At 39.1% G+C, this 72,089-nt stretch overlaps 2 protein-coding genes, 4 long non-coding RNA genes and 1 pseudogene across 6 annotated transcripts; 4 read left to right on the top strand and 3 right to left on the bottom strand.

Moving 5' to 3' along the window:
- Window positions 1–25,491: 25,491 nt before the first annotated feature.
- LOC143857255 (uncharacterized) lies at window positions 25,492–30,139 on the top strand. Its single transcript, XM_077367670.1, has 2 exons — window positions 25,492–26,328; window positions 29,961–30,139. Exons 1-2 carry the CDS (start codon window positions 25,854–25,856, stop codon window positions 30,041–30,043), a joined length of 558 nt encoding a protein of 185 aa, XP_077223785.1. The 5' UTR covers window positions 25,492–25,853; the 3' UTR covers window positions 30,044–30,139.
- Window positions 27,019–28,917, bottom strand: LOC143857256 (uncharacterized). Its single transcript, XR_013238560.1, has 2 exons — window positions 27,634–28,917; window positions 27,019–27,539 (listed from the first exon to the last, which is right to left on the bottom strand). It is a non-coding gene; the product is annotated as an uncharacterized LOC143857256 (long non-coding RNA).
- A 23-nt stretch (window positions 30,140–30,162) lies between the features above and the next one.
- LOC143857254 (uncharacterized) lies at window positions 30,163–30,489 on the top strand. The gene is made up of 2 exons (XR_013238559.1): window positions 30,163–30,355; window positions 30,447–30,489. It is a non-coding gene; the product is annotated as an uncharacterized LOC143857254 (long non-coding RNA).
- Window positions 30,490–30,510: 21 nt separating this feature from the next.
- Window positions 30,511–32,328, top strand: LOC143857253 (uncharacterized). Its single transcript, XR_013238558.1, has 3 exons — window positions 30,511–30,957; window positions 31,081–31,174; window positions 31,994–32,328. It is a non-coding gene; the product is annotated as an uncharacterized LOC143857253 (long non-coding RNA).
- A 3,272-nt stretch (window positions 32,329–35,600) lies between these two features.
- Window positions 35,601–40,147, bottom strand: LOC143856989 (uncharacterized). The gene is made up of 3 exons (XM_077367268.1): window positions 38,899–40,147; window positions 38,445–38,589; window positions 35,601–35,727 (listed from the first exon to the last, which is right to left on the bottom strand). The coding sequence occupies exons 1-3, from the start codon at window positions 40,145–40,147 to the stop codon at window positions 35,601–35,603; spliced, it is 1,521 nt and encodes a 506-aa protein (XP_077223383.1).
- Window positions 40,148–61,532: 21,385 nt separating this feature from the next.
- On the bottom strand, window positions 61,533–63,312 carry LOC143856988 (uncharacterized; annotated as a pseudogene).
- Window positions 63,313–68,831: 5,519 nt separating this feature from the next.
- On the top strand, window positions 68,832–69,562 carry LOC143857168 (uncharacterized). The gene is made up of 3 exons (XR_013238495.1): window positions 68,832–68,970; window positions 69,268–69,367; window positions 69,485–69,562. It is a non-coding gene; the product is annotated as an uncharacterized LOC143857168 (long non-coding RNA).
- Window positions 69,563–72,089: the final 2,527 nt, after the last annotated feature.

The raw sequence follows: 72,089 nt of genomic DNA, 5'->3' as shown, positions 1-72,089 counted from the left end.
TTTTAGCTGCAAACGAGCTAAGAATTGGTAGATTGACTCGACTGTGAATGGGTCAAAGTCGGGGAGATTATCGTGATTGCGAATGAATCAAGAAATCAGCGAGAAACTTGGCAGCGAACGTGCCGAAGAGTCTAAGATTTTGACCCGATTGCGAATGAACCAAAAAGGCCGGAATGATAACTTGGTTGCGAACGAACCGAAGTCAAAGAGATTAACTTGACTGCGAATGAGACAAGAATTTAGAAAATAGACCTGACTGCGAATGAGTCGGAAGCCTAAGATTTTGACCTGGTTGCGAATGAACCAAAAGGCCGAGATGATGACTTGGTTGCGAATGAACCAAAAAAATAATAATCTGACAGAATCAGAAGTTGCAGGATTAAACTCGGTTACAAATTAACCGAAAAGTCAGGGATAGAAGCTTGACTGCGAATGAGTCAAAGGCTCAAAAGATTGACTTGGTTGCGAATGAACCGAAAGGTCGAGGATATGAGCGAGACTGCGAATGAGTCAAAACTCAAAGGATTGACTTGGTTGCGAATGAACCGAAAGGTCGAGGATATGAGCGAGACTGCGAATGAGTAAAAGGCTCAATGAAATGGTGAGACAGATTCTCAATGGAATGGTGATACAGACTCTCACAATTTGCAGAATGGAATGATTAGACAGCATCATGATCAAACCTGAATTGGGATCTGAGAAGACAGCATCTTGACAGATGAACGAAGCGGAATGATTAGACAGCATCATGATCAAACCTAAATTGGGATCTGAGAAGACAGCATCTTGACAGATGAACGAAGCGGAATGATTAGACAGCATCATGATCAAACCTAAATTGGGATCTGAGAAGACAGCATCTTGACAGATGAACAAAGTGGAATGATTAGACAGCATCATGATCAAACCTAAATTAGGATCTGAGAAGACAGCATCTTGACAGATCGACAAGGCGGAATGATTAGACAGCATCATGATCAAACCTGAATTTAGGATCTGAGAAGACAGCATCTTGACAGATCAACAAAGCGGTATAATTAGACAATCATCATGATCAAACCACTCTAGGAATCAAGAACATGAAACTCAAGAAGGAACAACTTTGATTCAAGAAATCGAGATTTCGATCAATTCCATTACAAGATTGATTGTCTCTTGCCGAGAACTCTGGGAATGTGCGGTCTCTGCTGAGGACCGGACATAAGTAACGTGCTGAGGTTTTGAGTAGACCATTTTTTCTGAGAGAACTGAATTCTACTGGAGATTGAAGGTTGTGGGAGCAAATTCTAAACTCCACTGGAGAAACTGATTTTCTGGGGAAGTTGACCTTTCAGAGAGTGCACTCGTCTGAGAAGTTGGAAGTTTGGCTCGAGATATACTCGTACATCTCTTATCTCAACTTACTGAAGACATTGGCACTGATTGCCCTTTGTGCTTGATATCTTTTATGACGCAAGTCATAAAAGATGCCCCTAGTGTGTTGTGATTCCATGACAAGAGTCTTAAGGAAGCGGAACCAGGATAGGTAAGGGAAATTTGAATTTGTATGGGTTCTTTCTTTGAAATAGGGTATGGGTTCTTTCTTTGAAATAGGGAAAACAATCTCTACCATGGCTGAGGCTAAGAATTTCTTCTGTCGATGCTCACTATTCGAAATTTTGATGTCTCTGGCCGGTCTAAACAAGATGTCTCTTGCCCCTCTTTGATTCCTAACCAGGATTCACTTTAAATTTTCCTCGCATTTTGGAAGGTGTACTCTCGCTCTTCAGTGCCAGACAACTTTAGACCTTGAGAACTTGAGACTTTGACAGAAACATGGACAAGAATGAGGAATAAACTTCGAATGACTCGATCAAAGAAAATTTATACGATTCAAGGGACGACTCACTTTTGATTCACCCTTAGATCCAATGCATTATTTTTTTTTATTTTTTTTTTAAGGTGAGGCTAGCCACTCTCAGAGTAATTTCGAAAACCATGTCAAGAGGTTCTAATTTCCTCCATCGGTATTTCCGTCATGGTTATTACCCCCTTCGGATTGCTCAGTTTTAATGCCCCTAGTTTAGAAAGGTATCAAAGTAAGTCTCGCCGACACTACTCAGATTCCGGGATCCTGCCCTGTTTGAAGACTGCTTCTCCAACTCTTTAATTCTCCTTCTTTCTAGGAAGTCAAACGGATGTCTTCCAGATTTTCAGTCTTGCAGACCGTCTGTCTCAACTCTTGTTTGTGCTGCTTGCATTCTTGAGTTCTTCACGGCTGAGGAACTCCTTCCACAACTCATCAGCTCTTTTTCATGGGAAATCTTGTTGCTGACTAGATTGTCTCTTTGAGTTTTCAATCTAGCAAACCGCTACCCTTGCTTTTGCATAAGCCAACACCTTTGGTTGTTGACTTAGCAAGACTTTTCTTTTCTCTAAGCTGCCCTTTTCGGGTTTTCAACCTAGTGGGTCTTCAGACTCTCGTTCTTTTCTTTTCTTTCTGTTTTTGTTCTATTTGCCTTGAACCTTTGCTTGTTTTACCAGAAGGACTTTTCAGGTAAGCTCGGGTTCAAAAGGGTTAGATATCAAAAGTTCAAACGATTTGGACCGAATCTGGTCTTGCCAGACTACCTACGTACCCCAAAAATGGAGGATCAGATCCGCGTAGTTCGCTTTGGGTTTAACAAAGAATGGTTTAGCTTTTTAGCTTCAAAAGTTTGAAAAGGGGATGATTTAGCTTTTATCCCCAAGGATTTGACCGAACCTGAATTGATCAAGTTGCCTACGTACCCCCGAAGAGTTGGGGATCAGGTCATGACGTAGTTCAGGTGCATAAAATGCCCCTGGTTTATAATATGGTTAAAAGAATTGTTTGGTTTTAAAATGTGGCTCAAAGGGCTCACAAAAGGATTTTTTTTTTTTTAACGCTGAGATTTTGGCTATAAAGGCTCAATCGTCCAAGGATGACCTCCTGGTGTTTTGATGTACAAGCTTTTGAATGTTTAAGGTTCAAGACTTGGAATTTTTTTTTTTTTTTTTCGAGAGTCTGGCGGTATTTGCAAGCAAGACTTCAACCACGGTGCTCCACTTAAACTTGCGCGCTTCTCGAATATCTTGAATTTATGCTCAAGATTATACCGCTCTCGATAATCTCCAAATGTTGGAGACAATTTTGATATCCAATCTATCTCATAGACTCCATCACTTGGGTCTTTGATTTTTCTAAGGAGTTGTCTTAGGGACACATTCCCTTCTCTTTTCCAGGCTCTTGTTTCTTCTAGATGTACTCTTTCTTTTGGACATAAGAATTGTCCCTACTATATGAATATAATGACTTGAAATCCCACCAAGATGTACAACTCGAATGTTCTTCTTGTGGATCAAGTTCTATGAATACAACTTTGCATCTGAAAACCTTCTCTCAATGTTCTCATCAACTTCACTTGATGTCTGATGTTTCCCTCTTTTGAATTTTGCTTTACAACTGATATCTAAAACCGATGGAGTCTGGCTTTGCACAGGGCGTTCACCCGGTTTATCCTTATAGGATCAAACAAGACTACCTCAAACCCCTTATAAACAGGTTTATCAAATCCTCGCTCTCCTCAGAAGATAAAATTTTGCCAATCCATCTTTCCCGAGTTTCAGATTTCAATACCACTATCAACAGCTTTGATTTCCTCTTTGAGTGACTATGCTCGACGCTCTTCCTCATGTTTGATCATGTTTCAGATCTCGAGGGGAATTTCGTCTGCATTCTCACCCGAGAAGGGTGTCTTTAGTTATTTTAAACATTAGATCCAAGAGTGAATCATAAAACATTGAAGATATTGAAATCAAACTTTATTGAATTGAAAACTTTCAAGTACATCAATAATTCTCAACACGCCTCAGTGGGCTCTACATCAGACTTGACAGAAAATAAAACACTGACTCTAAATGAAAAAGACTGACAAACAGGACACCCCCTTCTTTTTTTTTTCTTTTTTTTTTGACATTGACACTATGACTCACCAACTTTCAACACAAGAGTTGGTATACACTCGATAGAAGTTAAATCTTGAAACATGACATTTGGAACACCTCACTTGAAACATGACACTTGGACGCGGACAAGGACTAGGCACTGAAGTTCAGAAGTACACGTCTTCCTCCATGATGTTGTCGGCTAGTGGTTTCGGTCCTGGTATAGGAATCTAGGAAGAGGTGGTCCCATGTAGTTCTGTCGACCGGGCCCAAACTGCCCCTGAAAACCTGCTGGTGGCATCATGCTCTCTGCCCTGACATTCTTCGGAGGCTCAAATTCTGACATTTTTTCTTTCCCTTTCGATTCATCCCTCTGCTTTGATGCAGCATAAACAGAGGTGGTGGAACCTTTGAAGGGTTGAATAGGTCTAACCGGTGCATAATTCATGAAAGCACAGAGTTCAGGAAGAAGGGAAGAGTCTCCATCTATCTCGTCCTGAATTTTGTGTTTCAATGCCAGGCACTTTTCTGTTGTATGACCAATACCTCCATGGTACTCGCAATACTGATCTCTTCTCCAGTGCTTGGGGAGTGGGTTAGGAATAAGCTTCGGATCTAAAAGTGTCAAACGACCTTCGCTGACCCATTTCTTCAAGATAACTTCCTGAGAACATGGTAGCTGAGCGTATTCCCTCCTCAATCTCTGACCCATCCTCTCTTCCACTTCTATGATTGGCTTCTTAAAAGGTTGACGATAGGGTTCAACATTCTGAACTTCACTGGGAACAAATACAGGCTTCGTCCCACTATGCAAATCAACATATCTGTCAAGAATTAAACTCTGAACTGATGTTTCTTCTGTCATAATACCCATATCGGCAAACTGCTTAGGAGCTGAATCACATCCGGTAGACAGATATCGTATCTGAGTTTTCATCTCCTTCACTTCTTCAGTTAACATGGACATCTGACCAAAGAGTTTAACCATCCAGTTTTCCATTCGGATGAGGGCCGACCTTTCAAAAGATTCCTCCATTGGTCGAAAGCTTGATGGAACAGGTGGCATTTCTGAGATAGGACGAATAAGGGATGCAGGATCCAATAATGGTTCATCTGTAGAGATAGCTCCTACCATCGGTAAAGGGCCAACTGATCTTTGCACTGGTTTTTTGGTAGCCCCGGGTTCTCCAACAACTACCTTACCATCCTTGATAAGTTTTAGGATCTTATGCTTCAAGGCTTGGCAACTGTTGGTTGAATGTCCATGAACTCGATGATACTCACAGAAGTCTTGTTCATAAAAGTTGCTAGGAAGAGGATTTGGAGGAGAAGAAGGTTCAGGAAGTTCAAGTTTACCCACTTCGACCAATTCTCTCAAAGCTTTTCCGAAATCCTTCGGCAATGGAGGAATCTCTTTATCTGGCTTCTGAATGGGCTTGTTTCTTTTCTGAGCCACCTTCTTGAAAGGTTGACGGGAGGTCTCCACATTGTTGACCTCTTCAGCTGCTACCATAGTCCTCTTTCCGTCTCTGACATCAGTCGAGGTTCTTGTCTTTAGGCCTTTGGTTAGTGCATCTTCTACCTGGGTTCCCGTCTTGATGAGGTGATTGAAATCGAGAAAGTATTGGATAGCCATATGATGATAATACTGTGGAGACAGATTCTTAACCACAATCTTGATCTGATCTTCATCGGACAATCGATGAGTCATCTGTGCAGCTTTCCTTCTCCATCTGCGGATGAAGAAAGTGAAAGTTTCATCATGCCCTTGTTTCAACATTTTCAGATCCCTGTTGGTTACATCGATCCCTTCCTCCATGGAAAATTGTTCCACAAACTTGTTAGCAATGCCTTCTAAGGTTCGGATCTCTTCAGACTTCAGACTCAAAAACCATTTCTTTGCAGTTCCGACTAGAGATCGAGGGAATACGAGGGCAATCTGCTCTGGAGAAAGTCCATGTTGCTGTAGAAGAGGAATGACAGATTTCAGATGACTGGTGGGGGATCCCGTCCCATCATACTTGTCAAGATCAGGTACTGTGAACTTAGGAGGAAGAACAACTCCCGGGACTATCATGAAGTGGGACATGTTCAACTTCTTAGGGCCTTGGAACCTCATGCTTTCCATTTCTCGGGTTAGCTTATCCAACCTATCTGTTATCGCTCTGCCCTCATTGGCTCTCTCCAGATGAGGGAGACAATTATCTTCTGCATACTGCTCATCCTCGACATCGTCTTCGACATTCAAAACAGCAGGCCTGGCCATTGCAGGAGGTGGGGGAGGTATAAGTGGAATTTGCTGGGGTGCAGGTTCTTCAGAAGCAGAATCTCTATCACTTTTCAGACAGACTATCTCCTCACTCATGCTATTCATCTGTTGGAGCACAGACTTCATCAATTCATTCATTTCAGCCAGAGTATTTCCGGATTCAGCCATAGGTTCTGGTGTGGGTTGAATAGAAATAGGTACTGCAAATGAGTGAAGTCAACAAGGTCAGACTCTCGCCATGGAATTGACAAACACTAGAGTTCAATATAGGGCAATCAAATGAAAATCCCATATACAAGCTGAGACAAAAGATGGTACGAGTATATCCTCCCATGGATAAAATCCGGCAGCATAACATCTATGCAAAGATATACGGCAAGATAAGCGCATAGAGTTTGTCAACAAGTCTAAAATGATATAGACCAAACCCAAGGTATTTGGAAAAAATTTGACAGCATAACGACTATGCAAGGGAGGGTCTAAAGCTGCTAATCACAAAGGGTATGCCAACAGGGTTAAGATAAAGTAAGGCTCTCAGCAAGAAAACACACTTGAATGAATGTCGGCAAGATAAACTCGCAATCAAACAAGTGGAATATAATCAGATCAGAATCAATCATAGGAAAAGGATATGATAGGCAACACTGAATTTTTCATCTATGGTCGATGATGATCAGTAGATCAGAAAGAAGACCACGACCACAAAATGACAGAAGTAAGTCATAGACCGGGTCTAAATCTTGAAGATAGATCGATAGGATTAGATAAGGAAACCTCACTAAATAAGTAGGCCCTAATCTAATAATAAATATATACATATATATACATCCTAACCAGGGGCACCAACCCTAGTCTAACTAGCGGAGCCAAGGAGGTCTCGACTCATGACAGACTGATGAGTGTACTAGAACTGCGCTGTAGCCACGCAAGGTGAGCTACCCTAGTCTACAAATGGGACAAGGCTCCTAACTCTAGGCTTCACATGTGTAAGCAACACATGTTCGTCCTTATATGAATGCAATATATACATATATAAACACGGGTACTTCCTAGTTGAGTTTCACTAAGTCAGTAAGTATATACATAATATATAAAACAAAGTAGGGCTCCGGACTCAATCTATCGGGTACTATGCGTATGAAACATACTTTACATGTATAACAAAAGTACGCCCAATGTTATACATAGTATGCTTCATTGCCCATCGGCTGCTGTAGACAAAAGTACGCCCAATGTCTACGGCTGCAGCACCGGCGCATAGCTTGGAAATAGATTCAACAGTACCATCAGGGTGTAATGACATCCCAGTCGGGCACGCATCGAATCTATCCCGTGGAGCCAATAACGAAAACAAATAAAGAAATAAAGAATATGACGATGCATGATGTGCAGTGTGTGAATCCCTTGTTTTATTTACGCACCTACTTGGTGCCCCTGGATTTCTAACGATAAAGTTCCCATTTAGCTTGGTTTTGACCCAAATTTCTTCAAAATTAATTAAAATGGCATTTTTACAGAGTTAGGCAATGTTTCAAAAACTCCCCAGCAGAGTCGCCAATCTGTGGAACCCGATCCGAGAGAGGCCGGGGGACGAGCCCCCACGCGAGTCTCAGGATCATCCACGTGAAGGAGAGCTCCACCAAGGAACTCTCGAAAGAGTGCCCCTCACAGCATGAGCGGCGATGTCAAGTGAGATACCTCTCGATTCGGGGACCAGCCCAGATTCGAGACGCACCTTAAACAAAGAAAGAGTCGCCATCCAAGGAAGTAGGCCCTGGATCCCATGCTGTGCTCTGTCGCAACAGATAACCAGAGATATAAAAGGTCCGTGCCTGATGACGAATGGGGAAGGGGTTAGGCGCCCCCAATTCGCCCAAGTGCGAGCACCTGGTCTCTTATGCCATTTATTGTTAACTTTGAAGAGTTTTGGGTAAAAATCATGTGAAATGGGAACGAATATCTCCGAGATAACGTCTAGCTAATCATGCATATCTCGGAGATGAATAAGAAGCACATACAAAAAGAAATGAAAGATATGACACCTAAGAATAGCTAGGTTATGAGTGTCATGCCTAATTGGTGTCTATGTTCTGGTGGACAAACACATGCATGCTACAACTAAAAGTATAGGATCTGTACATGAAAGTAAGAAAACACAGCAAAACATACAACACAACACGACTCCACACGACAAACTCTAAACTCTAATGCGATAATTGACTCGGACCAGGATGGCCATCCATCCTAGCTGCACTACGTATCCCGGCCTCGGGAAGAATCAGAGCCAACGTAGTTCGGCGACCTATGCTAAACTACAATGCCTAACCCTCTAGGACCGCTATCCTAGACTCGATCAACTAGACCTGACTAGTTTTTAAAGCTTCTTGCGCCATTGCTTAAGTTCAAGTGAATGGTAATTTTTAGGACTCCCTATATGCCCTAAGTAATGCAGGTGGACCTACACCCTAAGTGTGACTAGGCTGTGTGTCCTAAGGAAAACCATGGGCTATCTAAGCGCGTTCTAGTCTAGCCATCGGCTCGACTAAGTGTCTAACCGACCACGATCTGAGGCCTCCTAACTCTAGGGACACTTACACGACCAGACATGACAAATTCACAAGATCAGGACAGACTCCTAACTCTAAGACACCCCAAAAGCCTAGGACTGACTCCTAACTCTATGGGAAGGTCTTTTGAAACCGATTTGCAAGGTCATTTTGAAGAATTTTTGTAGTTTTGGAAGGTTTTGAAGTTGTGAAAGATATTTGCCAAAAAAATGGTGACTGAACTCAGGATGCCAGCAGCACGCCTGAGCTGCCTACGTACCCCTCAGCTAGGGATCAAGCCATCCGTAGTTCGGACCAGATTTCCTAACTACACTCTAAGGACTCGAGATTTTTGAGATTTTTGATTTTTCAGATGTTTTTTTTTATTTTTTTTCGACACAAGAGGACAGAATCCTATCATCACAAGGGGAGGACAGACTCCTGATATCCCGCAAAGGTTGGACAGCATCCTATGCTTTGCGGGGGGAATGAACAGAATAACAACTCTGCAAGGGTTGGACAGCATCCTATACCTTGCAAGAGCGGACAGAAAAATCACGTGATTGGATGAGGGGATTGACAGAATCCTAACCCCTATGATGACAGGACTGACTCCTGAAAGACTGAAGGACTGACTCCTATGCTGAAGACTGACTCTGAAAGATGGAAGGACGGAATCCTAAACTCTCTATTACAGACTCTAAAAAAGAAGAAATCCCTTAACCTGCGAAAACTCTAAGGCAGGAAGGGAAGAGGTTGGCTCAAGATACGTTCCGTCATAGCCTAATCGACGGAAACTTCTTGGAATCAGCTAAATTCTAAGACTCGAAGAAAGAAACGGAACACTCTGGGGGATAATGCTAGAAGCAGGGTAAATCTTAAAGAATGATTAACGCCTCGGCATAGGGCAATAGGAATCAGAGTTATAGATGAAGGTCAAAGAGATCCTAAGACAAGGAGATGCCAATGCAAGGATGAAATGAAGAATATTTTACCTATCCTGACTGTTTAGTTACCTGAGAGATGCTCTAATCAGTTATAACATTTCCATCACTCCACTGAGCATTTGCCAAATAATTGGAAAAGATCAATTAAGTGCCAATGCAACAAGTCAGTTTATGCAAATTTCAGTATCATGGCAGTTGCTATTTTTGATACCACAGTTATCACATGCACCTTTGAATTCATATCATTAAGCGACCATAAGGCTGCGCTATGGACCTAATCAGGGTACCAGCCCCTTTGAAATCACTTTCTCAGGAGACAGTTACCCAAAAGCCTAGTAATTCTACACAATCTTTCAGGTACACGAATATGCAATTTGTACAACAGATAAGCCAATGCTAACCTATAAGGGAATAAGGACTTGATAAAATAGATGAAATTGCAGGAGTAATGTTAAATCTAAACGAAGAAAACTGGCATTATAACTCCATACAAAACCTTTTTCAAAGGCTGGCCTTATCACAAAATCCATTTCTAAGAATATTCACTCATCCTTATCTAATCTCTCTCATGGCATATTTATTAGAACCAAAACCAAAGCAAGCAAGCCAAACCAATCATCACAGGTGCAATGCAATATTAGAAAGACAAAAAGAATAAAATAAATAAATAAATAAACATAAAAATAAATAAATGGATGAGATATTTGAAATACCTGAGCGAAGAGCAGATGGCGGACAACGAAATGGGGAGATAAGGCCTCGGTGGATGAGACGGGGTTGATCGGAGAGTGTCCGGAAAGTGGGGCTCGAGCTCCCCTGAGCGAAGAATGTTTTTTTTTTTTTTATATTGTTATATATATATATATATATATATTTATATATATATAAAAACAAAAGGAAACCGACGAGCCTCTCCTCTCCCTCTCTCTCTCTCTCTCTCTTTCTCTGTTTTCTTTTTTTTTTTTGAAAATGGGAGGTAGCTGTGGTGGAGGGGAGGATCGGCCGGCCGGAGGTGGCACGGCGGTTGGTGGTGGCGCGGTGGAGCTCGAGCTCCCTCCCCCTCTCTCTCTCTCTCTCTCTCTCTCTCTCTCTCTCTCTCTCTCTCTCTCTCTCTCTCTTTCTCTCTGTGGGTGTATTTATGAAACGTAAATGGGGTTTTTCAAACAGATGTGGGTTGGATCGGAGATGGGGTGGGAGTGGAGGTGGCGGCCGTGGAGCCAAGGTAGAGGTGGCGGTGATGGCGGGTGATGGGGGTGGAGAGGGGTGGTGGCCGACGGTGGTGGAGGAGAGAATGGTGGTAATGGAGGGGTTTGAAGGTGGGTTTTCGAAGTGGGTTTCGATTTTTGGAGGTGGGGAAATGGGTTTCGGGTTTCGGGTTTGAGGAGGGTGAAGGTGGAGGACGGTGGGGGGATTTTCGAAGGGTTGGGTGGCGGTGGAGCCGGAGGTGGAGGATGGTGGAGGTGGGTGGAGGATTTTTGGGTTTCGGGTTTCGGGTTTGAGAGGATGGTGGTGGGTTTTGGGTTTGGGAGTTTCGGGTTTGAGAGGATGGTGGTGGTGGATGACGGTGGTAGTGGTGGATGACAGTGGTGGTGGAAGAGGGTTTGGGTGCACAGAAATGGGTTTTCCGAAGTGGGTTTTGGGTGGGTTTGGAGATGGGTGGAGGATGACAGTGGAGGGGGAGGCCGGAAGGTGGAGGTGTGGTGGCCGGATTCCGGTGGGGTTTTGGTGGAGAAGATGGTGCTGGCGGCGAGGGGGAGTGGCCGGGGAAGGTGGTTGGAGGTGGCTGCCGGGGAAGTTGGGTTTTGAGGGAGTGTGGTGGCCGGCCGGAAGTTGGAGATGGTGGAGCTTCGGTGGTTGGCCGGATTAAGGAGAGTGACGGTGGTGGTGGTCGGAGATGGGTTCTCCTCCCTCTCTCTCTCTTTCTCTGCTATCCCTCTTGCAGCTCAATGAAAATGGGTCCCTCCAAAAACCCTAATTTGTTGGGTTTTGTAGCAAAGGGAAGTAATAAATTTACCCCCCCTCCGATTCACTTGGGCAGCCCCTTTCTATGCATTATCACTATTCTTCTATACTAGCAGGGGGTGGCTCGGGTAGAATATGGGTGATATGAAAAGGAAGATTCCCTTTTTCTTGCACAATCCTAGCCTTCTATTTGATCTAAGGGGCCTTAGGGGTTGCTTCCTACCAAAGCTACGCAGGGATTACAAAAATGCCCTTCTTAAGATAATGAATCCCATAGAAATCCTTTGGCTTTTATAATAAAAGGGGGGGGATATTTGCACACCCATGCCTGGACAATTCACCCCAACACATCCATCTTTGATTATTGCACACACTCCGCTTGTCTTATTTTCCATTTCTCGCCCGATTGCCCCGAAATTTTGCAGGGATAATCTTGGGAACACAAACGACCTCTCGGGGAATTTGTACCCACGAATGTGGGCCATATGCTGACGAAAATTTAAGCTTTCCTCTCATTCCGGGCCCACTCTCTCTGGGAATTACTCAACTCTGAAATCTCGACTCTACCTTAGGGGCTTTAGGGCCTGGTCAAAATGGGGTGTCTACAATACGTAATACACTGACATAGGGTAGGATCACCTACCTTAAGCGCAATCTCCAAGAAATACTTTGCAAGGTCAAGATTGATGCAGGTGTAACCACTAGCTCAATTAATACCCAAGTCTAGGGAAGGATCAACTTCTTTAAGGAATTCCGTCGAACACCCTATGTAGCATCAAATTTCAGTAAGGTTTATTCTAGAAGATATCAACTAGTAAAAATCATTTAGGCCTCGGATATGGTTCAAATATGATCACCGAAACCACTAAGCTCCATAGTTTATGATAAAAGCCAAAGGTCAAACTAAGGAATTCAACTTCCTGGACATTTTAGTACCCATAGCTCAATTGGAGACATCATAACCAATGTTGGTTCTATTATTAGAGAATAGCCATAAGGCATAGCATGATGATCTGAACCGTCCAATTCATGCCTAGGGTAGCCAAATGCCATATGGAGTGAAATTAATTCACTTTTGGTTCCATTTATGAAAACTTAATGATCAGCTATAGTGGAAATTGAGAGGGCTTTTACAATCAATTTGTACTTTCCAAAGAAGACATTTAAATTAAAATGCAGCCTTTAAACAATGGCTAGGGATTTGTTAATTTTTAAGACAAATTACATTTTTTGAAGCTAAGTCTCAAGATTAACAAAAAGATCCCCCCTAAAGCATAGGGAGATGAGAAAGAGGTTGGTGGATGAAATGAAACCTAGAGTTATCGGACTGTTGAGGTGGAAGGTTACTCACCTCTCGCTGCAAAGACCAAGCAATAGTAGGCTTTTTCCCGGTTGAGAAGGGACGGTGACAACCAATTGTGGTCATGATAAAGGTGACTACAGGTATCAGATAGAGGGTCCAAGGACAGCAAGCTTCCTCTTACAATTCCCACCAAAGAGGACACAGAACTGCCAAGGTATTTCAGAACCCCAAGAGAGGAGGCTAAACAATGCAAATGAATGGCGGACGGGCTGAAACAACTAGCAATAGGGGCTGCTTGTATTGGATTAGAATCCAATAGCATTAAACTATAGGCGATGCTGTAGATGAGGGCACAACACAAGGTGGTTGCTGTCATTCAAGGAAGAGGGGAAAAATGATGCCTTGAAAGAGAACTAATCTAGTCTCTGATATTATCTTCAATTGAGAGAAAAGACCAACAATGGTCTCTTGTCCAAAGTCAATCCTCTTCATACATGCTAGGTGACTCATTTTTCCATAAGGCTTGATTTGTACGAAAGGCAACTGCCTTGATCGACCATGCAACAATTAAATTTGATTTGGCAAAATTTCCTTCCTTGCATATTACAAAAAGGTAAGCAATTTAATTGGGTTAGGTAACTTGCCTTCCTTGCCCATGGCCAACCCAACACACCAATCCAAATTGCCTTGCTTGCCCACCATGCTATATTTAGTTAAGAAATTAATTGGCTATTCTTATGGCAAGAAATCATGGCCATCCAAATTTCAAAGAAGGCACTAACGGATTTGGTCATCTCTCCTACTTTCCCTTTATAAACAAGATTGATATGGGAATATCATTCTTTACACTTTTCTTTAAGAACTTCTATTTAGGATCCTACAGTACCTTACTAGTCCAATAATCATCATGGCCTTTAAAAATTACAACACTTCTAATTCAATTTCTAGTCACCGAAATTGAAATCCCTAATGAGCACACAAAAATCTTGTCCTTACTTTATTTATGGCATTTGTTTAAAAGCATAGCTACTTTTAATAAAACATGAGATACACGATTTGATAGTGACACCCATTAGAAAGCAAATAGCTAATTTGATAAGGACAACTATATATATAAAAAAATTATTACTTGGAACCGGGTATTACAATATACATTTGTATTTGGAAATCTCCAGATAAAATTCATGTTGCATGAATTTTATGGAAAATTTTGGAAAGGAAAAATATTTCTAAAATTTTCTACTCCTTTTTTACAAACAACAAATTAATTTGAACCAACCCTATTCAATTTTTATTTAGAGGGACCTTTTATGATGATATCCACCTAAATTACCTATAATCGTATCACTTTCCTCTAGATCTAGGAAAGAAAATAATTCCAAGAACAAAATTCTCTAAAAAAAATTGTTTTTCTTGCAATCCAAACAGAGGGGAATGATACTATGAGAGTCCTCAAAATAAGAAGCCATATCTAAGCCCCTGCATCAGTGCATCCTAACCATTTAGATGGTTGGCCCTACCATAGAGACCAAAGGAAAAAATAGCCATATTTATTAAAGATCACAACTATCAAATCAATCGTGTGCAAATGAACCATTAACATTGGAGCTGATTGATCGAATGGTTATGATTACTCGATCAGAGGGACGTAGTATGCCCTCTTATTAGAGCTTCTCCCAGTATCATTTCCTAAGAAATTACATTCTCACCCCTCCAGTGTCTAAAAGACTAATACCTCTCATAAACCTGTGAATATCAAAATTCAAAACTAGAAAAATACAAAGGCAAAACTAGACTAAAAACAATTAAGGGTGCAACTCGAGTCGGGTTCAACCCAAATTACAGGCGAGTTGGGTTCACATAAAGCAATATCTGCTTGGATTCAGGTTGAGAAAAGGCGGAACTGATTTCGGGTTGGGTTACAGGTTGAGGCCTCAGGCAACCCGACCCAGAGAACACTCGACCCCTTATGTTCATTTAATTTCATAATTAAAGGGGTCGTTGAGTTTTGTTTTATATTTGAAAATTGTTCCAAATAGTCTTAAAACTATCCAAAATCTAACAAATTGTGGGGGACAAGACTCTTTATATTCCACCTATGCGACAAAAATACAAATTTGTAAAAAAAAAGTCAATTATGTGATGATATTTCACACTTCAAGTGTCGATGAGTTTCTCAATCCGTCGTTTAGTTTTTTGTTTTATATTTGAAAATTATTCCAAATTATCTTAAAAGTATCCAAAATTCATAAAATTGATGGGTACACTTTAAAACTCATTATCTTCCCTTTATATGAGAGAAAATATTATTTTTTTAATTATATGATGGCATTTCAATTTTGTAAGTGTTGTTGAGTTTCTAAAAATTTATTGCATTGGTCAATGCCTACCTAAAAGGGAGAAACCAAAATTATAAAATATTACAAAAAAGAGTTGTAGAATGGTTGATTGGGTTGCAGCGTAGAAAGAAAACATTTTAGTCTACAAAGATAGCACAAGTGTCATTTCTAATGGTTGTAGAAGGGTAGAAATGTTTTTTTTCCTCGTACAACATTTGAGTACACAAGTAATTTAAAACGGTGTCTGATAGGAAGTTGCAGGAATAACCGAATAAATTATACATGTTGGGGATAAAACCAGGCGACCGGCCAGATGATGATATGTGGCAGCAAACCCACAAGAGCCCAAAGCCGTCACTGCCTTATCCAACTCAACAAGAGAATGGCCAGGTATGCATTCACTTTCACTTAGACTTTGGTTCCTGAATTAACGCATGAGATATGAGTTTCGTGAGCTACTTCTGCGAAGAAATCGAGTTTAATTTAATTATCCTTAGTGTTTTGGAATGGAGTGGCTGCTATAAATTTAATGATGCAATGCCAATTCTGTACGGGCTCCTCACTACAACAAAAATGGTTTTTAGCAGCGGGCACGACCGCTGCTCAAAACAGACTCAACCGCTACCATTACATTTAGTAGCGGTTAAATAACCGCTACTAAATCTCGAGTCGCTATATGTTATGGCAGCGGTTATCACCGCTGCTACATCGACTGCTTGTGTATGAAACTATTTAGCAGCGGTTATCACCGCTACTGTTTTCAACCTTCGGAGTCTAGGTTCGCCAATATAGCAGCGGTCTAAACCGCTGCTAAATTTGTTACTTTCACTAGAGGTCTAATTAGAAGCAGTCTTAACCGCTTCTAAATATCTAACTATGGAGTTTGTTTAGCAGCATATAGCAGCGGTCTTAACCGCTGCTAAAGTTGTTACATACACTAGCGGTACCATTAGCAGCGGTGACAACCGCTACTAAATATCTAACAATGGACTGGGTTTTGCAGCATACAGCAAAGGTCATGATCGCCGCTAAAAGGTACATTTTTAAAAATTTTAATTTTCAGCAGATCCCAAAACACGGGAATAACAAATTTGTTTGATACATAACCTGTTTTACAATTAGAACCTGTTATATACACATCACATTTATAAAAACCAAAAACTATACTATTTCAATCGATCAATGTTCACATCAACATTAAAAAAAATGTGTTTACATCACTGGACAAATGTTACCAACATGAACAACATGAACAAATGTTCCCAACATGAACAAATGTTCCTCATAACCTGTCTTCTCAACATGAACAAATGTTTCTCAAGTTTTCACTGGCACTCCCTATGGAACTTTAGCCAACAAAGAAAAACAAGCCTTGAGTATTTCTTGCCACAAAAAGTTTGCCCAACAAAACTGAAATTTCCACATAATTGCCAAATGAGATTTGCCCAAATGGAGCCAAATTTTCAAATACATACATATTGCCAAAGGAGATGTGCCCTACAAACCCAAATATTCTTGAATTGCTTATTTCCAAGAGATTTGCACAATAAAACCAAATTTTCCTGAGGAACCCATTGCCAAAGAAGATATGCCCATTCTAAAGAATCTTTTACTGCCAAAGGAGACTTGCCCAGCAAAGCCAAACTTTTCTTGAATATTTATCTTTGAGAGCTTTCCAAAGAACCAATGCCCATCTGCGAGTAAATGTTCCAAAATGATACTATCTAAGATAGTGAAGAACACAAATTCAAGCCACTTTATTGAAGCAGCAATGAAAAGTTATATCCGCTGTACTGAAATAGCTGTCACTTCAATGATATCGAGGTGAAGCTGTCAACAATTTCTTCGTAGTAGTCGAAACTCGAAAGTATTGACCCATTCATCGAATCATCAGCCCTGTAATAACAGTGTTAGTAAGCAATTTCTTTGAAACCCCAAGGAATATGCATATGTAAACTCTCAACTTTCAACTTTCTTACTTTTCTACGTGACTTTCTTTTTTCAGTGAATTGAATAAAAGGCACAGTTTTAAACTTTACCCAACTCACTACAATAATGCCATGCATGGACAATTTGTTTAAGTTTTGCGTGGCTCAGAAAAAAAAAGGATCAAACTGAGCATACAGTTTAACTTAAAATTTAATTTCTAGTTTCTGCCATATATGTTTCCCAATGATGAAAGAGAATAATACTTCATATGTGAGAACCCATGTCATTATGCCAATTGTGTAAGAATGAGAAAGGAAAGACCAACTTTTTCAGTGAATCTTACAGGAAAGTAGATCATTTCAAGTGAATGTGGCTAAAAATCTATCAGCCAGAGAACAATTAGTAATATGAATGACTGGTGGAGGACAATGACACCATTTTAGATTTTTTTTAAATCTAACGAACAAGTGTTGTGGTGCGGTACAATTTCTTCGTAGAACTCACCCCTAAAAGCTAGCTGTTAGAGGGAGGGCGCCCATTCCCTTATAACCCATCCCCATCTATTTCAATTTACCGATGTGGGACTATTTGCTTTTGCGTGGAAACCCAACACATGGTTTATGCCAGACGTTACTAAAAAATTCACCAGGAAGCAAGGTACATTTGGGATCAGATAAAACTTGTTATGAACTATGAAACAGTAGAAACCTCGCTATACCTCACAATGTAGTGGTATTTAGCTAAAGTAGGATTATCAAATCCTAAAAAGTTCAAGCTGGATCCTAAGACTATTAATTATATTGGTTATGCACATTACAATTGTGCAAATGGATCCAATGTGGATGAATGGAAGGAGGGGGAAAAAACTTAGATAAGTTGTCTAAATCTGTAAAAAAATATTTAATTAGATCATGCCAAAAAAACTAACGTTAAAATAGAGGAAAAATCAAATTTGAAAGTCAAGTATGTGTGGATCCTTTCTTGTCCTTGGACTTCCCGTGATCACTGATGAAATTATATATCATTAATTTGCAGAAATGTCAAACTTGATACATGAGCTTTTGCCCAAGACATTCTTGATTTCTCGATCAAGTACAAACACTAAGGCAGCATCTCTTCTAAAACATAGCTGTCTTCCTGTGTATGCCTTGTCATTCTTGTTACTCAGAAGTAGTTGATTCCATTATGAACAGAATGCTGGTAGGTCAATTCTTATATAGTAGTAAGGATAAGATTCTGCCATAATTGTGTCTAAATATGCTCTTGATTTTGAGGTTTGTGAATGCAAGTTGCATAAGCATAAATCTCTAGCTGTGGTATCCTGTACAAGACTCAAATGACAACGACAATGGCTAGTGAGATCATATGCAATTCAGCCCTCAAAGTTCATCCAAGAGCCTAACACTTATTTACAGTTTTCGGTATGAGCCTAAGCCTTGGTTTCCTATGGTTTTGTTTTTTACTGAATTAGGGTTTCTATTATGTCAGTTTTTATCATATAATATATCCTCTCATGAAATTCCCCATCAACATTATTTTTTGCAACGTCCCATAAAGGAAAAAAAGTGTTTTTCTGTGTAAAATAATTAATGAATATGCTCGTTCTTTTGTTGGACCAACCCAATTAATATCATAGCTATAATGTTTTAATCATCTTTTTATCTTATATGATCGTAGCAGGTTCTTTAAAATCCAAATTCAAAGCTTATTGATCAAACATGAGTCATGCTGAGATGAAACCAATCGAGTGCAAAAGACGTCGAAAGAGTGTATTTTCGAAGAATCCTCTTTTCTCTATGGCGAGTTCCTGGATCTACATTTTTTTTTTGTATGCACCCTATTCAGTTGTGAATTCAACTAAGTTTCCTTGCTTTGTTTCTTCCTCTCTATAATTCTAACGTTGTTTTCCTCTATGATCATCCAACCGCCCTGAAATGATTGAACTTAATTCATATCTGACCACTGAGATCAGTTAATCTTTTAGCAGGCGATGAAATTCGTATGACAGCCTGCGTGTGTGACCGCCTGAGAAAGCTTCATTTCTTGATCAAATTCCCTCCGATATGATCCCTAAACATCTCCTGAAAGTTCACCTAACTCAGATCTATCAGAAGAGAAGAGAACCTACAGAGATTTACTCTCAATTCTAGATCTAAGACATCAATTTCAGGTTCACTAATAATTATTCCTGCTGTAAGTGTTGTTTCTTGGTTTCCACTTATCAATCTCATTTCGTTTGGTAAACTCTTTGCAATTTTAATTCCATTCAGTACCTAAAAGAAGTATTGGAAGAGGAAGGCCACCTAAGCAAGGGTAGGTGGCATCAAGTAGGGCTCCAACTGTACAACTTCTAGAGAGTTCCATTCTCTCTATAAATAGGGAAGCAGCTCACTTGCAAGACAATCTTGAGGGGAAGATAGAGAAAATAAATTGATCGTGCGATCATTTTCGGGAGCTCATTAGAGCTTGTGTTGAATAGGAGTTTTCTTCTAGGATTTGAGGGGAAAGTTCCTCAGAAGAGTCTTCCTCTTTCCACTACTTGTCTTGCTTGTAGGAAGAAGCTTACTTATCTACTTATGAATTCCAGATTTCTCGTCTGAATTTTGATGTCTAAATTCTGCTCTGTCTTGATCTTACATAATCAATAGTCAACGGATCAGCCAAATTTTGGCTTAATCTTACATAATCAATAGTTACAACCCCATTGGTCAGTAACTCTCTTATAGTACTATGTCTAAGTCCTATATGTCTGGACTTACCATTATAAATGTGATTATATGCTCTTGATAGTGTGGCCTGACTATCACAATGAACATAAATCGATGGCATTGGTTTAGGCCATAAAGGGATTTCCAATAATGAATTCTTAAGCCATTCTGCCTCTTTACAACATGCAGCCAATGCTACAAACTCTGCTTCCATAGAAGAAGTACTAATGCATGTTTGCTTTTTAGAAGCCCAGGAGATAGCTCCTCCACCAAGAGTGAAAATCCACCCACTGGTTGATGTATGGTCTATCCGCTTAGTTATGCAACTGGTATCAGTGTATCCTTCTATCACTGTTGGATATCCGCTATAACATAAACCATATTCTATAGTCCTTTTCAAGTATCTATATATTCTCTATATTGCATTCCAATGTGCAAAACTAGGACTACTGGTAAACCTGCTAAGTTTACCTACTACAAATGCTATGTCTGGTCTAGTACATGTCATAGCATACATGAGACTGCCAATAGCACTAGCATACTCTAGTTGAGAAATGATCCTACCATTATTAGGATATAATCTCCCACTAAGATCAATAGGTGTTGAAACAGGTGAACATTCAAAATGATTAAGTCTTTTGAGCACCTTTTTTATATAATGAGATTGGGTTAGAATCAAACAATTTCATTCCTTATGATTCTTATTCCCTAGATTACATATGCTTCACCCATGTCTTTCATATCAAAGTTGTGAGACAAAGATAATTTAGTACTTTGAATATATTCAATATCTGTACTAAATATTAACATGTCATCAACATATAGACATATTATAACACCTATGTTACCTTCAAACTTACTATAAATACATTTATCTGATTCATGTATTCTATAGCCATTTGACACTAAAACTTTATCAAACCTTTCATGTCATTGCTTAGGGGCTTGTTTAACGCCATATAAGGATTTGATTAGTTTACAAACCTTATGTTCTTGACTAGGTAAAATAAAACCTTCAGGTTGTTCCATGTACACTTCTTCATCAAGTTCACCATTTAAGAATGCAGTTTTAACATCCATTTGGTGAAAGTGAAATTTGTATATGGAAGCAAGAGCAATCAAGACTCTAATGGTAGAAATCCTAGCAACTGGTGCATAAGAGTCAAAGTAGTCAATACCGGGTTTTTGTGTAAACCCTTTGGCAACTAGTCTTGCCTTAAACTTCTCTATTGACCCATCTACTCTCATCTTCTTCTTGAAGATCCACTTACAACCTATTGGTTTTGACCCAGGAGGTAGGTCAACCAAGATCCAAGTCTTATTTTCCATGATTGAATCCATTTCGTCATTAATTGTTTCCTTCCAAAAGGCAGCATCTTGTGATTTTATGGCTTCTTCATAGGATTTAGGATCACTTTCTATATTTAGATCTAACATGATCGAAGTTTTGAGTTTTTCTCTTGCTCCTACTAGATAGGTAACAAAGTCAGGACCAAAACTCTTTTCTTTTCGATCTCTTTTCCTTCTTCTTATTTCACTAGTTTCACTTACTTCTCTTTGAAGTTCTATAGGGGATTTCAAGGAAGTACTAGACTCAACTTCCTTTGGACTAGAAGTAAATCTATTTTCATAGAAAATAGCATCTCTTGACTCAACTATGGTGTTTACTTCAAGAAAGTCATTGGCTTCTATCACTAGAAACCTATAGGCCTTACTGTGAATGGCATATCCTAAAAAGATACATTCAATATCTTTCTCTCCTAACTTTCTTAACTTAGGCTTAGGGTCTTTAACTATAGCCCTACTACCCCAAACTTTAAGGTAACTTAGTTTGGTTTTCTTTTCTTCCAAAACTCATAAGGGGTTACACTAGAGTTTTTACTTGGAACTCTATTCAAAATGTGACAAGCCGTAAGTAAGGCTTCTCCCCAAAAACTTTTGTCTAGACCAGAGTTTAAAATCATTGCATTTACCATTTCTGTTAAAGTCCTATTCTTTCTTTCTGCCACTCGATTTTGTTGTGGAGTATATGGGGCAGTTGTTTCATGAATAATGCCTTCCGATTCGCAAAAATCAGGAAAGTAATATTCACCACCCCTATCGGATCTTAGGCACTTAATATTTGATCCACATTGATTTTCTACTTCAGTTTTATATACTTTAAACTTTTCTAAAACTTCATTTTTGTGACTAAGGAGATATACATAACAGTACTTTAAATAGTCATCAATGAAAGTGACAAAGTACTTTTTGCCTCCTCTAGTGGGGACACTATGTATATCACATACGTCACTATGAACAAGGTCTAACAAGTTATTATTCCTATAACCCTTAGGAAATGATTTTGTTACGATCTTCGTTTGCATGCATATCTTGCATTTGTCTACCAAGTCATGTTGATACTTAGGAATTAATTCTAATTTAACCATATCATCCATGTTCCTAGTATTAACATGTCCTAAGCGACTATGCCATAAAGATAAAGAAGAATCAACAACATAAGCAAACACATTTACTTTATTGATATTCAATTTGAACATTCCCTCATACATATATCCCTTTCCAACAAAGGTACCCCCTTTAGAAAGAATAAATTTTCAGACTCAAATACTAGTTTGAAGCCATTCTTGTTAAGAATGCTTCAACACACCAAATTCTTTCTAACTTCTGGTACATGATAGACATCGGTTAGAGTGCGAATTTTCCAGATGTGAATTCTAATTCCACATTTTCTTTTCCTTTGACTTCTGTTGTCGACGAATTGCCCATATAGAGTACACTTCCATCTTCAGCCAATTCATAGGATGAAAACAGATTCTTGCCTTTGCAGACATGCCTTGTCGTGCCCGAGTCAATCCACCAATCATTGCCATCTTCAAGGACATTTGCCTCTGAAATCATGGCCACAAACTTTTCGTTGTTTGTTGGTGCTCCCGACTTCTTATCCTTAAGAAGTCGACACACACTCTTGTAATGGTCTGGTTTGCCACAATTGAAACAAGCCCCTTTCCTTTTCTTGTTCTTATTGAACTTCTTTTCAGGATTCTTGTTTCTCTTCCGATTGCCTTTCCCTTGTTGGTTCGATTCTTTGACATTTTCCACCAAATAAATTTTAGAGGATAGAGGTTCATGCTCTTCTTTGTTATCTCTTATCCTTGACTCTTCCTCAATCCTGAGGCATTGAGCCAAGTCCTTAAGAGACATTTCCTCTTTCTTGTGTTTAAGACTTTTTCTAAAGTCTTTCCAAGTTGGTGGAAGTTTGTCAATTACCGAAGGAACAATAAAAGAGTCATCGAGAAGAATACCTTGCAAATGTATTTGACTTACTATATGTTGAATTTCATGCAACTGATCAATAACTGGCCTATCATCTACCAATTAGAAATTCAAAAACCGACTGAAAGTAAACTTTTTGCTACTTGCATCTTCCGCCATGTACTTTGTTTCAAGTGCTGTCCAAATCTCACTTGCCGATCCCATACTTTGGTATATGTCGAAAAGTGAATCCGACATAGCGTTGAGAATGTGTCCTTTACAGATGTAATCATATTGTTCCCATTTCCGCCTTGCACGGGCCTGTGCTAGAGTCTCATTTTCAACTGCCACCAGCCTTGGAGTCGTGAGAACACGAACCACCTTGAGTGAAGTGAGAATGAAGTCCATTTTATTTTCTTCGATCCAAAGAACCGCGGTCGACCGACCATACCTTTCTGGAATTTGTTTACATTTCCAGTAACCAATCCGCGGTCGCCTGGGATACCTCGGTCGACCAGCACTGTCTTAAAATTGTTTTTATATTTTAAATAAAACTTGTGAAAACTCACTTAATTTTCTCAATATCATTTTACAAAACTCAAAACACCCTTTAAGAATAACAAGCCTTAGAGAAAATCACTAAAACTGTTTCTGCAGAAAAACAGTATTTAGTGTATTGTTTTATCTAAAACTCATCCTTTAAAACAAGAGAGTTAACAAGAAAGTAGGGGAATTTAATGCGAGAAAAGTCCATCAATCACTAACTATTAAAAGACAGATTTTCTGCTATTTTTATAGAGCCATAGATGTCTTTTCAATGTGAAAAGCATCCCTTCAAAGTACCCTTTAGATTGGTTTGTACAATGACCGTTAGATCGCACCTCTTCATGATATAACTAATTTGGATCATCCATAAAGTGTCCCTTGAGTTTGAAATCATCCATGACTGTTGGGAAGTAAAAGGACACTAAGAAATTCAAATTTGGAAGTGAAAAGTTGTGTCCACTTTTGCCCCAACGGATAGATTTTCGCGCGACCGTGGTCGACCGGGCTACCCGCGGTCACCGGCCGCTATGCTTCTGGACTTGTTATTTTTTATTATCCAAAGAACTGCGGTCGACCAGGCCTACCGCGATCGACCGGCCATACCTTTCTAGAAATCATTTATATTTTCTGTCTTTTAATAGAAAGTGATCCTAAAACCTATGAAGAAGCCATAAAATCACAAGATGCTGCCTTTTGGAAGGAAGCAATTAATGACAAAATGGTTTCAATCATGGGAAATAAGACTGTTTTCTGCAGAAAACAGTCTTTTGTGTACTTTTTAAGAACAAACTAACTTGAAAATCACGAGAGTAAGATTGTATAGAGAGGAAGAAAATACAACAATAACTAATTTTTCAGTAGTTAGAAAAGAGAGATTTCTGCTCTTTTTATAGAGCCTTAGATGTCTATTCATTAAGGAAAACATTCCTTCAAGACATCTCTTGGATTGGTTTGAATAATGACCATTTGATCAAAACCCTTTGTGATTTAAATGGTTTGGATCATCCACAAGGTGTCTCTTGTGTTGGAAAAACATCCATGACTGTTGGGAACCAAAAGACATGAAGAAAAGTTTGAAATTGGAAGTGAAAAGCCATGTTCAGTTCTTCCCAACGAATAGTTTTTCGAACATCTACGGTCGACCGGGCTATCGCGGTCGCCCGCAGGCATGCTTCCGTCCATTTTAATTTTTACAATCCAAAGAACCGCGATCAACCGGGCTTCCCGCGGTCCTGCGGTCGCCCGCCCAGACCTTACTGGAAATTGTTCATACTTCCAGGTACCAATCCACGGTCGTCTGGGATACCCCTGTCTGAAAATTATTTTTCTAATTTAATAAAACTTAAGAAAATTCTTTTAATTTTCTCTACATCATTTTGCAAAATCTCTAACAATCCCCCACCATTTTCAAAATGAAAATAAATTTCTCATCAGGCTTGAAAATCTTTTTTTTGAAAAGGATCAGGGTTGAAAATCTTATGAACTCATGGTGGGGGTATATCTCCCGGGCCTACCGCGGTCAACCGACCATACCTTTCTGGAAATTATTTATATTTTCATATTCCAATCCGTGGTCGCCCGGGAACCCCTAGTCGACCGGCCCTATCTGAAAATTTGTTTTAACTTCTTTTTATATTGATAAAACACTTTCAAATATTTTGTCTTTACCCAAAACAATTTGAAAATATCTAACAATCCTTCCTTCATTCGCGGATATGAGAAGAAGAAAAAGAATGAAACCAATCAAGTGCAAAAGACGTAGAAAAAATGTATTTTCGAAGAGAGTTAAAGGGATGAAGAAGAAGATCTTTGAGCTCGCAACTCTCTGCGATATAGATGCAGTCATGGTGTCCGTCAGTCAGATGGAGATCAGATTGAAACTTGGCCCGCCAACCGATCAGAGGTCGATCGCATATATAAACGATACAAGGACAAGGAAGAAAGTGTGAAGAATAGTGAAGATATTGCGAGCTTGTGCAAGAAAAAGATCAAGAATCTACATCAAAAGCTTGATCGGAAGCGAATTGAGCTCTATCCTTCATGGGATGACTGTTTGGACAACTTTTCACAAGACTCTCTTAAAGAACTGGCGGGTTTACTAAGTATGAAGATTGAGATGGTGAAAAAGAGATCTGAGATACTTAAATCTAGTAAAGAGAGCTTGTTGAGTAGAAAGGAAAAGGAAGATGGGCATGTAGTTGACGAAGATTGCATTGCATCTCCCATTCTCCTTCCTCTATCTGATCATATAGCATTGGGTGAGTGCATTTACAACGCACATCCTTCTTATTTTGAGATGGGTATTCCTAAACAGGTGACATCTGACTTTTGGCTGAATAATGGAAACTCCTTATCAAATTACCCAAACACATATTTAGGGGTTGGTATCCCGGAGGGCTTGGTGTCAACAGGTGACTGTTTCTTTGGTTTTACACCTTTAGATGATGACACGAATTTTGAGGAGTATTGGCTGAATAGTGGGAACTCTTCGTCAAGTTGCTCAAGCACAATTTTAGGGACTGAGACTCCAGAGGGCATGGTGTCAATGGATGATTGGTTCTTTGGTTTTACACCTTCAGGTGATAGCACTGATTTTGATTTTACACCTTCAGGTAATGTGACTGTTAACTACCACCTTCAGGGAAAAGCATAGAGCTTATAAAGTCAGCTCGTCAGAGAAATATCAAAATAAGGAAACAAAAAGAGTTCCAACAATTTTGCAAGTTACAGTGTAAATTTTTTATGTAATACCATGTTTATTCTGTAAATTGTGAATTGAAAACTCTCTCATTACCATACACTGTTCTGATATCTCAAAATAAGGAAACAAGAAGAGTTCCAACAATTTTGCAAGTTATAGTTTAAATTTTTTCTGTAGTACCATATTTATCTTGTAAATTGTGAATGAAAAACTCTCTCATTACGATACATTGTTCTGATATTAGACAAAAGCTTTAGTTTAACTTATTCTTGTGCTCTCTCATGCCAATTCTCTGTTCTGATATTAGTTATAATCTTCAGTTTAAGATGTTATGTGCTCTATCAATACACTTATCTGTTCTGATATTAGATGAGAACTTCAGTTTAACTTGTTCTTGCGCTAGACTTTTGATGCCCTCTGATGAACTACGAAATTTATAGGGTGCATCTTGTGTTGTGATGGGTGATGGGGCTAAGCTTTATTTAGAAGTTTGTATAATGCAACTATTTGCAACTGTTCTAACTTTTCCCCAACTATTTAGAAGTGTGTATAATGCAACTATTTGCAGTAGTTAAAATTGTGTATAGTTTAACTCTCGGATGGTGCTCTAACTTTGCCTATAGTAATTTAATGTCTGGTGGCTTTAATTTTTTTTGCCACAAGAATATGAAAGAAGAAATACCATTAGGTACCCAAAAACAAAAGAGAAACTATAGGAAGATGAGGGTGGTTTTAGGTGTTTCAATTCCTTTGGGACAAATAGGATTATTACTGTCCATGAAATAATTCCTGTCCTGTTACCTTTCATCCGACCCTAGTTTTGAATCCAGATCAGTTGTATTGGAGTAAATCCTGTTCAGATCAGAGTCTCTAGGCCCGATCCAATGGATCCATTGGGCTGTCATGGCCATTGGCAACCTTGCTCTTAATATCTTAAACAGAAAAGAGAATGCCATATGCCAAGCTTAGTGAGTTGATTTTTCATGTTTCCACACTAGAATTTGGCCCAGTTATCTGCAGTAACATGAAAAATGGTCTCATCCATCACACCACACTCTTCACCTGAATCCATAATCCCATAGAAAGATCCTGAAACAGGCCAATCACACTTATGATTAGAACTGCAATAAAAAAATATGGAATGAAAATACCTACAGGAGTACTACTAAATCCCATAACTTACATTTAGTCGGAGTACGAATGATCAACCTTGCAACCATATATGGCACATCCGAAGCAATGGGCTCAATTTGTAATGTAAACTGATCCCACTGTGAGATGTATCCATTTGCATAACTTAAATCCCCAGTATGGAAAACTATATCAATATCCTTCAAGTCCTGAATAAGCTAGTCAGTGATAATTGTTATATTCATTGAATTTCCTAACTTAAACAGCCCAGTTGACAATTGTTATATTTGCATAACTTAAACAGCCCTATTGATAATTGTTATATTCATTGAATTTCCTATCTTTACTGGAGCTTTTCTTTAGATCTGTCTGCTTCTCCTATTTCTAGCAATTGCCATTCAGTTTTTTGTCTTAAATGTTCTGTAAAAGTCTAAAATCATCAAGATCTTTCTTTAAGCAGTTCTATGCCCTGTCTATTGTCAGAGATACGAGATCCTCTTGCATTTATGTATGATCTAAAATTTCGTTGATCTATCCTTAGTTTAGAGCAGGGAGACCACTCAACCTATTAAAGCATTTGCCTTCCATAGGCTCTCACCATCTAATGACAATCATTTTTTGCAAGAATTTCAAACCTCTATGTCTGTATTCTACAATTAAACTAGAATTTCCCTTACAGTCTAATCTCTCCTGTAGTTCAAATTGAATCTTACTTTTCTCATCAGCTGGCTCACATCAAGAACTCAATGATATGTCTAATTTTTATTTTCCCTCCATGTAATCTCATTGCTTTAATGCGATTTCTTTAAACAAAGAAAAATAGTTTGGCACTGCCTACAGCTATTATGCCAATCTCCACCCCTAAAAAATAGATTTATCTATAGTTGCTTATCTTCTACATGTTTTAATAGGGTGGGTCCCACCGGCAACTATCCCCACCCAAACCCATGCATAGGCTGGGCCCACCATTTTACACCATTCATAGCATGGTCCAGGAATGATAGTATCGATGAAGGTTGTCATGAAAACCTGTGGCTGTTATGCTGAATGCAAATTGAACTAATTAAAGTATTTATGGATGAATCCACTTAAGTGCAATTATAATAAACATGTCAGTCAAAGTAGAGGTACTAAGGAGCAGTGGTTGGTCACTGAGTTCTGTATATGGAACAGATATTTCTATCTTTTGGCAATGTGAGATCCCCCTTTATACTTCACCGATGCCATAATACTATATTTTTTCCTTTTATTATACGATTTAAGCCCACTAAATTTTATGTAATATGTATAGGTAGTCGATGCCCTGTGACATTGTATTGGCTACAGCAAGAAATGTATCAACAGTGATTGTTCATCAGGTTCAAAATCTGTTTTTTTTTAATGCTATTTTGTCATGAAATTTTGTTCTTCCATACCAAAACATATCCAAAAAAAGAGCAGTGTTTCACTTGTGACTTAGAGAGTCTTGTTTTGATGGCAAAGGAAGGGAAGTCCCCTCAATCCCTGGTCAGGATATTCTCACAAATTCAATGCATTAGAAATAATCTTGGTCATGGGAAGGAAGAAGATGCCCATAAAATTTTAAGGTTTGCTATGGATAAACTTTAATGTGTGCGCCTCAAAGGAGGGTGGTGTTGAGGGCAGTGAGTACACCAGCAGAAGAAATTACTTTGATTCAACTGATTTTTTTATCTAAGATAATGATAGCATGACAAGAACGTGGTGATGCTGATGATGTAGCAGTTGAATCCTGAATAAAAAATAAAGCCACAGAGAAGATTTGTCCCCTGAAGCCAAGGTATGAGAAACTCTAATGAAGTTAATAGTTTTGCTTCTTTTGTATTCTAAACTCTGATAAAGTTAATGATTTTGCTTCTTTTGTATTCTTGTATGAGTTGGAATGTGAGCTTATTTATTTTGTTACTATTGTCCTTTGTTGTTAGTTTTGAAGCAAATGTCCTTATGTAGTTCATGTATTAATCTCATATCTTGTTTTTTGAAAAAAAAAAAAAAACAGAATATTGGCAGGTCAATTCTTATATAGTAGTTGAGTCTTCTTGGATGCACATAACTTGTTTTTATTGCATCTAGATCAACAATTTCAAAATTGACGATGAGCATCTCAGACGTCCTGAAATAAAATTCAGGGTTGCTGTTGTCCTTGACAACAAAATTATTTCAAACGGTGCATCCAAGGATCAATGTAGTAAATTAATCAAGTGTTAGAGATCATCTTGAACATGAAGCATCTAGATGCCCGTTGATATGAAAGAGGTCATCTTGGAAGTGTATGCCCTGTTTGGGGCCGGTCCCATTGCTTTAGATATATCATATTTGGCTATGTCAATACAAACCAACTCTTTTTTATTTCTGTGGCAGGGCTTAGTCACATGGAGATAGCAGAAGGTGAAGGGAGAAAAATAATGAGAGGGGATGAGGCAGTGAGGAGAGATTTATGTTAGAGTAGAGGCATTTCTCGAGAAAGAATCAGCTCATTGTGGGTACTCCATGCAAGGTGCAATTTGGTCTTAGTATTAAGTCGGCACTAAAGAGGACACTTAGCCAGGACTTAAATTTCGCCTTAAAGGTTCTCGTACATGAAATCATTGACATTGATGATGAGAACCAAGTGATAAAGAAGAGGAAACTTCCAAATGGAATTGGTAAAGAAGAGTTTCTAACACAGATTAGTAGCAGGTTTTGGCCCTCTTTTGAAGAATGCCCAACCACTCCGATGTTTGAGGAATGGGTAGCAAAAAAAAAAGGTAAAGTTGGTGAGTGATATGTCAAACTTTTCTTTTCCCTCCAATAAACTCATTACTTTAGTGTGATTTCTTTAAAATGACAGTTTGGAACTGCCTACAGTTGTTATGCCAATGATGCCCTCCAATACCTGGCATTTACACGACCTCTGGTTGGTCATCTTTTACCAGTTTTGATAAGGTGGGTCCAACCATCTCCACTCAAACCCATGATAGGATGGGCCAACTATTTTACGCCTCATGTTTTAGCCTTGGGGTAGGAGCTTCTTTTAGGCTAAGTATAGTTGTTTCTTTTCTTCATTCGAGCGTGTGTTAAACTTGTAAGTAGGTGTAATGGTAGGGGTGTTAGTGTGTATGAGCTTGTGAGGAATTGTGAGTGTGAGGAGAAAATGGCATGTGCAAGTGCAAGTGGTTGGTTGGGCTTGTAACTGCCCAAAACAGTTGGTCATTGCCAAGTGGAGTTGGTTGACCCCAACTTGTTACACATCAGCTATTCCAGCTGTCAAAGAGCTCGCTTCTTCTAGAGTCTTCACCATTCTCTATAAATAGAGAAGAGAAAGCAACACTTTGGGAGTTTTGGAGATGAAACAAAATTTTGGGTGTCCAGTCCTAGGGTGAGTTCCTGGATTTACATTTTTTTCTTTGAATGAATTCTATTCAGTTGTGAATTCTTCTAAGGTTCATTACTTTGTTTCTTCCTCTGTATGATTCTAATGTTGTTTTCTTCTATGATGTAGTATTAAACTGCCATGAAATAAGGTCTTTTAGCAAGAGATGGAATTCCTATAACAGCAAGTGCACTTTGCTGCCCTACTTGTGTGACCGCCCCGAGTAAGCTTCATTTCTTGATCAAATTCCTTCTGATCGGATCACTAAACTTCTCCTGAAAATTTATATAACTTATATCTATCAGACGAGAAGATAACCCACATAGATTTTTTGTTAATTCTAGATCTAAGATATCAATTTCAGGTTCACTTAAAAATTTATTCCTACGGTAAGTGATGTTTCTCTGTTTCCACTTATGAGTCCCATTTCATTTGATAACTCTTGGTGTTTTGAATTCCTACTAAAAGAAGTAGAGATCTAAATTCTCAAAACTCACAAAGAACTTTCCTCACTTTGAAAAGGAGTCGTGGTCTCAGTTCTTGGGAATATTTGTAGGAATTACTTATAACTCTCCGTTTTGGCTAGAATTCTTAATTTCTAGTCTTAATCTCAGCAAACCTTTATTTCCTGAGTGTGATAATTCTAGAAGTAAAGATCTATTACTTCTCATCTTCAATATGAAAGTAGTTCACCATATAATAGAGGCTGCCTCTTGATTGTGGGCTAGTTTTGATCATCCATGGGTGATCTTCAAGTGAGTGTGTGATTGTATCCCCAGCAGCTCTGATCTCCTCTGTGCAATGATAGCTTATTTAGTTTTCAGTTCACATCAGGTGGAGCTTACCATTTTATATCATTCATTGCATTGGCCATGCATGCTATTATCTATGAAGGTTGTCATGAAAACTTATGGTATTCTGAATGCAAATTGATCTATTTAAATTATTGATGGATGAATCCAATGAAGTGCAATTACAATAAACATGGGTGACTAAATATTTGGTCTATATTTAAAACTCATGTTTGTAAGTCAAATTACAGGTAATGAGCAGTGGGTTCTCACTGAGTTTTGTAGATGGAGCAGATACCACAATCTTTTGACAATGTGAGATCCCCCTTTATGCTTCACAGATGCCGTATCACTTTCTCCTTTTCTCATTCCACTTAAGTCAACTTAACTTTTCTATAAAAAGTCTAGGTAGTCGATGCCCTATGTAACATTGTATTTGCATCACCAACAAATGCAACAACAGTGGTTGTTCTTTAGGTTCAAAGTCTCTTTAACTTGTGAATACTTTACTGTCATGAAAATTTGTTCTTTAAAACTCCGTACTAAAGCAATTCAAAGAAAGAGGTGTTTCACTTGAGGTAAGAGTCTTGTTTTGAAGGCAAAGGTAGGTAAGTCTCCCAAGGAACTCTCACAAATTCAAAGCATTAGAATTAATGTTGGTCAAGGGAGAGAAGAAGATCCCCATGAATTTTTAAGTTATGTTATTGATAAAATGCAATATGTGTGCCTAAGGAGGTTGGTGTAGGCAGTGGGGTACACTAGCAGACAAAACTACTCTTAATCAACTGATTTTTGATATAAGATAAAGTGCATGGAATGCCTTAGACAAGTTTGAGAGACGTGAACCGATAATGGATCTCAATACATGAGAACATTGGAACTGTTAAAGTAAATTCCTTTCTTGAAAACATAAAACTAGTTCAAATATCTCATGACAGTTCTCTGTTCTAATATTGGACCAATAAAGATTCCTTGAGATGCGTCGACTTTACATTGTAATTTTGATTTTTGTGTTCAAAATTATATCTTGAACCAACCCATTATGATGATACTGTATCTGGGTGCATCTTTTATTGTGATGGGTGTAATTTAGGCTCTGTTTGGATTGCAGGAATTATCAGGAAATGTTTGGAATGTAAAAAAATTTCTAAGATTGCCTACATTTTTTACATGAAAAAATATAACTCGAACCAACCCTATTCAATTTTTACTTAAGATGGACCTTCAATTCAAGATATTATCCTCTAAATCGGGGAAAGAAAAACCTTTCCAAAGAGGACAGGCCATTAATTATAGGGCGAGCTCGGTCGTTTAGAAGTGTGTGTAATGCAACTCTTTGAAGGTTTTCCATCTTTCCCTACTAAAAGCACGTTTGCCAAATTTGATTGGCCTAAGCGTAATTTAGTTCTAGCTTATCAGCTGTATAAAAGGAGAATAAATAGAATCATTTTGAATTTTTTTTTGTATGTACGACTGAAAAAAGAAGAGTTCTATGGAATATGGCAATTGTTTTCAAAAACAGCAAATCAAAAGGAAGTCATACGTTTATAGGTGAGGAATATTAGAGAGTGTTGCCGGAAATAAGAATATCTAGGAGAATAAATAGAAATATAGCTGATTTTTTTGCCTATTGTAATTTATCACCGGTTTAAAAGGAGAATAAATAGAATCATTTTGAGATTTTTTTTATATACGAAGAAAAAAGAGGGAGTGACACTCACAATCAGTTTTCAAAATCCAAAACAAACATGGGCTTAGTATGAGAATCTAAATCATTGATTGGCTATAATCCAAAAATGGTGCAATGATCAGGTAATCTAAACCATCCAACCTGTAAATAGTGGTGTGATGAGAAAAGAAAATTAGGGCAGTCATAAAAACAAAAGAAACAGCCATAGATCAGAGGGTTGGGATCATTCCATGGAATAGATTTTTTCAGGCACAATTAATCTACGTTGTGGCCCAACAAATGGACGATTTGGATCAACCTATGATGTGGGCCGTTCAGTCCAATTTGAAAACTACTTGACTATTCGGGCTTACAGCATATAAAAACTCTATTCTCAAAACCAATACTCTCTTCCATCTTTGAACACAAACCCTTAGGGTGCGTTTGGATTGTAGGAATCAAGAAATGGAATCCACATGCCATTCCAATTTTATTCTGATTCTCTCCGTAAACGGAATGTAATACCTGATTCTAGTGTTTGGGTAAGAACATGAAAATCAAACGGAAAATCTTGACCCAAGAAAAAAAGAAAAGGAAAAAATGAGAAGTCTTTCTGTCGTGTAAATGTGTCCTTAAATGAGGGAGAATAGAGATGGTTTAGGAACAGATATGTGTGAAATCTGTTGAAAGCTTTCCCTTTTAAGAGAAAAATATTCTATTGGTGAGAGATTTTAGGTGGGAGAGATTTTAGGGAGAGCTTTTAGGTGAGAGAGAAAGAGAGAGACGGTGGAATGAACGAATCCCACCTATTTTGGCGTATCCATCTCCATCTTATTTCCCACAAATATTCCACCTCACATTTCCTTTTACGCCACCAATCCTCAGCCAAACACTAGAATCAGTCAAAAAGAATGAAATACCGATTCCTATTTCCAATTCCCGCAATCCAAACGCGCCTTTAGTGGGGGTTGTTATTCGCAATCCAAACGCGCCTTTAGTGGGGGTTGTTATTCTTAACATTACTTTAGTGATCCCTTGGATCTTTGGCAATGAAATCAAAGAAATAACAGAAGAAATCAATCAATAAAGATTGCATAAGATTTTGAAAATAATTTTAATAAAAAATATATATCTCAATTCAATTATTTAAGAAAATGAGTGAGCACCTGGATTCTCTCCATATTCTGTCACGGATGTATTCAATATAAATTTTTTTCCAAGGGACAAAATCAATAAAACAAAAGTTTCAAACAGCATTAATAACTGGAGAATAGTTGCATCAACACAAATTGTCTAAGCCATGAACTTAATTAGACCTAGGGATCCTGATTTATTTCCATTTTTTTGAAAAGACGCGTGGATTTTCCCATGACTTTGGCAATAGCTAAGCTTATCCAAGCTACTACCTTTCGTGATTTCCTGACTTATCACTTGGTTTTACTAAACGTTCATGTGTTTCTCTCATAGATATCTATTCATACCTCTAAAAAGATAAAAGCCTACAAGCTTTCTATTAGTATCTCTCTCAACCCTCAACAACATACCCGTAACTCATTAAAAGGTATGCATATTAGGTTTTCATTCCAGAATCCTCTTGGAGAAACTCTTTCGATCCGTAACTTGCCAATATTAACTATTATTTACTTCTTTTTTGCAGCAGGATCATCACATTCTTGCAAGTTGCGACTACAACATTGCTTTCGATTGGCTTTAAGTGGTGGGCTACATGACAACTGACTATACATCATGCAGTGCGTTTTTAATTGGAAATATTATGGTCTTTACATTTAATCAAGGCATCTTTGATTTTTTGGGTATGTTTGTTATGCCATAGGCATGCCCACACACATAACATATACATGTAAATCGAATAACTTCTCTTTATTTACTTCTCTAGGCAGGGAATAACTTCACACAAAAAATGTTTAGCTACTTCACACAATAAATTCCTAAATGTTTCACACACAGAATTATGAAGGGAATAACTTCTCTTTATTTACTTTAATATGAATTAGGTAAGAGAAATTCCTAAATATTAGGAATATTTAAAATAACCTAATATCTCTAACTAAAGCAAGAGAAATATTAGAAAAGATGCAAGTTAATAGATAAATTGAGAAGTCGATAAATATTTTGAGAATCCAATAATCAGTTTTTGACTAACAATCTGTTCTCAAAATCCAAATCAATCAGAGCCCAACTGTGAATCCAAATTGGCATCCGATTAGAATTCCACTTACATATTTTGCAAGTGAATCCAAATTGGCATCCGAATTGCAGTTGGAAACAGTAATGGGTGTGCATTGAAACTGACATCTGGTTATAAATGCAAATTACAAAATCCAAAATTGCAAATTGTTTTCATGAATAGATATGTCTTGTAATTTTCGCACCCCATTATACTAACATTAAATACTAATGACTTAAAATCCTATCATATACACACTCCAATCTGAACAACAGTGCATTCCTCTCATCTACCTAAGAAGTCAACATACCAAAAAGAAAAAGAAGAGGAAAAGAGAAAACACATACAAATAGGAAAGTAGGAAACCAAATACATTGCAATGAAAATTTCTCACAAAGCATACCTTCACAAAAATATTTTTTTTTGAAAAGGGCAACAGAATATATATATATATATATATATATATATATATATATATATATATATATATATATATAAAAACAGAACCGAGGTGGTCCTGAAGGAACAAAGATAATACAAAGATAGCAGTACAATAATTCAAGGAGGTAGATAGTCAAAGCACTCAAACGCGGCCCGAAAGACTCCTTTCTTGGCAAGGGTGTCTGCTTCCGCATTGGCTGATCTCCTGACATGGCGAAAAACTATTGAGGAGCCCTTAGCTCTGTCCTCTATTTCCTCTAAGAGAGGCAAAAATCGCCAAGGGGGAGAAGCGTTACCCGAAAGCCAGCGAATAACATTTAAGGAATCCCCTTCGACGATAATTTTGTCGCACTCTAGACGAGGCATCGAGAGAAGCCCGCTATGAACGGCTCGGACCTCTGCCTCGTTTGAGTCTGCCACTCCGATAGGCCCCGAGTAGGCCCAGAGGACTTCCCCTTTGTGGTTTCTACATAACCCCCCTACTCCTGCCATTCCTGGATTGCCGATAGACGATCCGTCAAAGTTAAGTTTCAGGGACCCCGGAGGAGGAGTAATCCAGGAGGGGAGGATTTTCACTTTGGTAGCCGATTCCAAGCATATGATTGACCATCCTTCCCAGAGGTCGAAAGCTGAAACAAAACGAAACAGAGGAAGGCTTCGAGCCCAGGATATGACCGCAGCTATCAACTGAATATAAATCCAATACGGAGATCTAGCCTTCCCTTCAAAGATACGAGCATTCCTCTCTTTCCACAAGAACCACCATGAGGCCAGGAGACACATCTTCCACAGCGTTCTGCCTTTCCTTTTCCAAGGAGTCCAGGCCCAACTCTGAATGAATTCAGCCATAGAGTTGGAGGGGACCCAACTGATTCCGAAACGAGAAAAAATAAGACCCCAAATATGGCGAGCAACCTTACAGTGTATGAAAAGGTGGTCAATGGATTCCCCAGCGGATAAACATAGAGGACAGTGATCTACCAACCACATTCCTCGTTTCCTCAAAAAATCCATAGTTTGAATGCGGCCCCAGCTAACCAACCACCCAAAGAAAGCAACTCTCGGAGGGCAAGATTGTCTCCAAACCGAGGAGGACACATGCTCCACTAAAGATGGGATCAGATGGTTATAAAAAGATTTGACTGAAAATATCCCCGAAGGATTCCAAATCCAAATCCGACGATCTACACCCGAAGACTTGATGAAGCAAGAATCCAATAAGGAGAGGAGGGCGCTGTAAGAGTTTAACTCCCTAACAAAGAAGTCTCTGCGAAACTTAGGAGACCAAGCCACCTTCCCATGTTCCTTTGCAAAACATTCCGATACCCAGGCCTCTTTCTGAGATGAAACGATGAATAAGTCAGGAAACATGACTTGAAGAGGATCGTCCGAACACCAAGGATCCTGCTAGAACCGAATCCGATCCCCCCTATATACTCTGAATCGGACGCCAGGAGCAAATAACGACTTCAACTTCAAGATGTCCCTCCAAACCGTGAGACCTTTGAGTTTAAAATTATCAACAGAGTCCCAATGCCCATGATCTGAACCATACTTACTTCCAATGACCCGGACCCACAAAGAGGATTGTTCTTCGCCAAATCTCCACAGCCACTTGCCCATAAGGGCCTGGTTAAAACTCTGAACCCTCCTGATACCCAAACCTCCATTTTTAGTAGGCAAGCAGACCATACTCCATTTAATCAGGGAGACCCCCTTGGAAGACCCTGATCCGCCCCACAGGAAGCGTCTCTGAATTTGTTCGATGCGTTTAGCAACCGAGGCGGGACATTGAAAAAGAGATAGAAAATATATCGGCATATTGGATAGAACAGCCTTTATAAGCACTAATCTACCTCCTTTGGAAACCAACCGGCGCTTCCAGGTGGCCCAACGTCGCTCAATCCTTTGAATAATAGGAGCCCATAGGTTGTGTTTCGGTCGACCCACACCAAGAGGAAGACCCAGATAGGTTGCTGGAAAGACATCTAAACCACACCCCATAATTCCGGCGAAAAAGGATGCATCGCTCTCAGAAACGTTGATCGCGAACAACCGAGATTTTGCGAAATTAGATCTTTGACCCGAAACCATCTCATAACAACGAAGCATAGCTTTAAGGTTAAGAATCTGGGATATGACCGGAGAACAGAACAGAAGAGTGTCATCCGCAAACTGAAGAAGCGATACTTCCACCTTACTCTCGCCAATAAGGAACCCTTGATATGGCCCCAACTCACTTTCTTTTTTCAGCAGTCTGCACAGTGATTCGGCCACAATCAGGAAAAGAAAAGGAGAGAGAGGATCGCCCTGCCGCAATCCTCTAGAAGATTTGAAGAATCCTTTTGCTGATCCGTTGATGAGGACAGAAAACCAGGCGGACGATAAGCAGTTCCGGATCCACCCTCTCCACCGACCCCCAAAGCCCATACGACCCATGAGAAAATCTAATGCTGCCCAATCTACTCGGTCATATGCCTTCTCCATGTCAAGCTTGCATAGAATGCCACCTTCCCCCTTCCTTCGATAATAGTCAATGGCTTCATTGGCTGTTAAAGAACAATCAAGAATTTGCCGGTTGCTTATAAAGGCACTTTGACAGACCGATATAATTGAAGGAAGAACCACTTTGATACGATCCACCAGAACCTTTGCGAGGACTTTGTAAAGGCTGCCCACCAAGCTAATCGGGCGAAAATCCGAGCTTTTTGTTGCTCCTTCAATTTTTGGAATGAGGACGAGAAAAGTTGCACCTGTCCCTTTGTCAAGGATGGCTCCCTCAAAAAATTCTATGAAGAATCGAAGAATGTCCGATTTTACTGTTTCCCAGCAAGTTTGAAAGAAAGCCAAACAAAAACCATCGGGTCCAGGGGCTTTATCTTTTGCCAGAGAAAATAGTGCTGATCGGATTTCCACCTCAGAGAAAGGGATTTCCAATCCGGCTGAGGCTTCCAGGCTTAAGCTAGCAAAACAAATGTCTTGAGGAATTGGGCATAACATCCCATCAGCTGAGTATAAAGATCTGTAGAATTCAATAATTTCTTCAATAATTCGCTCCTTGTCAGATACAATCTCCCCCTCCACTTCTAAGGATTCAATTCTGTTCCTTCTTCTGCGAGCACTAGCCATGGCATGGAAGAAGGCTGTGTTTTTATATCCCTCCAACAACCACTTGACTCGAGATCTTTGGCGCCAAGAGATTTCTTTAAGCATCAACAACTCTTTATGCTCTTGAATTAATCTTCCTTGTTGCTCATAATCCTCCGCCGAGGCCAAACCACTCTCTGCCAATGTATTTATCTCCATCAATCTGTCCTCAAGAATCCTCTTCCTGCCTTGGTCCACTTCTTTCTGCTCCTTATCCCACTCTTTTAATTTCCCCTTAATGAAGCGTAATTTTTTGCCTATAACTACGTCCCCTGGACCTTCAAAGACGCTTTCAGACCACCATCGGACTAAGAGAGCCTCCATTTGGGGATTTTCCAGCCAAGCTAATTCAAATCTGAAGGGGGGCGGGCCCCAGAACTCCATTTTAGGAGACAAAAGGAGAGGGCAATGGTCGGAAACTGAATGGGGTAAAGCCTGCTGATAGACTTCAGAAAGAATTGCCAACCAGTCACCCGAGAGAAGAAATCGGTCAAGCCAACTCCGGTTCGAACCTCTGGCCCAGGTGAAAGAGGAGCCACTCAAAGGTAAATCTGCGAGCTCGTTGATTGCGATGAAATCAGCGAAAGATCTCATGCCCGCAGTGACTCGCTGACCCCCAAGTCGATCTCTTGATCCTAGAACTTCATTGAAATCCCTCCCGATACACCAAGGAGCGGAACATAGGCGTCGCGTCTGATTTAATTCTTCCCAAAAAGGACACTTCTCAGAGGATGACAAAGGACCATAGACGCCTGAGAAGAACCAGACTGAATTATCATTGCATTTTCGGAAAGCAACGGAGAGAGAGAAAACTCCACGCCAAACATCCGTGCTGTCCCACAAGACTGAATCCCAAGCCACCAAGATGCCCCCTGAAGCTCCTTTGGATGCTAAGAAAGCAAAATTCCAGTCAGTATTGAACCCCATGCTTCTCATATCTATGTTACGGATTTGCTCCATCTTTGTTTCCTGAAGACAAACAACCTCAGGGGGCCGATGTTTAACTAATGCTTTGATTTGAATTCTTTTCTCCCGAGAGCCCAAGCCGTTTATATTCCAGGATAAAATCTTCATTAACAACTGTATTCCGATGAATTCCTCCTCGCCCTGATACCAGACTTTCTTCCTTTTTTCTGGGATGTGAGACCTTTGCTATGCGATCCAGAATCATAATTGATATCCGATTGAAGTCTCACCAATTCGCGCTCCGTGCGTTTCAGGTTTACTTCGGATATGGAGACTGGAGATGACACTCCAGCGACCTCCCGTAGTTCTGCCGCCTTTATGCTAGACCTATATTCCTCAACGGGACCCGGAAATATTAGACCCAGATGAGAACTAATGTGCATGGTATGATCCACCATCAATTCAAGCACCTGTTGGGAAGAAACCAAGCCCGAGTCATTCCGTGGAGGGACATAAGAGAGTTCTGAGGCACAAGGCAGGAGCTGAAAATCCGCCTTGCTACACCATCTCAGTGGACAAAGATGGGAGAAACTTCCAAGCGATACCCTGACGAGCGAGCGAAAGGACCACTCCCTAACTTCACCAGAGAATAAATGCTTCATACCTCCCAAACCACTATAATCAATGATCACCTTCCTTTGCCTCACCCGACACTGAATGAAGAAACGGTCATCACGAGAGATAAGGATACACCTACTCTTGTGACGTTGCAGACTATACCCCCACACCCGGTTGTCACCGATCTCCTCCTCAGTCTCAGAATACGTGCGAGTAGCGCCCATTGTGCTTGAGTCGTGGAGGAGGCTCTCCTCCTGGTTCCCAGGGCTCACCAGTGGAGAAGTCCAAAGGTCCTCTGAAGCAACTTCTCTTTCAGAAAATTCCATTGGACTCGAATCGGGCACGTAGATTACATCTACTCGAGGAGAGTCGCTGTGGTGCGGAGGGGATAAGGCTGAGATAATATCTTCAAAGCTGTTGACCTTAGAGTAAGGAGTAGCTGTTGCTGATGAGTCTTGAATAGGACCAGCTACACTGGACCACCTGTATGCATGTGGGGGACCCCCTTTTTGAAATTCAACATTTTTGCCAGGTGAGATGCTGCTAACCGGTGCCGCTTTCTGCGCACAATAGGCTGAATGTGAAGGAATCTCCGACTCCACCAACCCGACAACCCCAGCATTTATCTCCGGCACAGACAGCAATGCTGAGGCTTCATTGATGGCATTGAAGACATCATGGATTGCAGTTATGGGATGGTGAACTACTTCAGCTTCACTTACCCCTTCAGTACGAGTATTTAAAGGAAGACCCAACTCTTCTTCGGAAACCATCTGCCCTGCCGGAGAAGGAGAGGAGATTTTTGCAGAGTTCGGGTCGTCGTCAACTCTTTCCCGGGAGGCTAGAATCCAACGAATTGTGCCATCGATAGAGCTTTGGAGAGATAGTTCACTTCCGGGGCGTCCTTCAGACATGATCAGCATCCTACCCACTTCATATCCGAAACCCGCATAACACGACAAATCTACCTCCACCACCTGGCCTATTTTCCTCCCTATACGCTGAAAATTATCGGCGCACCATGCTTCAGGCGGAACTCCTTCTATTTTCCACCAGGAAGGCTTCCCCGCCTTAGGAAATTTTGTATCCCACTTCTGTAGATCTTCCAGAGGAGAATGGGATGGAGAGCACCAATCTCTAATTAAGTGAGATCGATTAGCGCCCGCTGGGATGGAAATTTGGATTTCTAAAGGAGCAATTTTATACACCACAGCTTCAGTCTCTTGACTGCTATTGCGAGAGAGCCAGTCTTCCAGCGCATCCAGATCACCATCCCACCCTTCCTTCATCTTCCCCCATAAGCCTAAGTCTGCATTACTAATAGACTTAAGGGGGACTACTTCAAGGTTGAAAGCTACACCTTCCGAAGTTGCAGGAAGCAACGGTTCCATTCTAACATTCTCTGCTTGAGGCGCTGTTGGTTTAGGAACAAGCCGCCTCCTCGCCACCGGATCCGCTGACTGTTCTTGGTGCCCTGGAAAATTGAAGTCCGAACTGGACTAGACTTTATGACACTTCCAACATCTAACCCTCCTTCGAAAATTCCTGAAAGCACATCTGCAACATCTCCAATCTCCCAGTTCTCTATTCTTTCTTTTGTGGAAGGCACTCTCCATTCGTCTTCCCTTCTTGCTTCGGACGGGTAGCCACTCATCCTCTTCAGATCGGTGAGGCCAATTTCTCTGCCCAACTGCCGGCTCAGAGCCAAACTTCTTCCAACCTCCTACAGAATCGCCCAAAAGGCCTGCTTCGGGGTTGAACCGCCGGACCCCAAGAGGGATCAAATTCGCCCCACTGGCCCATCTAGGGCGATCTCCCCCAACACCTCTCACCCCGACGGAGATCATAATTGTCACGGAATCCTCCTCCACTCTGCAAGATGTGCCGACCACCGAGCCGTGAGAATCCACCGGATTCTGGATCGGAAACCCACGCGGAGACCGAGATGGAGGAAGACACCGAATCTGAAGGAGCTGAAGAAGAAGAGGTAGAGGATACAGATGAGAAGAAGATCCCTCTCCCTGCAAAATTATCCTTGTACGAGAATCCTTTTGTAGATGGCGACCAGATTTAATGTCGTGAGGTCCACCTGGCCGGGTGCATAGTTACTTGTATGCTGTGACTATCGCCCAGCATACGAACTATGTCCGTTTTACACACAAGGTGTCCAGGTGTTGAGATACTAATGGTGCGGTGGCACTAGAAGGCGGGTATAGCCCTCACGGCTCCTACTTATAGTATCTCTCCGAGAGTAACCTGTATTGAGTGATTCCTGAATGACCGTCGGCAATCCGTGGTGCAATCGGCTGAGATTGGTGATGATGAATGGGCTATATAAAGACCAAAAATGGAAGAGATTATATGGGTTTGAGGGAGATGATCGGAGGGAACCGGAGAGGGTGGCTGTTGGGTCGGATTCGTCGGGGCTCCGGCTAAGCAACCGGAGAAGATGGATACCCTCTCTCTTTGCAAGTTTTTCCAGAAAAATGAAGAACTCCTCCCTTCTGCAATTTTCCTTCCTCCCTCTCTCTGTTTCTCTGAGCTGTGAAGAAAAATGAACTGGGTTTGGTAGTAGCAGTGGTGGTCGGAATTGGTTTGCCAAAATCGATGGAGACAAAGAGCCGAAATCTCTCCCTCTCTGCTCGGATCTTTATGCTCTTCTCAATCCTCCTTCCCGAATTATCCGATCCAAATATGAAGACCCAGAAGTTGATCTTGATGGTGAGGGTTTTAGAGGGTATTAATGGCGGCAAAACGAATTGGGTTTGCAGTGAAGGTGATGGCTGCAATGGCAGAGGATGATGGAAATGGGAAAAAATGGGAGTGGGTTTAAGGTTGAAACAAAAGGATGGGGGATTGGCCGGATTCCGGCAATCCGGCCGGAGAAGAGGGTTTAATGATGGAGGTGGCTGATGGGAGATTTGCACAGAAGTGGGTTTCAAGTGAAAAACAGGGGGTAGTGAGGTGAATGGGTTTGTAGTGCTGAGAATGGGGTTTCGGATCTTGGGGGTTCGTCGGAGAAGAAGGAGATCGTGGTGGAGATGGTGATGTTGGTGAGATACTCCGGAAGTTAGGGCTCCGGTGAAGGTGGACAGAAATGGTGGCCGGATATTGGAGAGGTGGCTGATGATGGTAGCTTAAAAATAAATGGAAGTAGAAGATGGAGATGGCTGTGTTGGAAATGGGCAGAGGCCGGCCGGAAATGTGGTTGGCCGGAGGTAAAAGTGGGATTGGGAGATGAGAAGGAGGTTTGATGGTTTGGGAAAAAAAGGGAGTTGCAGAGAAGTGATAATCGAAGTGGGTTTGGGTGGTTGGGAGTGGAAAGGGGTTTGTAAAGAGGGGAGGAGCTTGCCGGCGATGAGGGATCCGGCGGCAGAGAGGGTGGCTGGTAGGGATGGTGGAGGCGGTGGGAGCTGGAGAAGGTGGCCGGAGTTGGTCGGAGGCGCCGTGGCTGGCCGGAATGGGGGAGAGGTTGAGAGGTGGAGGTGTGGTGGTGGAAAATGGAGAAAATGGTGGCTGTGAAGTGGAGGTTTGGGAAGGTGGGGGTTTGGTAGTGGTGATGCCGGATTCCAGCAAAATCCGCCGGAGTAGATGGTGGTTGGGCTGATGGTGGTCGAAGGGAGAGGCCTACCTTAGTGGAATCACCTTGCTGTTCTCGTTCTCCTACTGTTCAACAACAAAATGGCCCTTACACGTTCTACCACCATGCCAAAACCTCCTGCTCCCTCCTCTTTAATGTCTTGTTCCGAAGAACATGAGGAAATCGGCGATCCTCCTCCTCATCCTCCGCCCTGTGAGAAATCTTCTCCTGTGTTTTAAGTTAATCTGGACGGTTCATATAGTAAAGACTTGGATTAGGGTTTCAGGAACTTGAACAAGGTAAAACAAGATGAAAAAAACAAAAAGAACTAGCAAGATCGTTGGGAATGAAACATCTGCCTGAGCTTGGCCGGAATTAGGGTAGAAATGGCCGAATCAAGGGTTTGGTGTGAAGAGACAATGAAAAATCAGTGGTTTGATGTGATTCCTTGAAGGTTAGATAGGAAAAGGGGAATAGAGTAACAGGGGAGAGGAGATTGCCGGCCGGAATTTGGACGGAATCCGGAAGGAAGTTAAGCCGGCGAAGGAGAAGAAAGGGTTGCAGTGGGGTACCTTCACAAAAATATTCCCATTCCCAATCCCAATCTTTCTCGCATCCTGATCTCGATGTGACTACATGATTCTTATCAATTTCCCATTCAATGGAGTATGATTCAGCTTCTCGGTAGCCCGGGTTGCTATTGGAAGGAAAAGAATCAAAATAAGCCCCAAAACGAAAATCACAGAAAGAATTCAAAGAATGAACAATGGTATTTAGATGAAATTTTGAAACCAAAGCGACCATTGTGAAAGAAATATTGAAACCAAATTGACGAATAAAAAATATCCAATCCAAGAAGAAGGGGTTGCTATAGGAAGGGGGAAAATCATAAGAAACCGAAAAAAGAAATATTGAAACCATGTCAAAGAATAAAAAAAATTCCATTCCAAGAAGAAGGAGCTGCCATAGGAAGTGAAAGAAATAATGAAAAGAAGCCCAAAAAAGGAAAATCACATAAAGACGTCAAAGATTGAACAATAATCAAAACCAAAGAGACTATTGAAAAAGAAATATCGAAACCTAATCGAAGAATAAAAAATTTCCAGTCCAAGAAGAAGGAAGTGAAAAAAATAAATCAAAAGGAGCCCAAAAAAAGAAAAATGGCATAAAGAAATCAAAGATTGAACAATAATCGAAATAGAAGCGGACCATTGAAAATGAAATATCAAAAGAAATCCGAAAAAGGAAAATCATAGAAGGAAATCAAAGATTGAACATTAATCAAAACCAAAGTGAGCATTGAAAAAAGAAATATCAAAATCAATGTAAAGAATAATAAAAGATTGAACAAATGAATCAAAGAAGGAAACCAAAAAATGGAAATCAAAGAAAGAAATCAAAGACTAAACAATAATCCAAACCAATGATACCATTCAAAAGAAGCCCAAAAAAAGGAAAATCAAAGATTGAAAAAATAAACTGTTGGAAATTTTAAAGAATTTGAAAAGCCAAAAGTGATTTTTGCCTTGTCTTTAAAATTTAGAGGAAAAGATTCAAATTTTGGTTTCCCTCTTATTTCAAAAGCTAGTGACTTTTGAGTGTTTTTTTAAATGAAAAGATTCTTTTTAATGCCCAAAACGGTTTTCATTTTACACCATTAATTGCTAAATGGTTATGATAATAACACCTATTAAAGTTACAAAACCGTTTCATCTCCAACGGTCACAAATATAAATGTTGGAAGAGAAATGTTCAAGGCTCTTAATGGTGGCTTTTCTCAACATTAATATCCATAAATGGTGGCTCTTTCCAACTGACACTTTGGTGTCTATAAAAAGGAGAACAGAATACGGATTGGGTAAGGCTAAGAGTTTTTGGGGTCTACGTTTGGGGTGGCTTTTGCCAACAGAAAAATAAAGAGGTTTACACAGAAAAAGGTTTATGTTTTCTGGTTTTGCTTCATGTCCTTCCTTCTGTTCCTTCCGTGTCTGAGCACAGTTCTAAGGTGGTTCTGGGTGGACCAGTCAGGGAGTGCACGTGGACTGGAGCCAACTTTGGCTGTTTTATCTTGGAGCATCGGTTCGCGGATCCCGGTTGCATTGGTAGGGGGCGGATACGATTCTTAAGGAGAGTGATCAGTGGCACGACTCAGCCTTCTTCTTCTTAATCAGGTTTCCCATAAACGTTTTTCCATCAAAAGAGATAAGTGTATTCTGTTTTCCATATTTTATTTCAATTATGGTTTAATTTACAATACATGGATTTTTGGAGATATGGATTCTATCCAACATAAACGAAATCAGTGAGACCAATATTCAAAAATAAATATCAAAACCAAAGAAAGAATTGAAATTTTATACGCACCGAAAAAGAACTTGCCAGGAAAACAGTTCAGTTCATTCAATTCTCTTTACCTGTTCAATTCATTCAAATATCATTTCTCAATGGAATTTAATAGAGAAGCAGGTGAGTTTAGCACACGGCACTTAGAGTAGTGATCGAGATAGTATTTCCCAAAATACAACGCAAATACACAAGCCATATCTCATTGATGAAAACTGGAGCTAATAATAACAAATGGAGATTCAAACATGCTACATGGGCAATTTGTTCTCGTTAGTGCATGAAATATAAATAGATTCTGTATATTTGAGATTATTGTATAAAATCTATTTATTCATGTTCATGACCAAATGTATTTATTCTATGAATAGCCTTGTTGATGATTTTAGAATCTGGAACAAATCTACGATATAAAAGTTTTCGCTACTGTTAAACCTTTGATTTAATAACATTAGTAAATTTCTTTTGTGATAAAAATTACAATGTTTAACAACCATGTATGCTGTCAATAGACCTGGCAAAAAGTGACCCAGACCCGTGGGTCCACCCGGCCCGCCCGTAAATTCCAGGTCCGGGTCACCAATCTGTGACCCGTTTGAAATTGACCCGCAGGTCCACCCGGCCCGTCAAAACTGGGCCGGGCGGGTGGACCCACGGGTGCCCGTAGAGAAGTACAAAAGTTTTATTTTGGCCTTTTTTTTCCCGTAATTGTCATAATTTTTTAATTTTCTTTGTAGTTTTTTTGGTAATTGTCATATTTTAATACATTTTGGGTATTTTTTGGTAATTTTTCTACTTTGCTTCCATTTTTCCGTAACTTTTCATTTAGAACTTAGTACCCGCATGATTATTCTATATTGCCATTATTTATTGCTAGCCACCTTTGCGCAAATCGTACTTCTGCCGATCTTTGCAGCAAAGGATATGCGACAAGCCGAAAACACCCTCGGCGAAGGTGGCTAGCGAATCCCTATACCAAAAAAAAAAAAGATCTTAAGAAAATACGTCAAAAATCGGAGTGACCCGCGGGTCGACCCGACCCGTACGGGCCGGGTGCGGGCCAAGCTCAATGACCCGTAGAATTTTCCAGGTCATTTTGACCAGGCCCGTTTGACCCGGACCCGTAAGGGCCGAGTCAAACCCGGCCCGGCCGCCCGTTTGCCAGGTCTTGCTATCAAGTATTAATACAAAACACAGAGAAATCATACTGTGGACCCCGATCCGAGAGAGAGAGGCGGTGGGAGACGAATTCCACACGCTAACAGTCTCTATGGATCATCCACGTGAATGGAGAGCTCTACCAAGGAACTCTCGAAAGAATGTGCCTCTCACAGCATGAGTGGCGATACAAAGGGAGATACCTCTCGATTCGGGGACTAGCCCAGATTCGAGGCGTACCTTAAACAAAGAAGAGTCGCCATCCAAGGAAAAGGGTCCAAGGATCCCATACTATGCTCTGTCGCAACGGATAACCAGAGATATAAAAGAGGGTTCGTGCCTGGTTACGAATTCGGAAGGTCTAAAGAGCACCTCATCCGCCCAAGTGCAAGCACCTGGTCTCTTATGCCATTTATTTATTAATTTTAAAGAATTTTGGGCGAAAGTCATATGAAGTGGGAACGAATATCTCCGAGAAGACGTCTATCTAATCATGCATGTCTCGGAGATGATTAATAAGCACACACAAAAGAAATAAAAGTGTCGCCTAAGTAGCTAGGTTATGAGTGTCAAACCTAACTGGTGTCTAAGTTCCGGTGTGCATACACATGCATGCTACAGCTAAAGGTATAGGATCTGTACATGAAAAATAAGAAAACATAGCAAAACACACAACACAAATCAATTCTATTCATGACTAGACAAGACAAATCCTAAAACTCTAATGCAGGACTTGACTCGGACCAAGATGGCCATCCATCCCAGCTGCTCTACGTATCCCAGCCTCGGGAAGAATCGGAGTCAACGTAGTTCGATGCCCTATTTTAACTACGATGCCTAACCATCTAGAACCGCTATCCTAGACTCAATTCCACTAGACTCAACTGATTTTTAAAGCTTTTTCCATAGTTTCTCAAGTTCAAGTGAATTGTAAGTTTTAGGACTCTCTATATGCCCTAACTAATGCAGGTTGTTTAGCCTTAAGCTAATGCAGGAGGGCCCTACATCCTATTTGTATCTAGGCTGTGCAACCTAAAGAAAACTAGTGGGCTGACTATATGCTTCCTAGTCTAGCCATCGGTTCGACTAAATGTCTAACCGATCGACTTGAGGCCTCCTAACTCTAGGGACACTCACACGACAGGACGCACCATATCAATACAAATCAGGACCGACTCCTAACTCTAAAACACCCTAAATATCTAGGACAGACTCCTAACTCTAGGGGAAGATCTTTTTGAAAAAGGTTTTGAAGTTTTTTGTGTTTTTGGGAATGTTTGAATTGTTTATTTTTAAAGGTTTGGCTGGACCTGGGATAAAGATCCCAAGCTGCACTACGTACCCTGTGAAAAGGGATCAAGCCAACGTAGTTCGGAACAGATTTCCTAACTACTCTCCTAATGACTCAAAGTTTTTGAGATTTTTGATTTTTCCGATGTTTTTTGAATCTTTAAGTGTTTTTTGGATATTTTTGGGTTTTTAAGTGTTCTTTGAGATGTTTTTGGGTTTTTAAGTGTTTTTGAGATGTTTTTGGATTTTTAAGTGTTTTTGAGATGTTTTTGGATTTTTAAGTGTTTTTGAGATGTTTTTGGATTTTTAAGTGTTTTTGAGATGTTTTTGTTGTTTTTTAACACCAAAGAACAGAATTCTATCATCATAAGGGTGAGGTAGACTCCTGGAATCCCGCAAAGGTCGGACAGCATCCTATGCTTTGCGGGGGAAAAATAACGGAAACACGACTCTGCAAGGGTTGGACAGCTTCCTATACCTTGCAAGAGCGGATAGAAGAACATGATCTGATGAAATGTTAGATGGAATCCTAACCCCTATGATGATAGAATTTGATTTCTGAACAAGAGGACTGACTCTCTAGACTAAGGACGGATTCCTATGCTAGAGGATTGACTCAAATATGAAAGGACTGATTCCTAATGCATAACCCTAAGAGGGGAGTGCCAATGAGACTAGGCTAGGCTAGTCTCCTAAAAGAAAATGATATAAGAAGGGTGCTAGTGAGACTAGGCAAGTCCCCTAAACACAGAGATGGGCTCTATTACCCTTGCAATGATAATAAAGGTAAGGCAAACAAACAGACCAAGTTGGTCTTGAACTAATAGGGGCGTTCTATTTAAGACTTGGATAGTCTCCTATGTATGACTTGCTAAATGATACAAAGCTTGTCTCCAAAGGATTTGATTATTTTTTGTGAGACATAGCTTGTCTCCCTAAAAAAGGTTGGCACTCTAATGAGACAAAGCCTGTCTCTAAATGGACTTGACATTAATGCTGGGACATAGCTTGTCTCCCTAAAAAAAAAAGCTCCAACTAACACCAATATTAACCTTGCAATAAGAAGAATTCTAATGTCTAAAGAAATTTAACAAAATCTATAAGACTGTGTTAGTCTATCACAGATTCCATTCTATTCTTATAAAAAAATCAAGCGAAGAAGAATTTTTCAATAGAACAGCAATCATAAAAAAGGTAAACAATATTAATTAGTCCAGACCAGCCGCTGGATAGCCTAATAATAGTAAAAGTAAACAATAGCAAACACTTCTATTCCCAACCACACACCACCCCAATATGGGGATGAAATCAGATGATGCTAAAGTAATCATCTGATATCATAATACACATGATAATATTTCCACATCCCGCCTTGAAATCAGACAGTACTCATGTCGATAATATCGAATAGAGTAGTCATCTGATCTCCTTCTTCCTATTTAAACAATTTATTTAAATAAAAACATCTAAAAATGGGCTTAGGCTAGCGCCTTCATCGCCCTTCTATAATGAAAAGGGGATCAACACCTGAAGGTACTAAAAACTAGACAAATTACTTCAAATACTCATGGCATACGAGAATAACGAGTTCTATTCAAAGAAACTTCATAACATGCAAACCTAACCAAATTATAATTACTGAGCCTGTAAAGTGCAAGATAGTTTCATCACAATTTCAAAGTGATGAAACTACGGGCAGCAGCTGTGCATAGGCCATGCAAAGTGAATAACAGATATGTGCGATTTCAATTGATCCAAAATCACAATTTCAAAGTGATTAAATTACGGGCAGCAGCTGTGCATAGTGAAACAACAGCATTATCGAAATTGACATGTTCAAAATGAAAGGAAATAAAACCATATGATCAGTTTTGTGATTGCCATAAAAACACAGAAAGTGATGGACAGTAGCTATACTGAAACTGACACATTAAAAGGACAGGAAATGAAACCCATGTGATCAGTTTGAGAGTGCTATAAAGTACAGAAAGTAATGGACAGCAGCTATGCTGAAATTGACACATTAAAATAACAGGAAATAAACCCCATGTGATCAGTTTGTGAGTGCTATAAAGTACAGAAAATGATGGACAGCAGCTATGCTGAAATTAACACATTAAAATGACAGGAAATAAAACCCATGTGATCAGTTTGTGAGTGCTATAAAGTACAGAAAATGATAGACAGCAGCTATGCTGAAATTGACATGAAACATGACTAACTAAATGCGAGGTAACCTTGTAATTTATACTTTTGAGACCTATCAAGGTACAGATGATGATTAAAAAAAACAGATAACAGGTAAGGCACTTCAGACTCTTACACACTAGTAAAAATTTTTAATTTTAAAGAAAAGTGTTTGGCAAACTTAATAAATAAAAAGAAAAAATAATGATCAATATAACTGACCCTAGAAATATAAACTTTATTTCATTTCTTCATGTACCTATTAAACCTTCAAATTGGTTACTGGACCATCCTTTTTATATTCTAAAAGCAAATGCATCGAACATACTTCATGGCTCATTAAAATAAGGGCAGCTAAAACAATTTTGAATGGTCTAAACAAATTTCAACCATACCAGTGTAGTTTCAGTTTTCATTTTATTTAAGCCCACAACAATAAAGAGAAAACTACTAAAATCTAACATATCATTTGCATTATCTCAAATACCCTTTACTAAAATCAACACAATACATTATCATAATTCTATCAACAACTTATCTAAGATGTACAGGTTATAGTAAGAATGAAGCATTTTCCTAAAATAAACTGACCATCTGTTTGCACTATATAAATGAATCTTATCAGGAATTTTAAGATTTAAGCGAGGCTAAAACGATGGACTCAAATCAACCATAGTATTATCTTATATCCATAATAGAATCCAAGAAAATATATACATCCAGCAAGCTTGCTTTGTACAATTACTAATACATGACATATTTCTTGTCATTAACAAGAATGACATTAACAGGTTTTGACAAAATGAATGGCTGCTACTAAACACTATCAACCTTATTTTATGCAAACATCAACCAAAACTAAAAGCTATGGGGTTTGAATTTATAAAACCTAATAGAGATTAAACCCCGTGCATATCAAGTTAAACCCTTTGGAATTACAACAACATTCCTTAGATAGGCATGACTGGGCATTAAAAAGTTTGAGGAATCAGGTACAAATTAAACTGTATATTGCAGAAATCTATGAGACAGCAGTTATAGACTTTTAAATCAATAGATCTGTAAAATATAGAAAACTGTTGAACAGCAGCCATATACTCTTGAATCAATACAAACCACAGCTACAAAGTGTAGAAAACTATGAGGCAGCAACTATATATTTGCGAAAAACAACCAAGGGGCAGCAAACAAGGGGCAACAGCTATATATTTGCGAAAAACAAGCATCAGCTGTGTGTTAAATTAGACATTAAGCAATGATTCACAATGGACAATAACAATATACTAAATCAGTATCAATACAAGGGGTAAACATGCAGAAAATGAACCACACTAATGCTAACACAGGGCAGCAATGTGAAGAAATATGCAGAAAATGAGCTGAGCTAATGCCAACACAGACATGCGTAAAAAGAGCTGAGCTAGTGCCAAAACAATGTAAAAAAAATGAGCTGATCAAGTGCTAAAACAGTGCAGAAAATGGGCTGGTCTAGTGTCAAAACAGTGTAGAAAATGGGCTGATCTAGTGCTAAAATAGTGTAGAAATGTGTACTGATCTGCAACACATGTGTAGTTGATGTGCAACATATGTGTAACAGACGTGTAACTAATGTGCGACAGATGAGCAAGTGATGTGCAATAGATGTGTAACAGACGTGTAACCAATGGTAAATGATGAGCATTCCCAAAAGAATCTAAAGAGTATAATGCATGGAATATAAGTGGCCACTCCAATATAGGGATCAAACCTTGCTTGTAATCTACTGAGTATTCGAATATCTTAATTAATGTAACACAATCTCTAGTAAAAAAAGAATGAACAAGATATCTATATTTCCGAGCCCAAAAACCTGTGAGAATATGCCAAATGTTCATATACACTCTCTTATCATTATTGCCTTTTCATAAAATCCAAAAAATATCAAATAAAACCTAAAACAATGAAATCAACCTAAAAAAAAAAAATTACTACTCACGCACCTACACACAGACATATATACAACCATTATATCATGCTCTAAACAGCACCTGTTAAAAAAAAGATTTTACAAGTCGTAAATTTACTATGATCCATAAACTTTTGGACATGAGGATTTCTTATCATCAACACAGCTATTTGAAACACCATTTTATTCTCAAAGGGACAAAGCTATATAAGAATAGCAAACTATTGTTCAGGGTGACTAAAAATTTAAGTTACCTTATGAGATCATTAACAGATAACAATTCCACAATATCATGAATATTTTTAAGATTTCCAAATTAATTGGTGAAATTAAAGAACTTGCATGATTTTACAAATTAAACCAATAACCACCCTCTATCTCCCTCTCACAAAAAGACATTGGTATTCAAATTTTCAATTCTCAATATTATCCCAATTGCAAACTTGCACACAATTAACAACATTTGTTACTACAGGCATTTGACACATATAAATGACAAACTATACAAATGGTGAACTGTCAAACACTAAATTATATGGGCGTAAAAATCAATAAAGTCTACAGCTATTCATGAATCAATAAATAAGATATAAACTCTTATATTTTCCTCAAGCTGAACAAGGTGAGGAATCCAAAAACCGAAATCTAATTTCCAATCACCAATGATTTGAAAAAAATCTCTCACATAATAAAGAATACAAAACATGAGATCAAACCTGTCCTCAAATTTGATGCGAAATATTCATGAAGAAAATAATACCTATATCTGGACTCTCTTTTTTTTATATTTTCTTTGTAAAAAAAAAAAAATAGATAGTATATGTGAAACTAAAGTCTTTCTATTTATAAATAAATAAAAATGAAAAATGAGATGAAATTAGAATTCTCAGGTTCCTTCAGAATCAAAGCAAACATATAGAAATCAATCAAGCAAGACACATTAAAGAAAAAAATAAAATAAAATAAAATAAAATACCTCAGCTCTTTAGCTATAGCGATCAAATTGCCTCTATCATTCTATCACTACGAGCCTTGACTACTCAATAATCAAACTAAAAGTCTGTTGTAATTGAACTAAAAAAAAAATCTTACTAGCACAATCCTTCCCACAGGTTCTATAATATTTTCTTTAAAAATATCTTTTCTCTCCCAAATCTTATCATACATCTAGCTTTAACACATCAAAGAAAGAAGATGGCTCCGAACCTGCTGGAGCAATGAATTAAACTAAAGCTCTGGTATAGCTAAAAAGTACTTATATGAATGTAATTCTCAAAGATAAGTGTAATTTATAAACAAAATTTCTGCTACACATATAAAAAAAAAACAAATAGATACTAAAAAAAAAAAATACCTGTAAAGAATGATGAACTCCCCTTTGTCTCTTTTATTCTAACACGAGATCACATATATTCTTTGCTGTAGAAGTCGCACCTTTCTCCTTTGACTTGAACACGATGATCAAAGAATGAAAAACACACTCTCTCACAAATCTCTCCTTTCTCTCTGATTTTTTTTTATCAATCTCTAACTCACGGCTTCATTTCTTCTCCCTGCTATGATTAGAGTTGCAGAGAAGATCAGATCTAGGGATTTTGAAGAAGTTAGGATTTGGAATGAAAAGCTCAAGGTTTCAATCTGTGATCTGAGGGTTTAGATTAATAGAAAATGAAGAAAGCAAAACTACGAGGGGAAAAGAAGTGATCGGAAAAATAAAACACCAGGCCGGAGTTCATGGAGGTCTGCCAGATTCCGGTAGAATTTCGATCGGAAAAATCAAAATCTAATTTCCTTTTTTTTTTTTAGATCTGATTTTAAAAGAGGGATCTAAGGTTTAGAGATGCTAAAAGAGAGAAAAAAAAAAAAAAACTAACAAAGAAAACTAAGTAATGGCTGGCCGGAGCTCCGGTATCCTTGTCGGAGAAGAAACAGAGAAGAAGATAAGTTTGGGGTTTCAAGATCTAAATCTACGGTCAAAACGCAGAGAAACCGATGGAGAAGAAGGAGGCCAGATAATATGACCGGAGTCTTGCAGACAACCGACCGGAAAAAGACCACCGGAGAAGAAAAATACGAATGAAGAAGGGTTTGAAATCTCAGATCTGATTTCTCTCTCTCTATAATTCTCGCTCTCTCCCTCTCTCTCTCTCTCTAAACGAAAAATTTTTTTTTAAAATGAGAGAAAATTCGGTATTTATAGCCATTTTCAGAGATTAATATTCGCACTCCAATTTGATAGAGCGCACGGAAAATTGATGAGCGCGCGAAATTTTTGATGAGCGCGCGACGGATCGTGTCCTATTCGGATTACGATCTGCACCGCTCAGGATAAATTCACCCCCCTCTGGAATTTACACTACGACATTCCCCCGGCTCGTTTGCTAGGCAAACGCGATCGGATTTCGACGAAATTTTGCGGGGACCTTGGTAAGACCCTAAACTAGCTTGGGCTGAAATTTGGAGTTTTAAAACATTGGTTTGGTTGGGTTTTGTACAAATATGGACAGCTTAGGGCACGGTCAAAATGGGGTGGCTACACATACCCTTATTAAGAAGCATTCAAAATGACACAAACTATTTAAGTAGAGATGTAAAGATGTACCTTATCACAGCAAAAAAGAAACAAAGAGAGCAAGAAAGGCTGATTTTCTTACTCTTGGAGAGTTGTGTTTTACGTGTATAGAGAGGAGTGATGAAAAGAATAAGGGGAGTAGGAGTAAATAGTCGGGGAAGAGGGGAGTTGAAGTCGGTGAAGGCGGGATATGAATAGAATGGAGTCCTCCTCTACCTATGTTATTCGCGTTTGCAAATAGTCCTCGTTTATCAAGGAATCTATTACTTTTTATATAGCAGTTTTCAAATTTATTAATAGACTATTTAAAGACGCTGCTATTAGAGAGGGAGAGTTGCCCAACACAACAGGGATTGTTCATTCTAGTGTGCAAGCTAGAAAATAGGCGATTGTTGCCCCCAAAAAAAGAAGAAGCTATAACTATTAAATTAGGAAATTGAAATAAAAATCAGGAAACCAAGATAGATTTATCAGTGGAGATTTATAGAAACAATGCTAATATACGTGGGAGATAGAGTAATTGAAACAATTTTGCTAAAAAACGTGGGATATGGTGAGATTTTTCTACAATCCAAATATATCACCTTATGGAGAGAGTTTTACATTTTTGGAGAAGGAGTGCCACGTGCAGGAAACTAAGATAGATTTATTAGTGGAGATTTTTTCTCCAATAAATATAAAACAATTTTGCTAAAACGTGGGATATGCTACAATGCATATATATCACCTTATGGACAGAGTTTTACGTTTTTGGAGGACGGTGCCACGGGCCACACCCACGTCGTCCAGGATTCCGTTTTACATTCTCAAATTTTGAGGAAGCTTCGCCGCAAATATCAAAATAAACCAAATAAATCATTAAGCATAATCACCATAGCATCAATAAACATAGTAAAAAGGGAAAAATAATCCTAATAGACAGGGAAAATCACCATAGTTTCTTCAAGACATCTTGAAAAAGAGAGAGAGCGATGTCGAGTGGGAAACAAAAGGGGAAGAGAAGATTATAAATAGGAAACAATCCTTCACGTTTAGTTTTTATGCCTTTTTTAGAGACATAAATTAGGAACTGAAAAAGTAGGAAAAAATCCTTCTATTTACGTTTTTAGAGAGAAAATAGGAAACAATTCCCAAATTTTAATTTTTATGCGTTTTTAATAATGATGCCACGTAGATCTCAAGCCGGATGGGGAGGCTGTCCACGTGGGCGTGAACAGTGAAACCCCCATCGTGCTATATTATAATAGATTATATGATATGATATATATTATATTATATATGATTTAAGTCCAATAATCGGTTTAGCACTCACAATCGGTTGTCTTGATCTTAAACTAACAGAGCCTATAACTTTGAGCCTAGTAATAGGTTTAGGACTTACAATCGGTTGCCATAATCTTAAACGAACAGGGCCCACTCATCTATTATTATATAGCACGATGGGGGAGATTTTCCCTCCTATTCCTTCTCATAGCAGGAGTTTTGGTAAGCAAAACAAATTGGAGATTTTCCGTTTATATATTCCCTTTACAATCCAAACCGTTTATTTTTTGGGCCACCCCGTAAATCATCCCTCTAGGATAATCCTAACCCTTGTAGAGGGACAACACAATAAAGAAACTTTCTGTTTCAAATCTGTGTGCGATGCAGACTTACATGTAGATAAGTTCATGAAAGAAGAACAGGTTATGTGATTATAACACAAGTTCAAATCCTTTCCAATTTGCATGGTGTAATTTTTAATTTTCTACTTTGAATTCGGGATTTTCTCTGCCAGATCTCAAAACATTTTTTTTTTGCTGAAGATGTGCACAGGCATAATCCTGGTTTTTTGCTGAAGTTGTGCCAAGGCATAATCCAACAAGGATTCTTCCTGGTGATCTTTTCCTTTTTTATTAATTTCCTTTTTCTCATGGTCCTCTCTTGAGTCTCTTCCATGATAAATCCAAGCCCTGGAGCTATCAGGTCTTTCTTTAATTTGTAACAGTAATTTGTTTAATTAAAATAGTGGGGATAATTTGCTTGCAGTAGAGATAGTAATTCTTACCTTCTTTTGAGATTACACTTTCAAACCTGTTTTTTCACATACCACTCTCACTCTCTCTCTCTCTCTCTCTCTCTCTCTCTCTCTCTAACACACACACACACAACACCCAAGATTTATACTCTGTCGAGGTATCCTCTTGAATGGCTCCAAAACACTTTGTTTGGCTTGAGGTAGCTCCTTGAAGGATTTGCGTTTGCATAAAACACAATAAAAGAAACAGAAAAAATCTTCCTAATTCTTCAAAAATTAATAAGGTTATAGTAAAATAGAACATAAATGCAGTCTCTTAATAACATGTTTTTTTTATTGTACACTTATAGAACACCCAAAAAGGATCAAGACATATATACTACATATAAAGAGAATATCCCTCCCCCCCTCATGCTAATCGTTTCATGCCTCTTGTTTCTTTCACAACTTTTAACCTCAAGCACAAGTCACTCAAATTTAAGCCTCCTCTGAAGACATAAGGCAACGGTGAGAGAATTACAAAATTCCCTACAACATCCACCACTTCAGACTTTTCAGAAATTCATTCCGTTTTTTTCTCATTTTTTCTTTCTTCAATTATCTTCTATTCAAATCACTAGCAAATAGCCAAAGAATTTAAAAGAAAAATCTGCTGAGGAAAGGAAGATACACATATTACGAAATGAGGACAAAGACACTTTATATCAATTTCAGGTCGCTACTAAACCAACATTGGTAAACCAATGTCGGCTCACCACATGCAGTGCAAATCGAGGAAATAAATAATATAATACCCAGCCCCAAGTTGGGAAATTTTTGGGTTGTCTATCAAAAGATGGGCATAAGTTTTTAGATGCTTATATGGGAGTGCTGTCATAAAAATGGCTTTATATGTAAATTGAATTTGGATACAAATTTTCAAGATTGCTAGCCTACGTTGGGCGTCTGTTCCTTGAGTTGCAGCTAATAAGAAGAGAGACTGACCAATTAATATTAGAGAGAGGGGAATTTAGAAAGATGAACCTTAATTAGCCATTAAAGGGAGGGTTTTCCTCTTTAATGGAGTCTCAAAGCATGGAAACGTCCAAGCCTTGATGCTACTTTGGCACGGTGTGGACCCCGATCCGAGAGAGAGGCGGTGCGCGACGGGCCCCACGCGCGAACAGTCTCACTGGATCATCCATGTGAATGGAGAGCTCTACCAAGGAACTCTCGAAAGAAGTGTCTCTCACAGCATGAGTGGCGATATAAAAGGTGAGATACCTCTCGATTCGGGGACTAGCCCAGATTCGAGGCGTACCTTAAACAAAGAAGAGTCGCCATCCAAGGAAGTGGGCCAAGGATCCCATACTATGCTCTGTTGCAACGGATAACCAGAGATTATAAAAAGAGGGTTCGTGCCTGGTTACGAATTCGGAAGGTCGAAAGAGCACCTCATCCGCCCAAGTGCAAACACCTGGTCTCTTATGCCATTTATTTAATAATTTTGAAGAGTTTTGGGCGAAAGTCATATGAAATGGGAACGAATATCTCCGAGAAGACGTCTATCTAATCATGCATGTCTCGGAGATGAATAATAAGCACACCTAAAAGAAATGAAATAAGTGTCGCCTAAGAATAACTAGGTTATGAGTGTCATACCTAATTGGTTTCTGAGTTCTGGTGTGCAAACACATGCATGCTACAGCTAAAGGTATAAGATCTGTACATGAAAGTAAGAAAACACAGCAAAACACACACTTCAATTCTATACATGACTGGACAAAATGAGTCCTAACTCTAATGCAACCTGACTCGGACCAAGATGGCCGTCCATCCCAGCTGCTCTACGTATCCCGGCCTCGGGAAGAATCAGAGTCAACGTAGTTCGATGTCCTATTCTAAACTACTATGCTTAACCATCTAGAACCGCTATCCTAGACTCAATTTCACTAGACTCGACTGATTTTTAAAGCTTTTTTGTACAATTGCTTAAGTTCATGTGAGTTGTAATTTTTAGGACTTTCTATATGCCCTAACTAATGCAAGTTGATTAGCCTTAAGCTAATGCAGGTGGGCCCTACATCCTATGTATAACTAGGCTGTGCATCCTAAAGAAAACTATGGGCTGACTATATGCTTCCTAGTCTAGCCATCGGTTCGACTATATATTAACCGATCAACTTGAGGCCTCCTAACTCTAGGGACACTCACACAACTGGACACACTATATCAACAAATCAGGACAGACTCCTAACTCTAAAATACCCCAAACAGCTAAGACAGACTCCTAACTCTAGGAGAAAGATCTTTTTGAAAAAAGTTTTCAATATTTTTTGTATTTTTTTGAATATTTGAAATGTTTATTTTTGAAAGTTTGGCTGGACTTGGGATATGGATCCCAAGCTGCACTACGTACCCTGTTGAAAGGGATCAAGCCAACGTAGTTCGGAATAGAATTCCTAACTACTCTTCTAATGACTCAAGATTTTTGAGATTTTTGGTTTTTTAGATGTTTTTTATGTTTTTGACACGAGAGGACTGAATCCTATCATCATAAGAGGAGGACAGACTCCTGAAATCCCGCAAAGGTTGGACAACATCCTATGCTTTGCGGGGGAAAAAGACGGAAACACGACTCTGCAAGGGTTGGACAGCATCCTATACCTTGCAAGAGCGGATAGAAGAACATGATCTGATGAAAGGTTGGATAAAATCCTAACCCCTATGATGATAGAATTTGATTCCTGAACAAGAGGACTGACTCTCTAGACTAAGGACGGATTCCTATACTAGTGGACTATCAAACTAAGATACAGCTCACAAGTAATAAGGAAAAAGAGACCTTGTGCATATTTGGTAAAGGTAAAACACCCAGCCGGGCCGGACAGCTACTTAGCCCTAGGGTGCAACAAATGTGCAACCCAATACCCATAAGGGTAGGGGTATGCTGCCAAGCCGAGTAGGGTGTTCTCCCAAAACCAAACGACGCACAAAGAGGAGGTTTAGTAAGAGAATGAGACTGGGTAAGTCTCTTAGACACAGAGGTAGGATAGAGAAAATTGCTAACGAGACTAGGCAAGTCTCCTAGGCACAGAGATGAGATAGAGAAAAATGCTAGCAAGACTGGGCAAGTCTCCTAGGATGGGCTTGGGCTATCACCTTCATCGCCCTACAAGAAAAGGGCTAAGAAGTCTCTATAGAAAGAAAGAGAAGGGAGAGGGTATTACTGAGACTTAGTAATTCTCCCCTTTAAGATGGGCTTGGGCTATCACCTTCATCGCCCTTTCACAATGAGAAAGGGACAAAGGTTCAATTATATCTAAAAAGACTAAGAAAGCCTATACACAAAGAGAGAGAGGGGAGAGGGTACTACTACGACCGGGTAAGTCCCTCCAATGATGGGCTTGGGCTAACGCCTTCATCGCCCTCGGCAATGAATGGGAAACTAACATCTGAGGGTGTCTAAAAATCTAAGAAATCTCTATCTAAAGAAAGAGGGTACTACTAGGTTCAAAATCAATAGAAGAGGAATATTGAATAGAACTGCACAATTAGGAAAGCATTGCTGGCCTAATATCATTTCCCTAAGAAATAACAGAAGTATTCAAAAGGAGGCATTTTTTTGTTATCATTTTTAGGCAACTAACATTAGTGCTCCCATGTCTTAAAGTATATAGCAATCCACCCAACAAGGTGATTCAATGTAGTTACAAAACATGGGAAGGCTAATGCCAGTGTCTTCTTTTGTTAGAATGCAACTGATCATAGCAAGAACAGACTAAACATTCCAAACTGGCTTAAGCTATATAATTGCATGGCATCCTCAAATAAAGTAAGATAAAAGGAAGATAGACATACCTTGGTTGTTGACAGATATTGGCAAGGTTTTCTGTTTTTTACCTATAAAACGAATTTCTGGGACGCAACCAACGAACTGTGATCGCCGCAAATGATCAGAGCAACAGCTAAAGCTCCCTGTCACGAGCTCCACAAGTACCACTCCAAAGGAATACACATCAGCTTTTTCGGTAACTTGGCCGCTTTGAGCGTATTCTGGTGCCAAGTACCCAAAGGTTCCTATAACTCGAGTATCCACACCCAGGTCTCCATCTGGTTGCCACCTTGCCAGGCCAAAATCTCCAACCAGTGGTTCGAAATCATGGGTGATGAGAATATTGTTTGGCCTCATATCACGGTGGACAATGCAGCTCACTCTACATTCTTCATGGAGACATCGCAAACCTCGAGCTGCTCCTAATGCAATTTTTTTTTTTGACGTGCAGACCATGACAATGGATGATGATTGCGTCCATAAAGATGAGAATCCAGAGATCCATTGCAGATATATTCATAAACCAGCAACCTTCTCCAGTTTGTGTTGCTTTACAGAAACTGCCTGGCCATCTGGCAAGACCCCTCTGTGCACAGATCCAAACCCACCTTCAGCCAAGAAATTTGCTTGCGAAAACCCACCAGTAGCAAGTTCCAGCTCAGCATAGCTAAACCACCTTGGGGGTTTTCCAAACACAGGTGCTTTGTGCTGACATATCGAACACAGTGGTGGAGGTCCAGGAGGCGCATTTCTAGATAGTGAAATTGCTTCTCTAACATTTCCACTTAAGTCCAGATCTGCTCTATAATTTAGCATGGCAATTCCAGCTTCAACACCGGGCTGATGGTAAGCATTGATATTAACCAGTGATGCATAGATCCCAACAGTTCTTTCGTACATTGCTACTAGTCCTCCAACTGATCTAGGAGTCACTTCTTGGACTGTCACTGTAATTGATTCACGATCGTTTCCATAAAGAGCAGACCTTGTTCCCTGTAGCATTCCAAACAGGTAGTCACCACATGTAACACCCGGTTCAAGCTCCCAATCATGACCAGGGAGCCTATCACGTAATACTTCAATGAAGGTAACAAAAAAAAAAGTGCACCCCCTCCCTCAGCTGTTGAATGTATGCAATGTTGATCTGTGCTCCCTTTATTTCCGTAGACAGTAAGTCCTTGATTAACCCGGTTTCCATCCAAGTCAAATTCTTTCCCAAGTGACTCCATGACCAACTGTTGCAAATACCTACTAAATAATAGCAGGCCATCCTTGTACGGAAGTACAACCATATCCTTGGATCCCACTCCATCAGTTGCCCAATACTAGCATAAAGCTAGTAAGGCAGCGGGATTGGTTCTTCATCAGTATAACTCCTACTTCCCCTTTCTCCCCATAATTCAATGATCTCGTTTTCTTCTCATACTTGTTAGGTCTCCCAAGCAATGGCACTTCAGTAGATACAGCTTTCTTTCCTGTAATAGCATCCAAATCACCAGCTTGAGAACCTCTAATTGTTCTATCACCATTTTGATCAATCCTTGAAGGATCAGCCATCCGATCAACCTTAAGAACATGTTGCGAGGTTTCTCCAGGTTGCAATTGCATTAAGAGGCGGAAAGTCGGACCGAATTCTTCGTGGAAACAGAGAGATGTAAAATTATCAGAACTGTCTATAAATCGGTTCTTCAACATGTTTGTGAAGGCGTCCTTCACGCGCTCCAGGAACTGAAAACTTTGAGATTTCCCAAATCCTTCTCAATGCATTTCAAAACTAGGGTTTCAAGATCACGATCGCCAGAGCTGATCTCAGCGAGGACTGTAGTTTCTTTAGAAATAGACGCATAAAGGCTCGATCGATCGGCCGAATCAGACATCATGGATCGATCGATCAGAAAAAACAGAAGAATCACAGATCACGGATCAGAAAAACACGAATCAGACATGATAGATCAAGGATCTTTAGAAACACACGAATCAGACATCATAGATTGATCGATGAGGGAAAAACAGCAGAATCACATATCATGGATCAGAAAATCGGGGAGAGAAAGTAATTTGCAAGATCATAATCGCACGCATCTGCACTTTTCTTCGAGAAAATTGAAACATCGGAATCTGAGCTCCGGTGGATGAGCCGCTCATAGCTTGTTCTTGCCGGAGGAGATGAACGGCCGAAACTTTTGATCGGAAAAAAGTAGCTCACCGGAGAAGATGAGATGATCGGCACTTTCTCTCTTGCTTTCTCTTCCTCTCTCTGTATCTCTGCTAGGATGTGTAGCCGGAGTCTGATCGGAGCACGACCAGAAAGAATGGTGAAAGCGAAAAAGGGTTTGGGATCTCTCTTTCCCGCTCTCTCTCTGCAAAAGCTCTGATCAGCTTTTAATGGAAACTCGGTAAAAGACGGCTAACCGGAGGGAAAATACTAGCCGGAATCCGGCAGAGATGCGATCAGAGAAGATGAATTGAGGGAAGGATTTTTAGGATTTTTTCTATCTCTCTCTCCCCTCTGTTTTTTTTTTAAAATGAGATCCCCTTCCCTTAGTCCTTGCTCGGTTGAGCAATTTATAGGTGAGGATTGTGCTGATTTCAGCACACCCTGATTTTGATAATGGCACCCCCCTCATTGCACCCCCCTTCTCTCTCTACTCTCGTTTTCACTCACACCCCTCCCCCTCTGTTTTCTAAAAAATCCCCTACCAACAGACCTTAATTCGATGGTATATAGATGAGGGTGTGTTAATTTTGACACCCCCTCGCCTTAGTAAACGTACACCCCCCACTTGATTTGTAATTATACTCACCTTAGTGACTTGCACATGAGATTGATATCGCCACTTCCGTGCTCAATGTTTCACCCTCTTCTTAAAAGACTTAACCGATCTCCCTTTTATAGAATGAAGGTGGGCTAATGTTAGCACCCCTTTGACTTGGTAGCTGCACTCCTCTCGAACCTTCTCTTTTCTATATATAGAAAATGATACATATCAGCCCCCTTATGCTTCCAGAGACAGCCCACTTTCGATAAAGCACCCCCCTCTTTGAGAGGTCTAACAAGTAATTTATATAGAAATGACATATTTACAAACCCCCCTCATTGGACAGGCACCTTGATGTATATTTTGCCATTCTTTTTTCTATTGCTAGGGGTAGTCCATTGAACAACAAGGGTAAAATGAAATTGCCTTTTCTTTTCTTTTGTTATGGGCAGCCACCTTAATCCCTGATTCACTTCCCTCTCTGTGAAATTATGATTACTCTTTATCCAACAAGGGCTGCCTTGGGGTAACAATGAATACAACATTTTGCTCTAATCTATGCTACATATAGGGTTGATATTAACACTCCTGTATGGGATATTTCACACCCCCTCTGAACTTGCACCACGACACTACCGCAGCTCCCTCGCTAGGCAAACGCGCTCAGATTTCGACGAAATTTTGCAGGGACCTTGGTGAGATCCTAAGCTAGCCTGGGGTGGAGTTTGGGGCCCTACCTCATTGATTTGATGGGGTTTTTCACAAAAAACGGGAGGTTTAGGGCACGGTCAAAATGGGGTGTCTACACACGGTGTGAGGGAAAATTAAATTCCATATTGGAAAAGGAATGGTTTTCCGTATATAAAGCCATTAACTATAGAAAACCACCATAGATGCTTATCTTCTTGAATGAGTTGGGAGCCTTGTGAAAATCGTGGGTGTGTGTAGGTCCCAACCTCTTAATTCATCAAGAATAAGAATAATTTCATGAAATAGATCCACCAATATTGAAGAAGAGCATGGGGCATATGTTTGAGTAGAGAAAACGTGTGATTTAAGAGGGGACTTGTGTTTTGCAATAAGCGGAGAGGGAGGGTCACACGACTACTCCTTCATCCCTATTTAAAGAAGTCGACCACCCCATACTCCTTACCTTTGCTTGTTGAGAGAGAGATTGAGAGGTAGAGAGAGAGAGATTTTGAGGGAGAGGAAAGACTGTTTGGAGGATGATCTTGTTCAATCAAGGGAGAAGAAGGGAGGGATTCAAGACTTTGGAAATCTTCCTAGAGCCATCAGAATCATAATGACGGGAGTGCAAATTGAGGTAGGTAGACCGTGTATTACGTTGTTTTCCTAGGATGCTTGTAACAAGCTAGGAATGTATAATATATACATTCCAGCTTGAGGGGGAGTGTTAGACGTATATCCTTCTATAAGGGTATTTCAGTCTTTTCATGTTAATATATATATATATATATATATATATATATATATATATATATTTTAGTGGTGTGAGGGGTGAGTGAGACTGATTCTTACTACTTTCTCTTTCTTGTCTCTATCTCTTCGTCTTGTTATCTTTCTCTCCCTTACTCATGAACTTCATCTTCCTCTACACCATGTAGACCATTAACAATAATGATTTTAAACAAGTTATGAATTTGAAAACTTCATAATCTACTTTGATTCACATGTAACTTTCCAAAAAAAAATTCTTTGAAATATTGTTTATTTGAAACAAGAAAAGCATGTCATTTACACTATTTGCGTAAGTCAGAATTCAAATAATGCATCGTATTATATATATATATGTGTGTGACTGCGTATTAGCTGGTTGGTTTTGGTTTATTTACTGGCCCGCTGTGTTCATTACGTTGATTACCATTTTCAAACCCCGAGGATCACTTGTAGATCCGTTGAACTATGGAGATTTGTCGCATCGTTGATCGAGAGATTTTACTTCAATCTTTTATTCTATAATTCAATATTTAGTGTGGTGAGGTGATTTGATGTTGATGTATTTAGAAGACTTATTATGACTTTTGTATTGGAGATGCTATATTACTTTAATTAAGTAAATTTAGCTTCCGCACTAGTTACTAAATGCTTTGAAAGGTTTACCCTTTTAAAGTTATTCTACTATGAGTAAATTGGTGGAAGTTGAGCCTTGCGTGTTCGTAGGGGTAACTCTGTGAACATTGTGGCAGTTGTTACGGGCACCAACGTATGAATATGGTTCAGGACGTGAGAAATAACATAGAAGTAAAGCAGCAAAAGGGAAAACCTATTTACCAACATGCCTTGAGTAGAGGCCACTGGAAACAATATAAAAAGAACTACAGAGAAAAATAAGAAAAACCTATAAATAACACTCTAAGAAATATGTTAAATATTGGTTGGCAAGAATTACAAGGTTCATGATCAGTAAGCACTTTATAATGCTCACTCGTAAAATGAAACAATAAAATTTGTAATTTGAATCACTATATGAAAAATTATCTATATCAATGTACAATAACTCGCTGACAAACTCTTAGATCAACCAAGTTAACTTGGTTTCTCTGAGCTCCAAGTACTGAATCCAATTTCTGATATATTAAATAAAATATTGCTAAGTCTATAACAAACTCAGTGGAGTCCATATAAAAAACCGAAAGACCAATTTCAAGACGACTCAAATTTTTAATATACATCATGAAACTTCTCTGAAGACTAGGAACATAACTAGTTATTTCTTCTCATAAGATGCAATAATTATGAATTACCCCAACCTTAAAACGCTGTGCATTCTACATAATATTTTACCCACTTTTATCCAATAATTCAATTACTCTGTCTACATAAAAGCTACCAATTTACCATTCAAAGAAAAAAAGAAGAAAGAAAAGCCATCAATTCCTCTTACATGGAAAAGGTACACTGGAATTGCAGGTGGACCTATTAATTTTTCTAGACAAACTGATACATTTTACTGTGATAGAGATCTCATATGAAATTCTTAATCATCTAAATATAAGGATAGCAATATCTATGTGAACTCTACAAATATAGCAATTATTTGTAGAATATAATAAATTAAGAACCCTATGATCGGACCTTTTCAAAAAAAAAAGAACCCTATGATCGGAGTCGATCAGGTGGGTAAAGGATCATCACTTCCATCACTAGAATCTAACTAGCAAAATCAATAAAAAAAGGGGAGGGGAATCTCAATCTCTACAAAAACGGATCTCAATCTATACAACCCTGAAAACCCTAAAAAATGCAGCGACAAAAACCTAAAACCATTAAAAAATGTGGCGAAAAAACCCTAAAAAATGCGGGTAAAAAAACCTAAAAAAATGCGGCAACAAAACCCTAAAAAAATGCGGCGACAAAACCCTAAAAGCCATATGCATAGTCACAAGAATAAGAAATGCGGCCACAAAACGAACAAATGAGAGAATGGAGAAGGGGGTTATCTAATAATATATAAGTAAAACAGAATCCTGCTTTCTATGAGTGAGCCACATGGCAATCCCTCTGTATCCTGTTTTCCATTTACTTCTTGAGAACCCCATCCTTTTCTATTAACAAAATGTGTAAAAATCGGATTGCTTCCTATTAAGCTATCCTCCATGAAACACAAAAAAATCAGATTGTTTCCTGTTATTGCTCTCTCTCTCTCTCTCTCTCTCTCTCTCTCTCTCTCTCTCTCTCTTACGTGTTTGCTATACAAAAGGCACTGCAAATTCTAAAGATAGAATCCTCACCAGAATACGCCTACAATATCGGGATTCTGTAATCTCCCACTACTTCTCTATTACGTTTTATTGCTGATTTATTGCCTCCTAAACGAAAAGGATTTGGTTTTCTATTCATGAATATTGATTCATGATCTCTCACCGCCTCTCTATTACCATATTTTTTTGCCTCAACTGTTATAAGAAAAATTCCTTTTCCTTATTTCGCTCCCACTCTCCATCCCCCTCCCCTCTCTCTCCAGCCGTCCATGACATCGTATCAATTTGATTTGAGTGCCTGATAGAAGGTTTCCATCATGGATGATTGTCAAGAGGCGGGTTTTGAGATTTGTCAGATATATAGCACAAGATACTTTCTCCAGGTATTCGTTTCTTCTCTCTTTATCTCAAACTTTTAATTATTTTCCTAGGATATATGATCTGTATTTGAAATCTGATTTCTTTTTATCTAGGTTCCTAACGACGCTGATCGTTTGTGCATAGGGGAAAATGTCATTTGATATTTGGGCTAGATTTATTAAGAGCGATGGAATTTTCACTCCCCCTGCAGTACGCATTCGCCTCCCTTATAACGTGAACAGTGGGCAACTTTAACGCTTTTTTACTTCAATTTACATTAAAAGGGGAGTGTATGCGTACTGCAGGGGGAGTGAAAATATCATTGCCCTTTATTAAATATCTTTTTGCAGTTCGACGTGCTTCATATAATCATCCACTTTCTAATTCCAGTGTTGTTTATTTAACAGTCTGCAAGAAGCCACCATTTTGAGAATTGTAATGGATGGAGGTAGCACTGTATCAGTGAACAACAAAGAATTTCATGCATTGAAAGGTTCTGTTATTGGGGTTCGGTAAGCCTGACCAAGCTTAGCAACTCAACTCAACTCAACTAAGCCTTTGTCCCAAACTAGTTGGGGTCAGCTTAGCACCATCTTTTATTTTTTAATTTTTTCAGGATCCATCTATCAATGCCTTTATGAAAATTTAAGGATCCATGTGTCCTCATTAAGTCACTTTCATCAGGCAACACTAATAGCTATTTTAAGTAAAAATCTATGGAAACAGAGTGAAAGAACTTTAAAAAGGAAAAGATTTTGGACAATTTTACTATGAAAATATTAAGAGATTTTGGACAATTGATTCAGCAGGATAAGGATTGCACTTGGTAGCTTGGTGCAGCTAAAGGATTAGCTTTTCTCCATAGAAGTGCTGAACCAGTCATTTATAGGGACTCCAAGACATCCAATGGTACATGTCAAAATCTTCTTATTGAATCATTAGGGATTCATTCTTTTCTGTTTTCATTGAAGCTTCCTTCTATAAGAGTATAATGCAAAGCTTTTGGATGGTGGATGGCAAAAGCAGGGCCACAAGGTGACAAAACACATTTTTCTACTAGGTTGTGGAACATATGGCTATGCTGCACCAAAATAGGTGTGACCGGTAAGTATGTTGGTTTGACTGTGACCACATACTATTTACCTTGATGTTGGAACTTTAAGATAGTGGGTTTCAAGCCTCACTACCTAATGTTTAGGACATCGTTCAGAGCATTCATGTGACGTGTTTAATCCCTATTTACCTACAAAAGAAGGAAATCTATTAGAAGCAAGTAGCAGAGACATTTTTGTAAAAGTTAAGGAGCTACACCTGTAGGTTTTTTTTCCGCTTTAGTAATTGTAAAAATGTGAATTGAAGCTTGGATTGTCTTTGGAGACATGTCAATTTTTGGGCAAAAACTTATCTCCTTAAGTGAGGAGTTGTAGAGCCCCTTAACAAATTCCCACTTCACAAAAGGGCTTTGCTTTTTAACCATACAATAATTGAGCATTTGCAAAGTTCGTTGACTGACTGAAAATGCCTGAGCATTGTGTAGAAGCTTTGTAGGAGGGAGCGGCCTCATAGAGCAAACTGGTAAAAGGATCATATATGTAGCAAACACAAACAAATATGACAAATATAAATACTTTTAATTGACTTTTAGCTGATACTTAGAACTTCCTCAGATTGTGTTTGATTACGAATCATGAATCAGGGAACCAACAATGATGGTTTAAGTTAATATTAGCACTATTTATGCTTAAGTGGTAGATTCATTCTTAGTAATAGGAACTTATGGGTTTTTTTTTTTTTTTTTTTTTGTAGTAATAGGAGCTAATAATATTTACTATTTGATGAAATGGAAATGGAGCATGCTCTCAATCTTTGGACTTACATTGCGTTGTACATTATTTTACATTGACTGTGGTAACTACAAGCACGTGTTTTTCAAAACCAAACAAAACAAAAATGCCCTTAGTTTTCCAAGTATTTATAGGCCATACCCCTCTTGTTTTAAGTTTAGAAAAACATCCAAAACCATTCAAATTTACACTTGCATGCCATAAAGCTCTAAATTCGAGACTTTTCTCATTCCAAATGTATTTTACCCATTTTTGCCAAAATTACACCAAATTTCATCGTATTCCTCACAAATCTTACCCCAAATCGTGTAGCCTCAATCACCTAGCCTCAAACTTCCAACACAAATTTGATTTCAAATAGAAAAAGTCAATGTTTTCTTCCCAAAAATGATAAATCCGGCCAAATCTGCATTTACAACCAAAATATCACGATTTGACCTTATTCCCATACCATTTTGATTTTAAATCATACCCAAATCTAATCGTTGCTTATCTTTGATTGTTACGCTAAAAAAGGGTAGTTTTTCCCATTCAACTATAAATAACCCATCTCCCAACCCTCTAAATCACGAAAATTCACAAAGGAAAAAGCCTCTACAAGCTTCTATGCTCGCAAAAGCCTCTACAATCTTCTAAGCTCTCTCCCTCTCTCTTTCTTCATTATCTACACCTTTCACAAAATTTTCAAATTTTCTTTTATTTCAATGTTTTCCATCATTTATACCGGGGCAATGGCTTGGGCTTTTTCTCCAAAGTCTTCAAACATCCCCTCAAACACCGCCTTTTTTTGCGAAGGGAACGCCTAAACTTTATTATTCTCATGCTTACTATTCCAATCTGTTCTTATGTGCATGTTTTCTGATTTGTTTTTTTACTATCCTACAGAGTTCTTAGATCTGCAAGCTTCTAGTTCGCTCTTAAACAAGGGTCATTAAAGAGCTTAAACTCATCTATATTCTGACTTTATCTTGGGTTGTAATTTTATAAACCATATCAATTAAATACCTTCTACTGAGATTCCTCTTTAATCTTCATAGACTAGGATAACACTTGCTAAGATTTGTTTATTTCATGTGAGCAACTGATAGAAAATATCTCTTTAAATGACCTAGTGTGCATTTGAAGCTATGTTTTCATTTATCGCATATTAGGCTGAGGGTTGTAAGCAGTCGTTTCTTTTACAGTACCTTGAGTCTTTCTATTTACATCATATATACTTCCTCAATATAAGCCTATAAAAATTATTATCATTATTTCGTTTCTCACAGAGACCTTGTCACGGACCCAATTATTTACACGACTCTTGTTACTTTGCACCACTAAAATCAGACTTATTGCCTCAATTGCAGACCTCTGCTGTCAATACTAGCTTCAAACTTGTGATAGTTAAGAAATCGGTTCTTATCTATTTGCATTATTGGATTCTATCTATACTCTGTGACTTCTATTCCTTTTGGATTGTTTTATCTCCATATTATAGGTAGAACTACTTCTCTAATCCAATTATATTTGGGCCATTCAACTCCTATTTGATATATTGTAACTGTACTTGCACATACACATCTTTATATATTTATTTTTTTCACTGACTTATCTTCTATCAAGAATCATACCAAATCTCCATTTAATGTCTCTTGTTATATGACAACATTATAGTTTAATATTACAGAGATCTGCCCCATTTGTCTTATTCCCATCATTTGGTATAGTTTAAATTCTTTAAGGAATTTTTTTTTTGTGATTGAACTGTCATTCAAGAACGTATTAACAGACTTGTTAAGCCTCTT

The sequence above is a fragment of the Tasmannia lanceolata genome, unplaced genomic scaffold, assembly GCF_043159265.1.
Source record: "Tasmannia lanceolata isolate RefF3 unplaced genomic scaffold, GAP_Taslan_0.1 ptg000024l, whole genome shotgun sequence".
In the NCBI taxonomy this organism is placed as follows: domain Eukaryota; kingdom Viridiplantae; phylum Streptophyta; class Magnoliopsida; order Canellales; family Winteraceae; genus Tasmannia; species Tasmannia lanceolata.
This window is presented reverse-complemented; position numbering and strand designations above follow the sequence as displayed.

Excerpts from the sequence above, each read along its gene's own strand:
- LOC143856989 (XM_077367268.1), bottom strand. The coding sequence starts at position 40,147 with ATGGAGCAAATCCGTAACATAGATATGAGAAGCATGGGGTTCAATACT. Across the intron at positions 38,590-38,898 it reads TAAAGCCCCTGGACCCGATG|CCAATGAAGCCATTGACTAT; the intron begins GTTTTTGTTTGG and ends GTTCTTTAACAG. Across the intron at positions 35,728-38,444 it reads TTTGGGGGTCGGTGGAGAGG|ATGTCAGTTTCAATGCACAC; the intron begins GTGGATCCGGAA and ends ATTTATAACCAG.
- LOC143857255 (XM_077367670.1), top strand. The coding sequence starts at position 25,854 with ATGAAGATTGAGATGGTGAAAAAGAGATCTGAGATACTTAAATCTAGT. Across the intron at positions 26,329-29,960 it reads CTTTGGTTTTACACCTTCAG|GGCTTAGTCACATGGAGATA; the intron begins GTGATAGCACTG and ends TTTCTGTGGCAG.